The following is a 60948-nucleotide window of genomic DNA, read 5'->3' as shown; positions in this document are numbered from 1 at the left end:
CGAAGAATACTTATGCACACTCTAGATGTCTGTTTTTCCATCTTAATTATTGTTTGTGTCACAATAAAACAATTTTCACCTTTAAAGTGGTAGGCATGTTGTGTAAATCAAATGGTGCTAACCGCCCAAAATCCATTTTTATTCCAGCTTGTAATGCAACAAAACAGGACAAACACCAAGGGGGATGAATACTTTTGCAAGACACTGTATAATGACATCATGTGCCAGATCATGTGACACTTTGATTGCACAGAGGCGGACTTTAATCAACTAAATATGACTTCTGAAGTTAATTTGTTTGACCAGGCCTTGTTTAGGGGTTTCATAGCAAAGTAGGAATACATACACACTCAAGTTTTCAGTTTTTAATTTAAAAAAAAAAAATTCTACATCAGTGTTGACTATTTTGTTAGGTCCATTACATAAAATCCAAATAAAAATCCATTTTAATTCCTGGTAATGCAACAAAACAGGAAAACACAAAGGGGAATGAATACTTTCACAAGGCACTGTAAGCAGTACAACATGAACTTGTACATGCTGAGGCATTGAAGGGGGAAAAAACAACAACTTGTATACAAATTAGATCCATTCCGAAGTAACATGTTGAAAATGCAACAAAATGTAAACATACAGTACTGTTCAAAAGTCTCAGGCACACTATTTATTTCCATACAAACTTTATAGATTTCTATTTTATGACTTCTACATTGAGTCGGTACAAAAACATTAAGTCCAAACGTTCGTTTTCCAGCACAAAATTAAATGTCACATAAAAAAGTTTTTGTATCTGAGCAGCATATTACATAAGAGCGCACTTTTCAGATTAAAAAAGAAAACATAATGAAGGCTGCTGGGTTTTGCTGCAAAATGAAGAAGTGAGTGTGACAGTCAAAGTGTCCAGAAGAACTGTGGCTGGTTCTGTAAGATGCTCAGTAAAACCTACAGCTCATTTCCTTATCAAACTGCACTCATTGTACCTCTCATCTCATCATCTCTAGCCGCTTTATCCTGTTCTACAGGGTTGCAGGCAAGCTGGAGCCTATCCCAGCTGACTACGGGCGAAAGGCGGGGTACACCCTGGACAAGTCGCCAGGTCATCACAGGGCTGACACATAGACACAGACAACCATTCACACTCACACCTACGGTCAATTTAGTCACCAGTTAACCTAACCTGCATGTCTTTGGACTGTGGGGGAAACCGGAGCACCCGGAGGAAACCCACGCGGACACGGGGAGAACATGCAAACTCCGCACAGAAAGGGCCTCGCCGGCCACGGGGCTCGAACCCAGACCTTCTTGCTGTGAGGCGACAGCACTAACCACTACACTACCGTGACGCCCCTCATTGTACCCGAGACTATTTTTTTTTTTAAGCAAAGGATCGTCTCGCATGGTATCTGGTTACTTAACACAAAAGTCTTTTAGCAGGAGTTCTAAAGTCATTTAGCCTAACTCTGGATTATGGTCACAATAATCGAAAAAAATACTCATCTTGATACAAGAAAGGGTTTATTACGATTGCTTAGGGACTGGAAGTCGGAATTTCTGCTGCTGCCGCCGCTGTGCATGTTAAGGATCAGTTGTTGATCCCTGAAATGTGGACTGAAAATCCAATTCTTTGGATATTTGTAGTTAAGCCATAATTGCCTTGAAAGGCCTTGAATTGTGGGCATCTTCACAGATAACTTCAGTCACTTCTGATCATATCACAAATTCAACTGACTGTCAATAATTACGTTTGCCGAATTAATTAACCGGAGGGTTATGTCTCTTGCCCTACTTGACAACAGAAGTTGGCTATAGTGGTGTACTGTGTCAGGGTACCATTCATCCATCCATCATCCGTAACTGCTTATCCTGTGCAGGGTCACAGGCAAGCTGGAGCCTATCCCAGCTGACCATGGGCAAGAGGCAGGGTACACCCTGGGCAAGTCACCAGGTCATCGCAGGGCTGACACAGAGACAAACAACCATTCACACGATCAATTTAGAGCCAACAATTAACCTTAGATTAAATCCCATGCACACACAAAGGCCCTCGCCGGCCACTGGGCTCAAACCCAGAACCTTCTTGCTGTGAGGCAACAGTGCTAACCACTACACCACAGTGCCGCCTGTGTCAGGGTACATTCTGCGTTAAATAATTTGGAGGGGGGATTGGTGACTAACATATGGGCTACATCAAACATGGCGGTTTCAAGATGGCGGAGTAGGGAAATACAATCGCTCGTTTTCGATCGAAATCTCTGCAACTTTCATTTAAAAAAAAAAAATCCATCAAACATCTTTAAACATGATCAGTAAGTATTCATAATAAAGGTTAAGTGTTCTTGGATCTTGTGCTAAAGAACTAAGAGTTGTGTTAAAAGACTTATGCGAAATAATTGTAAACTGTCTCACCCCAAACATTGATTTTGTTTCATTTATGATGGCTTACTGCTGTTTATAGTATTTTTTGAATGTTGAAACATTCCATTTAATTATTTAAGCCATTTTTGGTTTACAGCATTTCTTTACACGTGCCTAAGACTTTTGCACACTACTGTATACTGAAAATATCCTATAAGTGAACCATATTATATCAGTTAACAGGCACTCAACACTCTCAGAAAATAAAGTACATTATTGTACCTTTAGGGGTACAATAGCTTGTCACTGGGGCAGTACCCTCTAAGGTATTTATTTGTACCCTTTATACACTGATTGGCAACACACTAAAAAGGTCTACATAGTCACCTTGAGGTCCAATAATGAGCCCTAGGGGGTACATTAGTGTAGACTGTACCTTGGAGGACAGAAATAGACTCCTACTGTACACCTATTTCTGACAGTAAAGATAAAAAAGGCTCACACTTTTCACAGCTCTTGTTGTGTACAAATGGTCATTGAAGAATTTGGCAAATGAGAGTGATCTTTTAAACACATCAAAAAGGGGCAAAGGGCAAGTTTGTGTCATTTTCAAGAATAGATTCACAGCAAGCATGAGCAAACGACTGCTCCCAGATCCTTGTTTACATAAACCGTAACAGCCGTCTTCATTTTCAGATACTGAAGTTTGTCATATATAAATCGAAAACCAATACGAACAGGCTGCATTCAACGTTTCCCTTTCACGTTGAACATTGCTAAGAGAGTAACTGGTTTCTATAATTCATCGTGTTGGTATGTGAATTCTCGTGCAGATATATAGCCGTCCTTGTCGTCATCCTCCTGCTTAAAGATGTCTTCCACCATGGCTTCATGATGAGTGTCATTGGGAGGGTATCCATGTCTCTCAAACTCTTTACGCAGATACTCTTTCACCTGAAACAGAATTACAAAAGCATGCATTAAGGTTAATAGCAGTCATTTTTAAAATCCATTTTCATAAAAAGTGTTCATTACTGATCAAGTTAAACTGACAAGTGATTTCTTTGGATAAATATGTGCTGTTTAACTTAAAGTTTAAAAAAATAAAAAGCACTTTATGGGACAAGCCTTCTTATTTGGCTAACAGACCTCAGATTTGGAGAGCTTCCAGTCATCATTAAGGTCCATCTCTTGGAAGGACTCATGCGACCTGGGGCCATTCCTGATCTCTATGAGCTCTATGTCAAAGATCAGGGTGCTCTCTGGTGGGATCTTTCCTAAAGCAGAGCAGGGGCATGAAAACAACCATGCATGTACATGGGCCTTGCCTTAAAGCCAATTTAAAGAATAAGCACAAGTCAGTAGTGAAAGCTCACCTTTGCCCTCCTTGCCGTATGCAAGAGATGGTGGGATGGTCAGCTTTCTTTTCTCGCCTGTGCACATGTTCTGAAGTCCCCTGTCCCATCCTTTGATCACCTCCCGGATCCCCAGGGTAAACCATACTGGGTGTTTATCACCCTCTTGATGGCTTTAAATGTAGAATATATATTAACACATTGCAGATTAGTGTGTAAGCTATGCCCATGTTTACATTAGACCGTATCAGCGGATCATCAGATTAACGTTTTAAAACGATTAGCGTGCACACAGCAACACCAATACACGATTTGCGTGCACACAGCAATACCAATACACGGATATGCTCGGCTCCGCAGGCATCTTGTGCTCCAAATCACTCCGCCCTGAACAGCGAGTGCCCTCTGGAGGGTGCGCACTCCGGCCTTGCGCAGCTCACAGAGCGCACGAGTGAAGCGCACAAGCAGTGATTCGGGACTGAGCCGCTGTGTGTGTGATCCCAGCGCATATCACTTACCACTTGCAAGTGGAAGGATGGCAAGCCTAAAGACAATCATAACTACACAATGGGCAGTATTTGCATCAGTATTTGCAGTATTTTCATACTTTTATACTCTTTAATGAAAGGTTATACAAGGTGGAAGTCCGCGCCGTTTTTCAGCAGTCGCGTCACATGACCAACGCCAGCGAATCAGGAAGGTGGATGTCACAGTGACGTTGTCCAATGAGACGCCAGCTAGAGCTCAGCACAGCGTATCCGCGTATTTTGAATGTTTACACAGCACCGGAGCTGACACGATCTGGATTGAATACGTGGACGCTGGCGGATTCCTGTTTCCCGGCGTTTCCAGGCGGTTTAATGTAAACGAACAGTGCATCCGCGAAGAAAACGAGACAGATACGGTCTAATGTAAACGTAGCCTATGACTGCCCAGCCCTGGACTGGTTACTTCCAGCCACAAACACTTCCCATCCAATACAGTTAATACAGATCTTCAGAAACCCCTAAACTTTGCAGATGGGAGGCACTTTTAAGGCCTTTTTGACCTAATAGCATTGGAGTTTTGATGAACAAAGTCTGAGACCACATTTTTTTTAAATTAGAGACAAACAGAAATAAGCATGTAAGCAATGTAAGGTCAGATTTTCCTCATGCCTAATCGCTTCTATTGAAGCATGTGTTCAGATGAAACTCCAGTTTGATCTAAAACGTGGATCATAATGTTTTGCACAAACTTGTGAAGTCCATGCCACCTTGAGTGCACGCCGTCATTAAAGGAAAAAAAGAGGACAAACCAAATACTAAGAAACTCTGAAATTCATGGAAATATTTCAATGTCCCTACTTTTTACTCAGGCTGTTGATAATAATATAATTTGTTGTATTAAATGAGAAAAGAATACAAAATAGAAGCATTTTCACAAGTGCTCTCAGACTTTGTTGGACCCCACTGTGTGCGCACCTGGAACATGTTTTTAATGAACAAAGTTTTTGAAAAGTGAGGACACATTGGTTGGTCCTTACGTCTTCAAAGGGCTGTTTGAAGATTAAGATGTTTTAGGGTTCAGGTTAAGCATTTAAATTATGATGGTTAAGCTCATGGTAAGGGACTAGAGGATTTTTTTTTGTTTAAGGGAAAGGGGCCAGCACAGTGGTGTAGTGGTTAGCACTGCCGCCTCATAGCAAGAAGGTTCTGGGTTCGAGCCCAGTGGTCGACGGGGGCCTTTCTGTGTGGGTTTCCTACTGGTGCTCCAGTTTCCTCCACAGTCCAAAGACATGCAGATAGGCTAAATGGCTACTCTAAATTGCCCATAGGTGTGAATGTGTTTGTGTGAGTGGTTGTTTCCCCAAGCCCAAAAATGGGAGGGTTGCGGAAGGAAGGGCATCCGACGTAAAACTATGCGCCAATTAATATGATATGTGGATCAGTAGGGTCCACATGGACCCCGACCTAGCAATAGTGCTGGACAAGGAGGGAAAAAAAAAAAGGGGAATGAGGCCCTGTGAGGTATTTGGCCTCACTACATTGAAAACGTATGGGATTTATCACCAGCATGTCAGACACTGGCTCCTCAGGAATCTGTAACAATCAGAAAGTATGATAACTGTCCCAGTAAATCTATCCATCCATTATCTGTAGCCACTTATTCTGTTCGCAGGCAAGCTGGAGGGTACACCCTGGACAAGTCGCCAGGTCATCGCAGGGCTGGCACAGAGAAACAACCATTCAGACCTACGGTCAATTTAGAGCCACCAATTAGCCTAGCCTGCATGTCTTTGGACTGTGGGGGAAACCAGAGCACCCGGAGGAAACCCACGCAGACATGGGGAGAACATGCAAACTCCACACAGAAAGGCTCTCGCCGGCCACTCAGGACCTTCTTGCTGTGAGGCAACAGTGCTAACCACTACACCACTGTGCCACCCTGCATGCTCACCTTGTTTATTAAAGTTCAGTAAGACTTCAGTCTCATAACACTGAGTAAACAACTCTAAGGTCTTTTGGAGTGCAAGGGGCACTCCTGAAGACCTTTTTTGACGCTGTGGTGGTGTCAGCCATCTTTCATGGCATGGTTTGCTGGGAGAGCATCATCTCCACAGCTGACAGGAAGAGACTGGACAAACTGATCAGGAGGGCCAGCTCTGTGCTGGGATGCCTCCTGGAGCCAGTGGAGGTAGTGGGTGGGAGGAGGATGAGGCTAAGCTGTCATCTACGTGGGAGAACGACTCCCACCCCCTACAGGACTTACTCACTGGACTGCAGAGCTCCTTCAGCGGGAGGTTGCTCCACCCTAAGTGTGTGAAGGAGTGTTACTGCGGATCATTCCTTCCTGCAGCTGTTAGACTGTACAACCAGCACTGCTCACAGTAGACTCACATCTGTATGTCTGTCAACAGTTGTTGCATTGTTTTCTCTTTTATCTTTTACAGTTATGACCACCTGATATGTGAAATAAGTGTGTTTCATCTTCATAATTCCTCTAATTTAGTGCTGAGCGTAAATGAGTGCACCCCCTTTGAAAAGTAACATTTTAAACAATATCTCAATGAACACAAACAATTTCCAAAATGTTGACAAGACAAAGTTTAATATAACATCTGTTTAACTTATAACGTGAAAGTAAGGTTAATAATATAAACTTGGATTACACATTTTTCAGTTTTACTCAAATTAGGGTGGTGCAAAAATGAGTACACCCCACCGAAAGTCTCTGGAGCAAAGCTAAATTGTAGACTACAAATGTCTAATTTAACAAGGATACAATCACAGGTGAGTCTAATTAGTCATTACACAGGTGTCCAGCAGACAGTTGACTATTAAAGGGTGTTACTTAAAGAAAAACCCTCCCCATTTCATGCTGTCAGTAATGGCACCACATGGAAGAGAAATGACACGACCTGAGAAAGAAAATTTCTTTACACCACAAAGGTGAAGGCTACAAGATGATCAGCAAAGCTTTACTTATCAGTCAGAATACTGTAGCAAAAGTGGTACAAAAATTTAAGAAAAACGGAACTGCAATCATCTCACAGAGACGTCCAGGTCGTCCACGGAAGTTAACACCTCGACAGGAGCGTCTTCTGATGAGAAGGGTTGAAGAAAATCGGCATGCAAGTTCACTGCAGTTATTTAAAGAAGGAGAAAGCCAAACTGGAGTGACTATTTCCCGTGACACAATGCGGCGTACACTGCAGAGGAATGGCATGCATGGATGCCGTCCATGAAAGAAGCCTCTCCTAAAGCCCAGGCACAAAAAAGCCCGCCTAGAGTTTGCCAGGACCCATGCTGACAAAGATGAAGGCTACTGGGACTCTATACTCTGGAGTGATGAGACCAAGATAAATGTTTTTGGAACTGATGGCTTCAAAACTGTATGGCGTCGCAAAGGTGAGGAATACAAAGAAAAATGCATGGTGCCTACAGTGAAACATGGTGGTGGCAGTGTCCTTATGTGGGGCTGCATGAGTGCTGCTGGTGTCGGGGAGCTGCATTTCATTGATGGCATCATGAATTCACAGATGTATTGCTCTATACTGAAAGAGAAGATGCTACCATCACTCCGTGCCCTTGGTCGTCGTGCATTTTCCAACATGACAGTGATCTTAAACACACATCTAAGGCCATTGTTGGATTTCTGAAGAACAGGGTGAAAGTGATCCAGTGGCCAACTTCCGTATGTCTCCTGATCTGAACCCAATCGAACACCTATGGGGAATTCTGAAGAGACAAGTTGAGCATCACTCTCCATCCAGCATCCAGTCACTAAAAGAGGTCATTGTTGAAGAATGGAAAAAGATTGATGTTGCAAAATGTCGCCAACTTGTTCATTCCATGCCTAGAAGACTTGGTGCTGTCATTAAAAATCATGGAGGCCAGACAAAAAGTACTAGATGTAGTAGTTTTTGTTGTGGGGTGTACTCATTTTTGCACCACCCTAATTTGAGTAAAACTGAAAAAACGTGTAATCCAAGTTTATATTATTAACCTGACTTTCACGTTATAAGTTAAACAGATGTTATATTAAACTTTGTCTTGTCAACATTTTGGAAATTGTGTTCATTGAGATATTGTTTAAAATGTTACTTTTCAAAGGGGGTGCACTCATTTACGCACAGCACTGTAGATTATACACTACCGTTCAAAAGTTTGGGGTCACTTTTGAAATGTCCTTATTTTTGAAAGAAAAGCACTGTTCTTTTCAATGAAGATCACTTTAAACTAATCAGAAATCCACTCTATACATTGCTAATGTGGTAAATGACTATTCTAGCTGCAAATGTCTGGTTTTTGGTGCAATATCTCCATAGGTGTATAGAGGCCCATTTCCAGCAACTCTCACTCCAGTGTTCTAATGGTACAATGTGTTTGCTCATTGCCTCAGAAGGCTAATGGAGGATTAGAAAACCCTTGTACAATCATGTTAGCACAGCTGAAAACAGTTGAGCTCTTTAGAGAAGCTATAAAACTGACCTTCCTTTGAGCAGATTGAGTTTCTGGAGCATCACATTTGTGGGGTCGAAAATGGCCAGAGAAATGTCTTGACTATATTTTCTATTCATTTTACAACTTATGGTGGGAAATAAAAGTGTGACTTTTCATGGAAAATACAAAATTGTCTGGGTGACCTTTATCATTGGATTGGATGCCAGTTAATTTGTAATTGTTTGTTCTATTACACTTAAAAAAAGTATAAAGAATGCAAATTTATTAAGTGTGGGGCCTAACACACACACACACACAGAGAGTACATGATCATCCTATTGTTCAAGTCAGTGTGTGTGTGTGTGTGTTCCAATTCATGCATCATGTTACCTGGAATGAAACATTGTGCCATTACTCTCCAGAAAGCCATCGTAATGCACCAGAAGCATGTCCCCATACTTGGTTTTTCGATGACACAGAAAAGGTTTGTACAAGACTTCAATTTTCACCTCCGGCTCAGGAAGTTTTGCACCATGAACACAAAAGAGCAGAGCTGAGAGCAAGCACAGCCAAAATCCCAGCATCATTTCAAAATACCTCACAACACCCTGACCGAGGTGTTGATCTGCTTTACTCTTCCAGGAAGTATCTGAATCCCAGCACCAATCACCTTGACGACGTGGCATCCAGCCTCTCAATCCCACACATGATCCCTAAGCGAAAAAACCCCAAACAGCTAATCGCTTTGTTTTACTGCTATTGGTGGAACTGGTTGAAAAACCCGCCTTAGAAAAGAATACATTCCGTTCATTGGATGTCAGCTCTGGAAAGGACCCGCCCCATAAACGCACCCTTACCAATCAGGAAGGGATTCGAAGAAAAATTCCTCTATGATGTCACGCAAACAGGTTCAACCGTGTCTGGTCACGTGGTTCGGTATTCACGAACCATTTTGCGCTTGTTGTGCTTGTAATGTTCAGTGAAGCACGCGCTCCGGAGGTTGTCAAGTTACAGAATTTCGTAGCGATGAGTTCTCAGGATGTTGAAGTGAGCAAGTAATGAATTGTGAATAAAGAAAGGAGGCACCATGGAAGGGGTTCTTTATAAATGGACCAATTATATAAGTGGTACGTAGTAAAGTTTGAACTAATGTCAGAATGTACGCGTAGTTTTATTGTGCTAGCTCAGCTCAGGTCAGGACAGTCAGAGAGAGAGAGAGAGAGAGCCCCTGAGAAACTGAGGTGGACTGGAGGCTTGGCCGGGCCAACAGCACCTCTGTGGCACCTCTTTATTTCAGGTTTTTGTGTGTTTTTTTAACGCTTATTTTTCTCTCTTTCCTGTTGTTCGTTCACATGTGTAATTTGTCTGTACAGGGTGACGTTACATTCTGTTCTCTGAATCGGTGTGTTTTGTTTTGACTGTTGTTAGCTAGTCTAGCTTCAGCTGGCTAACTAGCTAGCCAGCAAACTTTGGAATAGTGTTACTGTATTGATCAGGCAGCTAATTCCGTCAGATCAAGGTCAAGTGGATGTGAACTGTCAGGTCTGATTCACTTTCCATCACAGTAATCACAGTTCAGAAGCTGAGGAATACAATGATGAAATATCTTCAAAGTTGATGTGTTGGAAGCTGGAAAAAATGGGCAAGCGTGAGGATCTGAGTGACTTCGACAAGGTCATGGCTAGACGACTGGGTCTGACTGGCAGCCTGAGTACTTCATCTCATCTCATCTCATTATCTGTAGCCGCTTTATCCTGTTCTACAGGGTCGCAGGCAAGCTGGAGCCTATCCCAGCTGACTACGGGCGAAAGGCGGGGTACACCCTGGACAAGTCACCAGGTCATCACAGGGCTGACACATAGACACAGACAACCATTTACACTCACATTCACACCTACGGTCAATTTAGAGTCACCAGTTAACCTAACCTGCATGTCTTTGGACTGTGGGGGAAACCGGAGCACCCGGAGGAAACCCACGCGGACACGGGGAGAACATGCGAACTCCGCACAGAAAGGCCCTCGCCGGCCACGGGGCTCGAACCCGGACCTTCTTGCTGTGAGGCGACAGCGCTAACCACTACATCACCGTGCCGCCCACCCACAGGTTTGTAAATGAAAAAATACATTTGAGAAAATAACGCGGCCTTTGCATCATTCTTTCATCTCATGTTGTAAGCTGTCGGACAATGATTAGAAGAAGAAGAAACCTTTGTTTGTCACATACACACTTCAAGCACAGTGAAATTCATCCTCTGCATTTAACCCATCTGAAGCACACACCCAGAGCAGTGGGCAGCCACACTACAGCGCCCAGGGAGCACATCTTTGGATTGTGAGGGGAAACTGGAGCACCCGGAGGAAACCCACGCAGACAACATGCAAACTCCATACAGAAAGGCCCTCGCTGGCTGCTGGGTTCGAACCCGGAACCTTCTTGCTGTGAGGCGACCATGCTAACCACTACACCACCGTGCCGCCCAAATCTCATCTCATGTCTAGCCGCTTTATCCTGTTCTGCAGGATCGCAGGCAAGCTGGAGCCTATCCCAGCTGACTACGGGCGAAAGGCGGGGTACACCCTGGACAAGTTGCCAGGTCATCACAGGGCTGACACATAGACACAGACAACCATTCACACTCACATTCACACCTACGGTCAATTTAGAGTCACCAGTTAACCTAACCTGCATGTCTTTGGACTGTGGGGGAAACCGGAGCACCCGGAGGAAACCCACACGGACACGGGGAGAACATACGAACTCCGCACAGAAAGGCCCTCGCCGGCCACGGGGCTCGAACCCGGACCTTCTTGCTGTGAGGCGACAGCGCTAACCACTACACCACCATGCCGCCCGCCGCCCAAATCATTAGGCCAAATCAGCTTTATCTGGTAGTGTATGGATGGCATGGAAGACACTATGTTTGCATCATTCTTTCATCTAAACAGTTATAAACTAGTTATAAAGTAGTGCAATTTTAAATCTTACCCTAATCAACCGATGCAGAACTCTTTTTATTCTTACTGCTCATCGGCCAAAATGTTTCTAAGTAAAAGGCGTCGTGGATGACGAATGGCAAAGATGTCAACAATCTTGTCAATGTCGATCGGTCTGCCATAGTGTATTCTTCCACGTTTTCTTGATGTTGTGTTCTAGAAACGGCACACTCAAACTTAGCTTCGAAGCCACAAAATGCAACTTTGATGGAAAAAAATGTAATTAATTGCTTACCTCTCTTCACGTCGAAAGAAGGAGGAAAGTTTTGCTTGTTTTGACATGGCAAATTATTAACACAAGAGGAAATACTCGTAATTCACAAATAAAAAGACTGCAGCTACACTGGCAGCTTGACCATGCTTTCTAGTGCGATCGTGTTGCGCTTGCGCAGAACTGGGTTTTCGCTCCCAAACCAGAGGAAGTCCATACAAGGTTATAGAAACCCTAATGAGGCTGAGGTGACAATCTAGTTTTTAAAAAAATGTTAGAAAAATTACAGTGGGCGCTTTTCTAATATTCTTATGCAGCTATTGAAAAAATGTATGGTCTGACAAAGGGAGGGACACGGGCACCCCAGGACCCCCCTCTAGCTACGCCCCTGGAGCTACTGTAACGTATTGTTAATCCTGGCTATGATCGAAAGGTGTCAGGACACAATTCTTCATGTGCAACCACATGACAAAATAGTGTGACGTATGCATCCGCCACAATGCCATCTCGTCTGCGAACAATAACTGTGATGTATCTCTGACTTTCTAGAAATATTATGATTCTCTGGAATCCTCTGGGCACGGTGGTGTAGTGGTTAGCACTGTCGCCTCACAGCAAGAAGGTCCTGGGTTCAAAGCCAGCAAGGGCCTTTCTGTGTGGAGTTTGCATGTTCTCCCCGTGTCCGCGTGGGTTTCCTCCGGGTGCTCCATTTTCCCCCACAGTCCAAAGACATGCAGGTTAGGTTAACTGGTGACTCTAAATTGACTGTAGGTGTGAATGTGAACAGTTGTCTGTGTCTATGTGTCAGCCCTGTGATGACCTGGCGACTTGTCCAGGGTGTACCCCGCCTTTCGCCCGTAGTCAGCTGGGATAGGCTCCAGCTTGCCTGCGACCCTGTAGAAGGATAAAGCGGCTAGAGATAATGAGATGAGATGAGTCCAAAGACATGCAGGTTAGGTTAACTGGTGACTCTAAATTGACTGTAGGTGTGAATGTGAACAGTTGTCTGTGTCTATGTGTCAGCCCTGTGATGACCTGGCGACTTGTCCAGGGTGTACCCCGCCTTTCGCCCGTAGTCAGCTGGGATAGGCTCCAGCTTGCCTGCGACCCTGTAGAACAGGATAAAGCGGCTAGAGATGATGGATGGATGGATGTAGTCCTCTGCCAAGTCAAGATTCAGAGAAAAAGTTAATTTGTGGCTTTGACCTGTATAGATTAGATTAGATAAAACTTTATTGATCCCTTTGGGCGGGTTCCCTCAGGGAAATTAAGATTCCAGCAGCATCATTACAGATAAACAGAGAAAATAAATAGAGAAAACTTCTAGATAAATTAAACTAAATTATTTACATATACAAATATAAAAAGAATAAGATATGGGGAAGGGGGGAGGGGAAAAAAAGGAGAAAAAGGGGGGGTGGCAGGAGAGATATTGCACTTTATATTGCACATTATATTGCACATTGTCCGGTATTGCTTATTGTTAGGCTAGGCTACTGCTCCTTCCCATCCTCTGTCCTCCTGTTACCCCTCCTCCCCCCCAGAGAGGAGTTGTACAGTCTGATGGCGTGAGGGACAAAGGAGTTTTTAAGTCTGTTAGTCCTGCACTTGGGAAGGAGCATTCTGTCATTGAACAGGCTCCTCTGGTTGCTGATGACGGTGTGCAGAGGGTGACTGGCATCGTCCATGATGTTCAATAGTTTGTCCATAGACCTCTTCTCTGCCACCATCACCAGAGAGTCCAGCTTCATGCCGACCACAGAGCCGGCCTGTCTGATCAGTTTGTCCAGCCTGGATGTGTCCTCCTTGGATGTGCTGCCCCCCCAGCACACCATGGTGTAAAACAGGACACTGACGACCACAGACTGATAGAACATCCACAGGAGTTTCCTGCAGATGTTAAAGGACCGCAGCCTCCTAAGGAAGTATAGCCTGCTCTGTCCCTTCCTGTATAAGTTATTGGTGTTGCAAGTCCAGTCCAGTTTGCTGTCCAGCCACAGCCCGAGGTACCTGTAGGAATCCACAGCCTCCACCTCGACTCCCTCGATCAGAACTGGTCATGACCTTGGTCCGGAACTCCCAAAGTCAATGACCAGCTCCTTGGTCTTTGAGGTGTTGAGCTGCAGATGGTTCCTGTTGCACCACACAGCAAAGTCTCTCACCAGGCTCCTATAATCCTCCTCTCTGTTGTCACTGATACACCCAACGAAGGCTGTGTCATCGGCAAACTTCTGAATGTGGCACAGCTCCGAGTTGTAGCAGAAGTCCATGGTGTACAGGGTGAAGAGAAGAGGGGTCAGCACCGTGCCCTGGGGTGCTCCAGTGCTGCTAATCACAGTGTCAGACGTGATGTCCTTCAGCCTGACGTACTGCGGCTATATTTTAAAGCCATCCGATTATACAGAGGCTTTAGCCTCATTACCAGCAATTGAATCCCTTGATATTGTGAATCGTCTCGTTCTACAAACCTCATGGACAACCAATGCACAAATGAAGGCTTATTAGAGCCTAGATGCCTATAATTATTTTTTTTTATACTCCTGCTCCGAAGGACACCCTTTTTCTTAGCAACTACAAATCACAGCTGCTTGATATTTGGTATCGAGCTTCAGCTTGGAGTTCTATACCTTGTATACCGTTTTCAGGTCTGTCGTACATCGACTTCCTGTTTACTGACTGAATATATTTACGAAACTTATAGCGTGGCTTTACAAAATTTTCGTAACGCTTTTCTCAGCAACTACAAATCACAACTGCTTGATGTTTGGTACCGAGTTTCAGCTTGGGGTTCTATACCATGTATACCATTTTCAGGTCTGTCGCACATCGACTTCCTGTTTACCGACTAAGTGTGTTTGGGTGGATTTTGACACTATTTCAAGAAGCAAAATGCTATTTCAAAATGACAGTTTACGAGGATGCTATTTGAAATTCCTGGGGAGAGACACTGCTCTTTACTTACTTGTTTCAGGGTTAATTATTTGTTGAAGTCAACATTCATAATAAGTATCCTATTCCTTCGATTGCAAGATCAACTGTGAGCTACTGCTCACAGTTGATCTTGTTTGTTTGTGTCTGGCTAGGTTGGTAGTCTTCTCGCCAAACAGTTAAAAGATGACGGGGTGCTGGGTGCTTGTTCATGCTCGTATAAACCATTCTGAATGATCTCGTGAAACACCACTCAAGAGTTCTACTATTTAATCAGCAGAAATCAAAATCCTTCCCACGCCATGTGGCGGCACCGATCTCCATTTCCGTGGCCCTCAGCCTCTCACCTATTACATGGCTAGGGTTACAGTGGGGGGCTAGTCCTCTGGTAACCGCGAGAGTTTGACTCCCTGCTCGCATCTGTATTGCAGCGTGCCTTGCCAGATGGTAGTAGGTACCATTTTTATGATGGTCTTTGGTATGACCCAACTGTGAGTAGAACTCGCGATCTCCCGATCGAGAGGCGGACACGTTAACCACTAGGCCAACTCGTGGTCATAATCAGCAGAAAACATAGCTTTAATTAGCAATGAACTCTTACCAGATATAAAGTGGTCACCACACACACGGGTGTAATTAGGTTTTTCCTCAGTTAAGTCCTTAAGATGTATGTTTTTGAACCACAGCATACGCACGGCGTTCTCTGGACAGTTCATCTGTTTTGTCGCACTTTTTAATTATTTTGGGAATTCCAAAGAACAGTTTCTCTTTGTCATGAGTAGCATTATTGCTGCAGTCGTATCCTGCACACAAATGCCGCTTTTCCACTACCAACGCGGCTGAGTTGGGCTGAGCCGTGTGGTGCTGAGTTGGGCTGAGTCGAGCTGAGTGGGGCTGTTGGAGTTGCATTTCGACTACAACCGCGCTGAACCGTGCTGGCTGGAAGTGGGTGGAGTTAGCGAAAGTGGGTGGACGTCACGTGACATCAGTGACCTTTAAAGCGGTAGTCTCACAACCCGGATAGTAAACAATAAACATGGAGGACATGGTTAGTGTTGCTGGTCTTAGGGCTGTGCCGATAGACGATGCCATCGTCCATCGACGATGGTGGTCATCCATCACGATGGAGAGCCACCATCGTGATACCACGCCCCCTCCTGTCATAAACATGCATATATACGGTATCATCTGGGCCTATTTAACCTAAAAAGTTAGTTTTTTGTTAGTTTAGTTAGTTAGTTTTGTTTAATATATAAATATATAACATTTAATTATATATAAATACATAATTATATAAATCATTATAAAGTAATATCCTATTACCGCTTGTTCACGTAGGCTATGGTGCAGGGACATGCTAGTGAACATAACATGTGGTTACACAAATACAGTATGCTACTAATAATACATTTTGACTTCATTTTTTAGCCTACACTATACTTTTAATGTAAAATTTATCATGTTGTTCAAACAAATAGCCACTATTAACGACTTCAGTCGGGAAATATTGCACCTTATCAAACGGCAGTGAAGCGCAGACTTCGGCAGAAGTCAAATAACTTTAATCTGGTAAATAGGCCTACTTTCAGACTCAAAATGGTCCACTCTAAGCCATAATGTCAAACCCAATGGAAGAATGAAGGTGATTCTGATAAATGTAAAGACAGTAAAAACAAAACAAAACAATATTAAATCATGATTTTAAAAGCTGGTGCAATAATTCAAAGACTAATAAATTGGAAAAATTAGCGCGTTCAAGTGCGCACTAAAGGCCGAAACGCATCTTCAATTGATATGGTGTAAATAAACAATGAGTAATAGCTTAAGTGTAGTTTCTTCTCATAGTTTGAATACTAGTCTTTCATTGTTAGAGCAGATTAATATCTTGCCGTGATCAGTGAGTGCTCGGGGAGGTTCGTTTCCACCTGCGCTTTGCGCAGCTCATTTCTCCGAAGCCAGCTGTGCGCAAACGCAGTGTTGACTGCTCGGCAAACTCCAAACACTCGGTCTGTACTGGCCCTCTGTTGCGCAAGCGAGTTGGTTATGGCCAGGTTCAAATTGTGCCCAAAACAACTTAACCACGGCCATTTCAATTGCCTGAACGCTGTGACAATATTCGCCCCGTTGTTATACAGGCGATCTTTTTCTCCTCTATTTTCCATTCGGCAAGTGTCTCGCGCAATGCGTCTTCTAAATTGTCCGCTGAATGTGTCTCTGGCATGAAACTCGTCTGCAGGCATTTGGACTGCATTGCCCACTCTCGGTCCACATAATGTACGGTAGCTGACATATAGGGCATCATGTTGCAGCTGGACCACATATCCGTTATCAAGGCCAAATATTCCACATCACCGAGCGCTTTTTTTTCTTTACGTGCCAAAGCCTCGGATGAGTATATATAATACTTTTAATAATAATAATAATAATTATAATAATAATAACGTGGTATTAAAATCCGCCCGCCCGCCCACCCACGATATGATCGTCCATCACGATGTTTGCACTGTAAACATCGTCGATGCCAATTAAGGGGACATCGCACAGCCCTAGCTGGTCTTGGTGCTGTGGCTTGTTGTCACCGACAACGCCAACAGATACTGGCAAGAGCGTATAGATGAGGCAAGGTGCATAAGGCTTCAGAAATTTTCGTAATTCTTCTTCTTCCAGGTTTACGGTGTTTACAGATCCCAGCGTGCTCGCGGGGCGTGTGTGGGCGTGTGAGGACACTCCTCCTCACCAATCAGTGCACAGGGGAGTGTCTGCTCACGCCCCTAGCCCCACTCGGCTCGGTTTGGCTCGCTTCAGCCCCACTCCAAAACCGTGCGAGTTTTGGGTGCTGAGTAGGGCTGAAGTGAGCTGAGTCGTGCTGCTCTGAGGTAGTCGAAACGCGAGCCGTGTCGGGCTGAAGCGAGCTGAAAAAGGGTAGTGGAAAAGGGCCAAAAGTAGGCATTGTCTTTCTTCACAGGCAATGAAATCAAAAGAAAATCATGAAGCGTTGCAGCAGCTCACACGTGAAGTGACACGATCTTGATTGTTGTTATCATCCAACTTGGCAGACTTCCAGTTTGGAAAATAAGCGTGACGTCACGTGCACACGAAGAACACATTGCAGCTTGCTGTGTATGGGGCTGCGTCGCTGCAGACCAGTCATGCTGACCCCGATCTGCTGCTGAGAGTGCCAACAGTGGGCACGTGAGCATCAGAATTGGACCATGGAGCAATGGAACAAGGATCTGCTGCTAATGTCTTGGTGCCAGATACCACAGCACATTTTCAGAGGTCTTGTGAAGTCCATGCCTCGACGTGTCTGAGCTGTTTTGGCAGCACAAGGGGGACCTACAAAATATTCGGCAGGTGGTTTTAATGATGCTGCTGATCGGTTTATAGTTATATAGAGATTTGAGTGGCTGCTATCAGTGAGGATATCCTTATCAGCTACGCTGTCAGGAAACTGTGGTGATCTCAAATCAGTGAAATCAGCATGAAGCCTCAGTAAACATTTTATTCTGGTGAAACCTTGGCCAATACAACACACACATTCACATGCTCATTCACACCTAGGGTGATTTAGTTTAGCCAGTCCACCTACTGGCATGTGTTTGAGAGGTGGATGAAAATTAGAGAACCTGGAATAAACTCTCATGAATATCAGTACTTTATACAGACAGTAATCTGAGATCAGGATCAAACCAAGGACCCTGGAGCTGTAAAGTCGTGACGCTACCTTCTGTGCTGCAGTTCCTTCCTGTAATTGCTATGTATGACAAATTGAGTTATTTGCCCTCTCTAGGTTGGCAGCCACGCTGGTTTGTATTAGCTGGAGGTACTCTTTCATATTATGATTCGCAAGAAGATACCTGGAAAGGATGCAAGGGCAGCATGAAGATTTCCGTATGTGAGATACAAGGTACGATGAAAAGGTCAATCAGCTTTTTTATGAGGTGGTGTTTCATGGTTAGTTGTGTGTCATCACGTGTTCTTCTTGGTCCAATGTCAATGGTGTGATTTTTGTAACAACTGCTTGTGGGGTTTTTCTGTTTTTTTTTTTTGTTTGTTTGTTTGTTTTTGCACATGCACTCTACAGTACACCCATCAGATTTCACAAGAGTTGATCTGACCATACCAGGAGAACAATACTTCTACCTCAGGACCATCAATGCAGCAGAGAGACAGAAATGGCTGGTAGCTTTAGGATCAGCCAAAGCCTGTCTGACAGACAACCGGGCCAAGAAAGAGAAGGGTAAGAAATAATGCTCTCAGAATATCTTAAACCTTACCTGGTTTACTTTTTAAAATTGAACTTTATTGAGAATTTTTAAAACTTTGTAGAATTTGTCAACAATGCATCCTGTTACACTGTAATACGTTCACCAGGAACACAGTCTATATATGGGATTAAACAATTTAAAATTTTTTAAAAAGGATTTACAGTATTTAATAGTGCTGTCAAAAATGTCGCGTTATTAACGCGTTAACTTGACTCAATTTTAACGGCGATAATTTTTTTATCGCGAGATTAACGCTCTGTGACATGATGTAGGTTTTTCATAAGCTTTTGAAACTGCCAGGAACTTGGAACAGAGACTTTGCTTAGAAAAACGATAGCAGCTAGACTGTAATGCCACGCCCCACACAGCCAGAGTCCTCTGCCCTCCCCCGAAGAGCCACGGTGCTCGGCTTAGGTTTCGTTTTCCCATCTGCGGCTCCAGCCCCACTTTGCAGTGGCTGTGACAAGACGTGTTATGCTCTGCAATAAAAAAAAAAAAAACATTGGTACAACCAGTGTTCGAACTATGCCGATATTTTCGGGGGGTCCGAGTTATATACACTCACCGGCCATTTTAATCGGAACACGTGTATGTGCAGTGCGCGATCGTTACACTTACATTCTTACAGCATGACAACGTAGTGGCTCGCGCCTGTATATGAAGCAGTAGACACAACAAAAATTATTTTGACCTTTTTGGTGACCTTGACTGGATGACCCTCAAAATGTTGGAGGTTCTATTTGAGACCAATGCCCATCTATCCTGAAAGTTTCATAAAGATTGATCCAGCCGTTTTCCCGTAATATTGTTAACAAAGAAACCTGACTGAAAACAAAACCTCGCCCCGCTTACTCCGTAGCAGGCGAGGTAATAATCCTGGCTGGCTTTGAGTGGTCTATCAGATATATTCCATTCAGCTAGCATGATATTAAACGAGCCGAAGACGAGTTCAATATCATGCTAGCTGAATGGAATACATCTGATAGACCATGAAAAAAGGCCAGCCAATATTATTATTATTATACATACACACTCCTCATATCAGCATTCTCGAAGGTCAACACTAGCTTACCCACGATGTGGTGCTGTTAGCGTGGCAGTGCAGTTAGCTTCCAGCCGGTGTAGCGTTTGCGAAGGCTGATACTAGCTTACCTGCGACTCGGTGCTGTTAGCTTCCAGACGGTATAGCAGTAGCTTTAGCAAAGGTCAATGCTAGCTTACCCGCGACTCGGTGCTGTTAGCGTGGCAGTCCAGTTAGCTTCGAGTCGGCGTAGCATTAGCGAAGGCCGACGCGAACTTACCCGTGACTTGGTGCTGTTAGTGCGACAGTTCAGTTAGCTTCCAGCTGGCGTAGCAGTAGCGTTAGTGAAGGCCACCGCGAGCTTACCTGCAGCTCTGTGCTGTTAGTGCGGCAGTCCAGTTACCTTCTAGCTAGTGTAGTGCTAGTGCAGGCCAATGCTAGCACAGTCAAGCCTATTATTATTTATTATTATTATTATTTTCCCTGTAGAACAGGATAAAGCAGCTAGAGATGATGAGATGAGATTTTACCTGTGTAATTTACTTACTTTTAAAATCAACATCGACAACTACACACAACGGAGTGACCTGGCAGCCAAAATTCTCTCAAAATCTTCCACTTTTAATGAAGCAAACCTCACAGCCACGTTTGTTTACAGACTGTCACAGTCACTCGTTAGCGCGGAAGTTTTACATCTCCGACATGTCTCTTTTCCAGTTTTTCGATGTGCGTTGGTATGTTTTTCTCTTGTAAATATGCATGTAGAATATATAATGGTTGCCTTTCGGGCGTTCAGTGCATCTTTAGTTTCAGTTTATTTTATTTAGTGCTTAAACTGAGCACCGGATTAGCCTCGTCTTCTCTGTCTCCCGGCTGACAAAGAAATGACTGTGCGCATGCGCAACAGAAAAGTTTTGTCATTGGATCTTCACATGAGCTCCCATGTGTGACATCGTGTTGTCTTGACAACATGCAATATTCTAACAATATTGCATGCTCATTCTCCATTGGGAAGAGCGGTGTAATACATGGAGGATAAGTGATATGATAACAATATTGCATGCCATCAATAAACCCGCCAGAAGGGAATACAATACATGTTTCTATTCCATGGAAAAAGTGGCCCGTATGTATAATAATTACAGATATTTTCAGAGAAAAGGCACAAGGAAAAATTTGAGTTCGTATTTTAAGACATGTCCATGGAAGATGTTCCCTTTTCTTCTCGTCTTCTCTTTTTAGTCTTCTCAGTTGAGTTACAGTTTGTGTGAATACACTGTCAGCTGATATGTTGCATTGATTTTTATTACCATTTCTGCTCTGGTTTTCTAGGTTTTGCTGTTGACTGTACAAACAACTAACCAGTAAAGTTCATACAAATGTTGTGGTACACTGTCGAATATCCCATACATAACTGTCCTCACTCTGATGTCTATGTTTAATCCTATTGATTGTACTTTTGTCCATATTTCAGCAGATCTTTGGCATTGCATTAGCAGGTGTTCAGTTGTTTTATCTTGATGACAGTTATGCACAGGACATTCTTTAGTGGTCACATAGCGGCTCCATTTGACGATACAGCTCACAGGAAGTCTCCCTACCGATATCAGCCAAACCATATCTCAAATGTTTGCTGACGAGTTTTTCAAGAATACGTTTTTAACACATTTTCTTCTTTCTTCACTGGTTAGTTGTTTGTACAGTGGAGTTCTGCCATAACGATGGCTAATTATTGCGTTGTATATGTCTTTGTTAGATGTGTTGACCCAGTCTTACTTGCTTTACCTCTTCCTTCCATACAGTTTCCTCTTTTACCTTTGACTTAGGTTGCTTATCTTCAGCAAATGAAAATAGTAAAATTGTGGTTCTTCTTGATAGACCATCTCCGTTTGATGACCGTACAGAGAATGTTTTGGCTTAACATATTTCCCTCTCTGATTAGAGCTCCAGGAAAACACGGAGGCACTGAAAACCAAGATGTCTGAATTGAGGCTATACTGTGACCTTCTCCTTGAACAGGTGAACAGACTCAAGGAGAATCCTTTGGGTGAGGGGTCAGCTGGTTCTGGAGAGGTGAGTCAGTATTTGTCATGGGTTGATTAAACTCTCATGGTACCTACAAATATAAGTAAAACATATTGTGTAGTTCTTCGGTAACGGGATTACATTCACAGCAAAATGCGGTAACTTTTTTTTAGTTGCCATGCTCAAGATAATAGTATTAAATAAAAATTTCACACTGTATGGGGCATCATTTGGCCATAAGTATAGGAAAATTGGCTATGTTTAACTCTGACCTCAAAATCTTTTATGAGGGAAGAAAAGTCAGTCATGGAATTGCGTCAGAAAAAAATGAACTTTCATTTCTTAAAATTCAAACCAAGATTTCTCTGAAGTGACATTGCTATAATTGTTGTGATGATTTTTAAATATGGTTTTCAATACATTTTGCCTTGGATTCTATACTTTAGCAATAACACTGAGCTGACAAGTTAAGGCAATCTTAACCCTCTGGAGTCTGAGGGTATTTTCTGGCACTAATGATTTTGGCATGCTCTGATTTTGTCAATTTCAACAAATCTAAGCAGTATTTTCAAAGTCATATGACTTTTTTTTTTGTATTCACCACAAGTTCAGCTACAATGATATCTATGTACAGTGGTGCTTGAAAGTTTGTGAACCCTTTAGAATTTTCTATATATCTGAATAAATATGACCTAAAACATCATCAGATTTTCACACAAGTCCTAAAAGTAGATAAAGAGAACCCAGTTAAACAAATGAGACAAAAATATTATACTTGGTCATTTATTTATTGAATGAAAATGATCCAAAATTACATATCTGTGAGTGGCAAAAGTATGTGAACCTTTGCTTTCAGTATCTGGTGTGACCCCCTTGTGCAGCAATAACTGCAACTGAACGTTTGTGGTAACTGTTGATCAGTCCTGCACACTGTCTTGGAGGAATTTTAGCCCATTCCTCCGTACAGAACAGCTTCAACTCTTGGATGTTGCCGGGTTTCCTCACATGAACTGCTCGCTTCAGGTCCTTCCACAACATTTCGATTGGATTAAGGTCAGGACTTTGACTTGGCCATTCCAAAACATTAACTTTATTCTTCTTTAACCATTCTTTGGTAGAACGACTTGTGTGCTTAGGGTCATTGTCTTGCTGTATGACCCACCTTCTCTTGAGATTCAGTTCCTGGACAGATGCCCTGACATTTTCCTTGAGAATTCACTGGTATAATTCAGAATTCATTGTTCCATCAATGATGGCAAGCCGTCCTGGCCCAAATGCAGCAAAACAGGCCCAAACCGTGATACTACCACCACCATGTTTCACAGATGGGATAAGGTTCTTATTCTGGAATGCAGTGTTTTCCTTTCTCCAAACATAACGCTTCTCATTTAAACCAAAAAGTTCTACTTTGGTTTCATCCGTCCACAAAACATTTTTCCAATAGCCTTCTGGCTTGTCCACATGATCTTTAGCAAACTGCAGATGAGCAGCAATGTTCTTTTTGGAGAGCAGTGGCTTTCTCCTTGCAACCCTGCCATGCACACCATTGTTGTTCAGTGTTCTCCTGATGGTGGACTCATGAACATTAACATTAGCCAATGTGCGAGAAGCCTTCAGTTGCTTAGAAGTAACCCTGGGGTCCTTTGTGACCTCGCCGACTATTACACGCCTTGCTCTTGGAGTGATCTTTGTTGGTCGACCACTCCTGGGGAGGGTAATAATGGTCTTGAATTTCCTCCATTTGTACACAATCTGTCTGACTGTGGATTGGTGGAGTCCAAACTCTTTAGAGATGGTTTTGTAACCTTTTCCAGCCTGATGAGCATCAACAATGCTTTTTCTGAGGTCCTCAGAAATCTCCTTTGTTCGTGCCATGATGCACTTCCACAAACATGTGTTGTGAAGATCAGACTTTGATAGATCCTTGTTCTTTAAGTAAACCAGGGTGCCCACTCACACCTGATTGTCATCCCATTGATAGAGTCAGGTGTTTTCAAATTTCACCTTCAAATTAACTGCTAATCCTAGAAGTTCACATACTTTTGCCACTCACAGATATGTAATATTGGATCATTTTCCTCAATAAATAAATGACCAAGTATAATATTTTTGTCTCATTTGTTTAACTGGGTTCTCTTTATCTACTTTTAGGACTTGTGTGAAAATCTGATGATGTTTTAGGTCATATTTATGCAGAAATATAGAAAATTCTATAGGGTTCACAAACTTTCAAGCACCACTGTAGTTTGTATGTCATGATTGTACTTAAAAAATAACAACAGATAAATGAAGATGTTGTAAAAAGCAGTTTTAGAACTGTGTTGGAACGTGTGAAAAAAACATGACTTTACTCATTGTGACGAACCGTTTTGGTCACTTGAGATGATTCTGTTCAGTCTTAGGAATGTATCAAGCATAAAAACTTTAATCTGCTCCATTGATTTGGACAATCAACTGGCCATCAAAAAATGTATGTCCTATTGTTTTGGGATAAAGGGTCGGCAGTGGGAGGGATATTCAATGAGAAGGGTAAAAAATTCCATTCCATTCAATGAGAAGAGTGAAAACCCCTCCCATTGCCATCTCTTAATCCTATGAGGTCAATTGATCAAAACGGTTCGTCACAATGGGTAAGGTAATGTTTTATGACACGCAGTCCAACATGGTATGAAAACTGCTTTTTGCAACAGCTTCATTTATCTGGTATTTGACTTTATTTTGGTATTTGACTCTCTTTAGTGTGTCTTGAAATTAACTCTTGTACTATTTTACTCAGTTCAGAGCCACAACCAACTCTGTTACACAATTATTCTGTAATTTTGCTCCCACTCCAACTCCAAATTTTCCTCTCTAAACTCAAACTAGAGCAAAATTAACTATTTTTGAGGAAAATACTTTTAACTCTGGAAAAACTGCTCAGTCATTTTTCCTGTGTATGCACTACAGCGCACACACATCAACTGATCTGCTCATAATAAATAGCAGAAATCTTTACACTGACTTGAGTTGAACTTCAGCCGGATCGAGTCGAAGTTCAAAAAGGCACAGTTGATCATCGGTGTTGCAGGTCTCAAGGTTGAATTGAATCGCTGTCCTGAATAATCTGAAGTGCACAAAATCCACGTACCATCTTGCAACAAGTTTTACCTCCAAACAGGTAGCCTAAACTGTGGCTGACAGATTTGATCCTGTTTACGGTGGGCATTCCCACTGCGAAAGAGAAACCAATTGAAACCGAAAAAGTGAAAGTGATTATCATGCCATTACCATGTGAATAGTCTTTTATGAATGCGTAAATGGGCGCTCAGCACTCCGACTCCGGTGGGACTGAGTAAGGTGACAAGTTTTATGTTTCATCTAATTTAGGTCATTTAAAAACTATAATATTATTTGGCAGTGGGCACATAGGAAAGTGTAAAATATAAAGCTTCTGTCAGTATGTTTATCATGCTTGTATGATTTAAAAACTCGCAAATATCTCATCTCATCTCATTATCTGTAGCCGCTTTATCCTGTTCTACAGGGTCGCAGGCAAGCTGGAGCTTATCCCAGCTGACTACGGGCGAAAGGCGGGGTAGACCCTGGACAAGCAACCAGGACTCGCAAATATATTAATCTAAATACATTCTAAAGCTGCTGACCCCACAGGGTTAATAATTTCATAATTTTGGCTTCTCTGCTGAAGAATTGCCCATTCACCAAAGCATTTGAAGCATTTAAATACATTGATCTGCCTGTGCATTTGTCAGATGTCCTGTTAAATGTCTTTGTGTGTTCTGTGTGCTGCTCAGACAGGAGAACTAACAGGTAGTCTGGTGAAGTCTACATGTGCCACATTCCTGAAGACGCTGGAGGATTGCATGAAGATAGCCAGCCGCACATTCAGTCCAGACCTGCAGAACCTCAGCCCTCCAACTGTTGCTGCTATTAAACCTCACAAGGTGTTTATTTTGTGATTTCCACTTAGCAAAGAATTGTTGTTTACCTTTTTCTGTTGCTGGATATTTCAGACCAATGAATGGAATGGAGTTTTATAAGTTTGTAGACCTATGTGGCCCACAACCAGAGTTGTTTTTGAGTTTTGCAGTGTTTTCCCTACCATTATATTGGGGTGCCCCCCCCATTTTAATCTCTAAATCACTACAGTATAACACTTTCATTCATGGAAGTATTTTTATTTGGACATTAAAAATACAGTTGGCCCAGGTGATAGGCAGCGAGCAGGACCAGCTGCCCCGGGTGATAGGCAGTGAGCAGGACCAGCTGCCCCGGGTGATAGGCAGCGAGCAGGACCAGCTGCCCCGGGTGATGGGCGGCGAGCGGAAACAGCTGCCCCGGATGATGGGCGGCGAGCGGAAACAGCTGCCCCGGGTGATGGGGCGGCGAGCGGGAACAGCTGCCCCAGGTGATGGGGCGGCGAGCGGGAACAGCTGCCCCGGGTGATGGGGCGGCGAGCGGGAACAGCTGCCCCGGGTGATGGGGCGGCGAGCGGGAACAGCTGCCCCGGGTGATGGGGCGGCGAGCGGGAACAGCTGCCCCGGGTGATGGGGCGGCGAGCGGGAACAGCTGCCCCGGGTGATGGGGCGGCGAGCGGGAACAGCTGCCCCGGGTGATGGGGCGGCGAGCGGGAACAGCTGCCCCGGGTGATGGGGCGGCGAGCGGGAACAGCTGCCCCGGGTGATGGGGCGGCGAGCGGGAACAGCTGCCCCGGGTGATGGGGCGGCGAGCGGGAACAGCTGCCCCGGGTGATGGGGCGGCGAGCGGGAACAGCTGCCCCGGGTGATGGGGCGGCGAGCGGGAACAGCTGCCCCGGGTGATGGGGCGGCGAGCGGGAACAGCTGCCCCGGGTGATGGGGCGGCGAGCGCCAGGTGATGGGGCGGCGAGCGGGATCAGCTGCCCCGGGTGATGGGCGGCGAGCGGAAGCAGCTGCACCGGGTGATGGGCGGCGAGCGGGACCAGCTGCCCCGGGTGATGGGCGGCGAGCGGAAGCAGCTACCCCGGGTGATGGGGCGGAGAGCCCCAGGTGATGGGGCGGCGAGCGGGAACAGCTGCCCCGGGTGATGGGGCGGCGAGCGGGAACAGCTGCCCCAGGTGATGGGGCGGAGAGCGCCAGGTGATGGGGCGGCGAGCGGGACCAGCTGCCCCGGGTGATGGGCGGCGAGCGGGACCAGCTGCCCCGGGTGATGGGCGGCGAGCGGAAGCAGCTACCCCGGGTGATGGGGCGGCGAGCGCCAGGTGATGGGGCGGCGAGCGGGATCAGCTGTCCCGGGTGATGGGCGGCGAGCGGGACCAGCTGCCCCGGGTGATGGGCGGCGAGCGGAAGCAGCTACCCCGGGTGATGGGGCGGAGAGCGCCAGGTGATGGGGCGGAGAGCGCCAGGTGATGGGGCGGAGAGCGCCAGGTGATGGGGCGGCGAGCGGGACCAGCTGCCCCGGGTGATGGGCGGCGAGCGGGAACAGCTGCCCCGGGTGATGGGCGGCGAGCGGAAGCAGCTGCCCCGGGTGATGGGGCGGCGAGCGGGACCAGCTGCCCCGGGTGATGGGCGGCGAGCGGAAGCAGCTGCCCCGGGTGATGGTCGGCGAGCAAGAACAGCTGCCCCGGGTGATGGGGCGGCGAGCGGGAACAGCTGCCCCAGGTGATGGGGCGGTGAGCACAAGGTGATGGGGCAGCGAGTGGGAACAGCTGCCCCGGGTGATGGGGCGGCGAGCGGGAACAGCTGCCCCGGGTGATGGGGCGGCGAGCGGGAACAGCTGCCCTGGGTGATGGGGCAGCGAGCCCCAGGTGATGGGGCGGAGAGTGGGAACAGCTGCCCCAGGTGATGGGGCGGCGAGCGCCAGGTGATGGGGCGGCGAGCGGGACCAGCTGCCCCGGCTAATGGCCAGCGAGCGGGAACAGCTGCCCCAGGTGATGGGCAGTGAGCAGGAACAGCTGCCCCAGGCGATGGGCAGCGAGCCCCGGGTGATGGGGCGGCGAGCGGGACCAGCTGCCCCTGGGTGATGGGCGGCGAGCGGGACCAGCTGCCCCGGGTGATGGGCGGCGAGCGGGACCAGCTGCCCCGGGTGATGGGCGGCGAGTGGAAGCAGCTACCCCGGGTGATGGGGCGGCGAGCGCCAGGTGATGGGGCGGCGAGCGGGATCAGCTGCCCCGGGTGATGGGCGGCGAGCGGGACCAGCTGCCCCGGGTGATGGGCGGCGAGCGGAAGCAGCTACCCCAGGTGATGGGGCGGAGAGCCCCAGGTGATGGGGCGGAGAGCGCCAGGTGATGGGGCGGCGAGCGGGACCAGCTGCCCCGGGTGATGGGCGGCGAGCGGGAACAGCTGCCCCGGGTGATGGGCGGCGAGCGGAAGCAGCTGCCCCGGGTGATGGGGCGGCGAGCGGGACCAGCTGCCCCGGGTGATGGGCGGCGAGCGGGACCAGCTGCCCCGGGTGATGGGCGGCGAGCGGGACCAGCTGCCCCGGGTGATGGGCGGCGAGCGGAAGCAGCTGCCCCGGGTGATGGTCGGCGAGCAGGAACAGCTGCCCCGGGTGATGGGGCGGCGAGCGGGAACAGCTGCCCCGGGTGATGGGGCGGCGAGCCCCAGGTGATTGGGCGGAGAGCGGGAACAGCTGCCCCAGGTGATGGGGCGGTGAGCACAAGGTGATGGGGCAGCGAGTGGGAACAGCTGCCCCGGGTGATGGGGCGGCGAGCGGGAACAGCTGCCCTGGGTGATGGGGCAGCGAGCCCCAGGTGATGGGGCGGAGAGTGGGAACAGCTGCCCCAGGTGATGGGGCGGCGAGCGGGACCAGCTGCCCCGGCTAATGGCCAGCGAGCGGGAACAGCTGCCCCAGGTGATGGGCAGTGAGCAGGAACAGCTGCCCCAGGCGATGGGCAGCGAGCCCCGGGTGATGGGGCGGTGAGCGGGACCAGCTGCCCCTGGGTGATGGGCGGCGAGCGGGACCAGCTGCCCCGGGTGATGGGCGGCGAGCGGGACCAGCTGCCCCTGGGTGATGGGCGGCGAGCGGGAACAGCTGCCCCGGGTGATGGGCGGCGAGCGGAAACAGCTGCCCCAGGTGATGGGCAGCGGGCAGGGATGGCATGTAGAAAGTGGAGGGGTGAGCGAATTGCAAATTACAGAATCGAGCAATAATGTATAAGAGGCTGTGGTACAGATGGGTGACAAAACCAAAATGAAGCATCTCAGTATTGAGGCCACCATGAGTCTCCAGAGTATCTTCAGTGTTTCTTGCCAAGTCTGTGGAACTGTACTGGAGGGATGAACTTTCCTCCAAGATATTCCCTCATTTAATATACAGCTTTTATTTAATCAGGTAATTTAATGGAGATCAAGATTTCTTTTGCAAGAGAGACCTGAGTACAGCAGATAGACCTCAGGTAAGGGTATCTGAAAAACTTGAGCCCTTTTGAGGATTCATGCCTGTACTTTGTGTACAAATCAAAATTCCGCCCCTGCTTGAATAGGACACTGCCAGCTCTCCTTCTGAAACTGTATCCACAGAATCAATGGCTTTGATCCAACTTGGATCACACACATCACACATCACATTATCTCTAGCCGCTTTATCCTTCTACAGGGTCGCAGGCAAGCTGGAGCCTATCCCAGCTGACTACGGGCGAAAGGCGGGGTACACCCTGGACAAGTCGCCAGGTCATCACAGGGCTGACACATAGACACAGACAACCATTCACACTCACATTCACACCTACGGTCAATTTAGAGTCACCAGTTAACCTAACCTGCATGTCTTTGGACTGTGGGGGGAAACCGGAGCACCCGGAGGAAACCCACGCGGACACGGGGAGAACATGCAAACTCCACACAGAAAGGCCCTCGCCGGCCCCGGGGCTCGAACCCAGGACCTTCTTGCTGTGAGGCGACAGCGCTAACCACTACACCACCGTGCCGCCCACAACTTGGATCAAAAAAGTTATATTGTAAAAAAAACTGTTCAAAAATAAATGTGAGAACTTAAATATGACTCTTTTAACTGTTTGTTTAGGTCCAAATGCTCTATAATAGGAGCTGCAGGGAGGGGTCCTGCAGGTGACCATCCTCATCCAGCGCACCCCCTTCCCAAGCCAGTAAACTCAGGGGAAACACTGGTTTTGGTTTGTTTAATTATATGCAGTGTGAAATCAAACCAAACCACAGAGCAAACAAACCAGTGTCTGTTTCTCTCTGATTCAGACTGCAGATGGACCAATATGTGTGAAAGTGCAGTGCTTGTCATGGCTCAGGTCTAGAATTGCCTGTTAACAACTAATTTACTAATGTCATAATGGTTTTTTTTTTTTGTATCTCTGCAGATCAAAACTTCTAACCAAAAAAGTCATCACTGGGAAGAAAAGTAAGCTGAATTCCATTTGCATCCTATGTATTTATGCATCCTTTTGGCGAGTGAATGTGTTCGTTTGTTTGCCTTTTATATATTATAAAGGCAGATGGAGCACTTGAACTAGTGAAAGGGGATCAGGTATATCTGAGTGCATCCTAAGTTATGTCCTGGTCTTGTTACACTTGAATGATTGCCTTGGGCTGTATAAGGCCCTGTCCACACGGCAACGGATTCAGGTGAATCTGATAAAATTGTTTATCGTTTCGGCCTGGCGTCCACACGGCACCGACGTTTTGGGTGCCCCAAAACGAAATCTTTTGAGAACTGGTTCCGGAGTGGAAAAATCTGGCAACGGCGCCATTGCGAAGTCATCTGGATGAGTAGAACGGATTTGTTTACGATGACGTCACAACCACATGACTGTCAGTGCTTCACGCCGGGTAGAAGTGTAACGAACTCGATGCGAGTTGTCAACAAATCCTATAACTTGGTTCATGAAACGCACTTACAAAATATTTTCACTGCTTTCCAAAAACAATCCCGCCAGCAAAAATAGGGGAAAAAAAAGGAGCGATCTCACCTCTTCAGATGTTGGTTTAAGTCCGACAATACATTCCTCAAAAAGGGCGTAGAAGAACAAAGTAATCCATCAACGTGTAGCATTCAATTTATTCCGGACCATTAAAGAATTCTGGAGGATATCAGAATGTTGGCGTACCGGCTTCCATCTACCCCCGTTCATTCCTCTTTCCGCGTCTTTCGTTTTATGCTACTGATTAATAATCAAAACTTTGTGTGGCTGATGCTACAGAAGAAGGGGTTTATGCGCATGCGTCTACTTCTTCTATTGTTCTGGTGTCTCCGATGGGACCGTCTTACAGCGCACGTAGTGGTGTGGCATGTGTATTGCATCGTTTTCAGCAAGCGTTGCGTTGCCATATGAACCTGATATTTTACTGATCCGCTGCCCATGTGGACGCGATATTTAAAAAAAAAAAAATCTCGTTGCCGTTGTCGTGTGGATGTAGCCTAATTCTGCTTGGTTGGATGGTCAGCAGACAGTTCCTTGGAAATATTGTCAGTCAATGTCTGTCTGTCTGTCTGTCTGTCTGTCTTATTTTCAGACAAAAGCGCTCAGTAAACAACTCATCTATTCCATTACTACCTGAGTGTGTGAAGTTAGGACCAGGTGGAGAAGGCCCTCCATTACTTCCAGGAAACATACCAGACCCTTCAACAGGTTCAACACACACACACACACACACACACACACACACACACACACACACACAGGTCATAATCATACTGGACATCATGTCATTCAGATTAATTTTTATTTTAAAGCTGCAGTTTGTAAATTTAAGTGTTTCTAAACTTGTAATAATCATCATATACTTTAAAAGACTTTTGTGAAAAAGCACTGTACTAAATCTTGCTAGTTTCTTTGTTTCTGGTGGCTATTTACATTTTTAAAGGCTCCAGAATAGATTTCATCCACGCTGCAGCAGAGATGCTGAGCTCTGCCTTTTTCCCATAAACCACAACTCCAGCATTGTTTCAAATGCCATACTTTGTGTGCTTTTACTGTAAGTACAATGCTCACATTGGGCAATTCAGTTGATCTAGTGGAAGAGACGGAGCCATCAAAGGCCTCTGGGGGAAAGATAAAGGAATGTAAATCTTTTCCTTGTAATTGGACCTCACTTCATATGCAGGAGAGAGCTTTAAAAGTACTCCTTGAATGTCTATGTATAGACCCTTTTCACTCATGTGACCTTCATAAACGCGACCACCATTTTGGACATGTAGTGGACTTCGGCTCGAATCGGTTTGAATGCGAGGAAGGCGACAAACGAAAAACACAAAAGAAAAAGGAGCGAGATGCAGAAAACACCTTCACTATCCAGCGACGTAGGGCATTTACAGGGCGAGCAGAGGGAGAGGTATTTGCAAAAATTGAGGTTAGCAGGCTTAGAGAACGACGTTTACCTGCTTCCACCAGGATTGTTCACTGACGTACGGAAGTACACGAAGCCCTCGTCTTTACCTGACTTCGGCCCACATGATCTGTATACCTATGTCGTTAAAAACCCATCGCCATACACAGGTATTGATCTGAAAGCGTATAAGAGTTTGGATGCCTACAAATATTTTGTGTCAGGCTGGGCAACATGCCTACATCAGCGGGTCGTCCCTGGAGCCGGTGGTCACCATCTTATTACAGCTAAGGTTTGTTCACATTTTCATTTACTTTCGGTCCTCAGGATAAACAAAATGTTATTAAATGTCATTGAAATAACTTCTTAGTCTGTTGAGACATGGCCCGTTATAAATTTGCTGTTACCAGGCAATGACCAAGAACTGTATTATTAGGATTGGTGTCTGTGTTGTAGCAGTGTACTAGCAGCTAGCTGTTAGCACTAGCTAATGTCAACAACATAGTAGCTAGTATGTTACTGTAGCAATGTTTACGTTCAGTCATTTGGATGACTGTTAAAACCTTTCAGTCTCAAGTGTTTCCTTTACTGTATTTACTAGTTTACTGTAATTATGATCCGGCAGCTATTTACACCGGATCCAGTGTAAATAGCTGCCGGAGCCAACGTTCGAGGTTCCGGAGCGCGCTCCGGCTTGCTCCCCCTCAAATTAAGCCCTATACAGGTAAATAGCTGCCGGAGCCAACGTCCGAGGTTCCGGAGCGCGCTCCGGCTTGCTCCCCCTCAAATTAAGCCCTATACAGGTAAATAGCTGCCGGAGCCAACGTCCGAGGTTCCGGAGCGCGCTCCGGCTTGCTCCCCCTCAAATTAAGCCCTATACAGGTAAATAGCTGCCGGAGCCAACGTCCGAGGTTCCGGAGCGCGCTCCGGCTTGCTCCCCCTCAAATTAAGCCCTATACAGGTAAATAGCTGCCGGAGCCAACGTCCGAGGTTCCGGAGCGCGCTCCGGCTTGCTCCCCCTCAAGTAGGGCTTAATTTGAGGGGGAGCAAGCCGGAGCGCGCTCCGGAACCTCGGACGTTGGCTCCGGCAGCTATTTACACTGGATCCTAAATAGCTGCCGGATCATAATTACAGTAAACTAGTAAATACAGTAAAGGAAAAACTTGAGACTGAAAGGTTTTAACAATCATCCAAATGACTGAATGTAAACATTGCTACAGTAACATACTAGCAACTATGTTGTTGACATTAGCTAGTCAACAATAGCTACTACAGAAGAACAAAGAGGTTACAATGGGTTATTTTAACCTATTTGGTTACACACTCGCCGCCACAGAATGTTAACAGCAATGTAATGCCTTTTCTGGCTAATTTTATTCGTCTTACCTCCAACAAAGTGGTCACTACACAAGCGTTGGTACGCCAAGGGCTGCCAATCTTTCCTGTTAATGGCCGCTATCCATCTTCTCTGTCGGGATCCGATAAAATGATAAACCTTGCCTTGTTTGTTGATGGTTACTACATCCAGGTGCACAACAATATAGTGGCATGATGGAAGTCTTGCTGAAAGTAAAACTTTCTTTGCTGCCGTTCCTCAATGTTGGCTGTGGTAAACTACTGGTAGTACATGTCCAAAATGGCGGCCGCGTTTGCCGTGACGTCACGTGAAAAGGGTCCATAGATGTGGATTTGAATTTTTAGTACTGGTCAATTGTTACTACCATATTTTACAGAGACCAGTTGTATGGAGGAAGAATGTGACGGCCAGGTGGAGGATCTTCAGGATCATGCCAAGGGTGATGTTCCCACAAGGAACACAGGAGAAGACGTGCGTCCAGAATTAACTCGCACATTAGAGAAACAGGAAGAGCAGCCCATCCCCCAGGAAAGCCAAGAGGCTGACTCAGAAGTGCATGAGCTCGAGTCAGAGGGTAAACAGGAAAAGGAAGATCAGGTGGCAACATTCTTCAGTAGTATGAGCCACAGGTATGAGGAGCCTCCGGTGCTGTGATCTATAAAAAATAAACGTGTGTAACTTCAAGTCTAACTTTCATAATGTTCATACAAACATCATACAGCACATGATTCCTTTGTAGGAATAGGTAGTTTATTGGGATTAGGAATTTTAATGTACTTAAGGATTAGACTTCTAATCATTTAGCACCAGTGAATCATATTCTGATGAATAATATAGATTAAAACATTTATTTGCACAGTGCTGCTAATTAAATAGTGTGCTTTTTAAGCAATATTAATGCAATCAGAATTATAGAGACTTACAATGATCTGACGTTCATCATCCGTATATAATGTCATATTTGGAAACGAGTAATGAAAAAATCAGGTGCTTTTTTTTTTTTTTAAATCGTGATTCCTCACACAAGTGATTTCAGGATGTTTCTTATAATGCTAGGTTTGTAAAGCCTTTTCTGTTACACTTTTTCTCCTACCTCCTTTGTGCAATAAAGGAATTGTCAGTAAAAGGTGAAGGTATTAGACCAGGGCTTTTCAAAGTGTGGGGCGCGCCTCCCCTAGGGGGCGCCAGAGTTCTTCAGGGGGGGCGCAACGTGAGGAAAAATAAACCAGAATAAGTTACTATTGCGGACATTTAGCGAACTTCAGCTAGCCTTTGCCAGAGACAAAATGGATCGATTTTTAGTACCTAAAGCTACAGTGAGTGAGGAGACAGAGTCTGGGCCAAGCAGAAAAAGAAGGAAGTCTGACCACGATTATTTAAAGTTTGGATTTTCATGGACTGGATCTGAAGATGCTCCACTGCCAGAGTGTGCTGTCTGCCAAGAGGTGCTAACTAACGATGCTATGAGATGTTTAAAATGTGTAAAACAAGATGTTTAAAATGTGTAAAAAAAAAAAGTTTTAAAAAGCACAGATGTTTCTCATCTCATCTCATTATCTGTAGCCGCTTTATCCTTCTACAGGGTCGCAGGCAAGCTGGAGCCTATCCCAGCTGACTACGGGCGAAAGGCAGGGTACACCCTGGACAAGTCGCCAGGTCATCACAGGGCTGACACATAGACACAGACAACCATTCACACTCACATTCACACCTACGGTCAATTTAGAGTCACCAGTTAACCTAACCTGCATGTCTTTGGACTGTGGGGGAAACCGGAGCACCCGGAGGAAACCCACGCGGACACGGGGAGAACATGCAAACTCCACACAGAAAGGCCCTCGCCGGCCACGGGGCTCGAACCCGGACACAGATGTTTAAAATGTGTAAAAGAAAAAAAATAATGTGTACAACAACCATTTTTTTTAAATACGAATGGAACATTAAGTATAGCAACAGCAAAAATTGTAAGGGGGGGCGCTGTTGTTTATTTGCTCTCTGAGTGGGGGTTGACTCTCCCACACTTTGAAAACCTCTGTATTAGACAATTACACCATAATCACGCCTACAGTAGTGAGGGTGATTTTTTTTTTTTATGTTTCCGAAACAGGAGAGAAAAACAGCTTTTCAGTATTGCAGTACAGTCATTTGTGAATATTGCACAGAAAAAAATGTGAAATCCAGTACCTCAGCAAATATTATTAGTTACTTATAAGTAAGTAAATCAAAGCAGTAGTGCAGATTCTTAAGCGTTCTTTGAGTTTGTCACAAATGACAAAAATACATATGTTCCCCCTCTAAGTTTGATGAGGGTTGTGTTGTTGTTGGTGTTTTTTTTTTTGGTTTCTTTCCCCCCCCCTTTGCTTCAGTTGTGTTCTTTGTGTTGTCTGTGTTATTTGTGTTCATCAAATAAACAACTGTTAAGCTGGAGTGCATGGTAATACATTATCATTTTTTGAATGTCTGTGGCGTTCCTTTTGTAGATTTAGTGATATAAGACTGGAGGACGACAGTGGTATCCCTACACGAGCCTTTTTGGACTCTTGCTATGCTATAGTGCCAGTATTAGGTAGGACATTCTCTCCTTTCTCTCTCCTTTCTCTCTCTCTCTCTCTCTCTCTCTCTCTCTCCAATACCATTTTTCCTTCTTACAATTAAAGGCATTACCACTTGCTCAGCTTTCTTTCTTTTTTCATCCTGCACATCCTTCCTACTTTTGATCCAGCAGCTGTGGCTTCACTTGCTGTATCGGTTGGGGGATCGTGCATGTTTTATTGCACACATTGTAGATGGTCTGGTGATTAGGTATAAATGGTGGGATTGTCATTGTGAAATGAAACCTCGGGTCACTTTTCTGATCAGCCAGTCAGCACACTTTTGCTACTTGCTATGGCCTGTACCTTTGCTGTAACAGTGGGTCCATTCCCTGCTTGTCCAGCCGTGGGAGCACGTTCACTACATATGTAGACATCTGATATGCTAAATACTCAACAGCGAAATGATGACTTTTTCTCTTCAGACAAGCTGGGACCAAAAGTCTTCGCTCCAGTTAAAATGGATTTTGTGGGCAACATTAAGGTGAGTAGTAACATCCAGCAAACATACAGAGAATTAAAGGGAATTCCACATTTCTCCTCCTCTTCGTAGATTGATGCACTGTTTTGAAGATTTTGATCAACCACTAATAAGAATAAGGTGGCGTAGTGGTGCAGTATTATTATTTAAGTTTTGCCACCCTGGATATTCTGAGCCTGGGTTACTGTCTGGGTGGAGTTTCACATGTTCTCCCCATGTTTTCATGTGGGATTCCTCCCACAGTTCAAAAACATGTAGGAGAATTTGTGATCTGTGATGGACTGGTGTGCCATCCTGGGCGAATTCTACCACACTGGGCCCAGTGTTACCAGAATAGGTTCCAGACTCACCGCAGCCCCGACCAGGACAGAACGGTTACTAAAGAAGACAATTCGATTTTTCTATTTTTATTATCCCCCCGCTGGCCAAAAGGCCCGAAGGGGGATTATGTCGTGGCGAAGTTCGTCGATCTGTCCGTCCATCCGTCCCGGAAAGGGTTCTCACCTTCTGAAATCAACTCCTCTCACAATTTTTGGAGGAATTTCATGAAACTTGGCAAAAGGCTTTTGCCACATTGCAATTTTGTTTGCAATATATTGTAGCGGGAGATATTGTGCTCTCAGAGCACTCTTGTTAAAGTTGATTTTCTCCATATTGCCATGTTATGTAAAACATCACCAGGGAGATTGTGGTGTGTTTTTTTTTTTTTTTAAAAAAGACTTTTCATCGGTACACTAGTAAAATTTGGATTGTGTCCGAGACCATCACACATTCGCAACATAACTGGAGCAGATTGAGAAAATTCATCAGATGTGATTTTTGTATGATCCATGTTTCAGGTCAGTGATAACCTGATAGTGATACTCGGTGTCAAATGAATGCAGGCCTAAAAGCAATGTTCTACATATACAGTATTCTCCAAACATATCTTTCCTGCTTGAATAACGTAGTGGTCATAAGAAAAATCTTGTTGCTATTTTTACTAGAATTAATTTTCTCAGTGTTTTGACTTCATTGTGAAGTTCAGTACTGTTGTGCGTGATTAAATTAAGAGGATGGTTGATTACAAAAATCAAGGGTGCATCACAGTGTCAAAGATTCCATGGAAGTGGATAAAAGTGGAATTCCTCAGTAATATCACACTGATATTTGGATGAGTTCTATAGTTAACAGTTTGCAATATCTCTATACTGTACAGTAAATTAACCTTGAAGTTCTGAAGTCTTTTAATCTTTTTTTTTCTCCCCCTGCATTCTTGTTTTAGGCTTTACTGCAATTTAAATCCAAGATTCACAACTTTTAAACATCATCTTGCATGCCTGTATTATTGCTATACCGTAGCAGGAAAGCATTATAAACAGATTGCTCTGCTTTTATTACTCGTATCACTACAGTTGTGACCAGGACAGTTGGGCACGTCACAATTTGAGAATTATTTGTTATGGCCACTAGGTGGTCTCAATACAGTGGTGATGTTCTAAGATTGTTTAAAAGGAAAAAAAAATTCAAGAGCAACACAGTGAGACTTTTTGACTGTACAGTATAATGTACATTTAATTGTTAGCGTGAGAAAATATTTTCAAAATATAATGGTAGTCATGTTATTGTTTTTATAGTAATTACTACAGGGCAAATTATATCAATGCATCAATTATACCATGTACATCACTACACGTTATTTTTCAGCACCTGCTAGTAGGGAAAAAAATACTGTATGAAAAATAGAACCTAGTTCATTTAGGATGTCTTATCTCCCAGAAAGTGCAGCGGAAGTTACAGTCAGACCCAGACAACTTCCCCACTCTGCAGAGTATCGTGCTCCATGAAGTGGAGATGGAAGTGGCGCAGGTGCGGAACTCGGCCACTGAGGCGCTGCTGTGGCTCAAACGAGGATTAAAATTCCTCAAAGAGTTCCTCTCCGAGTTGGATGCTGGAGAGCAGGACATCCATGCAGCTTTGAGTAAGTGCCAGGACTACATGCGAAGCCAGTGGCATTGTTTAAAATGAAGGAGCATAGTCAGCATTGGCTTTCTTTTTAAAGCCAGTGCTCCTATGCCAAAATTGCTGCTCTGTTAGTATAGATATACAGATGGGTGAACAAATGAAAGGAAATCCAAGAACAGCGTCAGTATACCTTGGCAAAGATTCAATAAATCTCTGGAACTGTGCAGGAAGAAAGAACACCATTCGTCTTAAAAAAATTCCCTCAGTTGGTGTTTTGATGATAGTAATGTAGAGTGCTGTCTAACTCACGGTGTAGAGTTGGGTTGAGATTTGGTGACTGCAAAGACCATATCATGTGATGTATCATTTTTGTCCTGAGCCCTCATGCTCTGTGGATCGGGATCTTGTCATCCTGGCAGGGACCGTTCACTTCAGGATAGAAAGGTGATCAGTCAGAATAACTTTGTGTTGATTTGCAATGAACCTTCCCTCGTCCTTCTGTGGAATGTTTTCCACAGCATTACAGATACTGGTTCCTGCAATTTTTCACCCGTCTATATGTCTCTTCAGTCTTTGGCAATAATGACTTCTGACTCTGCAGCTTGGTGCTGAGCCTAACTCATCAGGATATCAAGGACCTTTACTTTTTGGTGACTATATTGTGAAGAAGCCATAAGAAAAATGAAACTGGAATTTATAGGCTATGGTTTCTAATGTATAATGTATTCTTTTCTATTTCTATAATTGAATCCTCATTGTGGTACTGATGACAATCTGGAATACTTCTTTGTAGACAGTGCCTATGGAAAGACACTCCGCCAGTATCATGGATGGGTGGTGCGTGGGGTCTTTGCTGTAAGTCTTACACATGTAACTTTTAAACTCAGGGCTCGACATGTAACTTTTAAACCCACTAATTTCCACTTGCCCCCCCAATATTTCCACTTGCCCCCTATTTTGCGAGTACTACCTTTTATTTATTTATTTATTATTATTATTTTTTTTAGGAAGCCCATAGAATAGTTGTGAATTGCAACATAAAATGAAGATCACACATTGAGTTGAAGTTTGGTTATTGATTAAGTTTATTATTAAGTTTGGTCATTGGTTGCTTTTTACTTGTAACGGACAATAACAATTTTATAATTGTTTTTCTTCTTAAGCAAAGTCTTCCATCCTCACTTCCGACTTTCTGTTTTTGTAAAATACATTTTAAACACAATCATTAATTTGTCTGGAGTTTTGAGGCTGAGCTCCTCTCTTCGTATTCTTTAACCACTCATTTCCTCATTGTTCTTGAAGCGTTTGCTTCTATTTGTTAACATTTTTCTTGATAGCAGGGAGACGATAATGCCTTTTATCTATTTTTCTGTTTGAACAAGCAAAAACTGCGCAAAAATTAACCATATTGAAAACAGATTAAGCCTTGCTTGCATGAAAGACGGTGTGTGTCTGACCCCAGCTGTAATTATCACATGATGTGTGACGTCATGCACAAGGGGTCTATAAACAGTACGCGTACCATACTACAACAGCGGGGCTATATAAAATAACTTGCAAAGCAGTAAATGAAACCGAGACGAAAAAAACAGCCAAGGCATAATGGCGGATACGTAGTGAGGGACGCTTTTAGGAACTGAAATAAAAGATCAAAAGCTTAATTTTTGTGGTGATAGTTCGTAATATATGCTCATTCCAACTTGCCCAGTCGGGCATATTGGGGACATATCCTACTTGCCCAAATGCATATTTTACTTGCCCCAGGCAATCGGGCAGTCCTTAATGTTGAGCCCTGAAACTTTTTTCTTTTTTTTTTTTTAAACTTGTACATATCCAAACCTTACCCCTGACTGGAATGTGTGTTGTTACAGCTGGCACTGAGGGCTGCTCCTTCCTATGGCGGCTTCATGGCAGCGTTAGTATGCCATGAGGGAGATGAGCTGAAGGAGGCTTTTATGTCAGGAATGCACCGTGACCTTGCCGTCTACCTACCAGCCATGGAGAAGCAGCTAGCTATATTGGATGCTCTGTATGAGGAGTATGGCCTGGAGTCAGATGAGGTGGTGTGAGACACTCATGAACACTCGCAGATACAGAGCTCAGTTTCTGGCTGCAGTGAGAGTACTGTAGTGTGGGAGAGCCTGATTAAGGCTTTGCCATACTGCTGAAGGCAGACTTGGTCTGTATGGGCAGAGTAAGCACTGTGGCAATACTAGACATCTACAGTTAGCATTAGTGCTCTGAAGCTGCAGCCATCTACATGTTTTTTCAGGGAACAATCATTTTTTGGTATGTGGCAGGGTGGATGCCAAGTGTTTTGTTGCATTTGTGACCAGGGTTGGGTTTGTTTTTTTTGGGGGGGGGGGGGGGGGGGGGGGGGTTTGACACATTGTTAGGAGTCAAGACATGCTTTTTTAAAAAAGGGTTTTACAATGTAGGTTATGTATTAACACACATCTGTGGTAAGTAGACAAAGCTGTCAGTAGGTATTCAAGTCACAGTATTTGCATTTGTGCATTGCATGTGCAATTTTACCTTCATGTATCCTTAGTTTTCCTCTTGGTATATCAGATATTCCTTTGGTAGCACTGACAGCCAGTTCGAAATGCATCCCATGCCATAGGCAAGCACAAAGTATAAATATTTATCTGGTTTCAGGGATTGACCTGACATTACTTGTATTACTAATGTTTAGCATGCATGAACAAGATAATTGTACACAATTTCCCGGCTGAGTAATTGAACTGAAAATCATTTATATTGCCAGGGCATAGAATAAAACACATAGGATGAAAGGATAATAAAATGAAGGGAAAAATAATTGAAAATACCTTAACATTTTGTATAGAGCACAATTCATATTTTTATTTATAAAAGCCAAATTTGTACATTTTCTAATAATTGTATTTATTAAATTATTTACAAAAGTCACAATTATGAGATTATGTTTACTTATTAATGTAGCCAACTGAACAGTACAGAAGTGGGCATGTTCTATTTCATGGGTTTTCTTTTTGTTTGTTTGGTTGGTTGTTTTTTTGTGATCTTTGTGTTAAATGAATAGCAATGAAAACTGGAATGACCTGTTGAATCTACAATTTTATTATGTCTCATAAGGTACACTCGACATGAACTCCTGTTATGGCTGTACAAAGCCAAGATAAACACACAAGTTCCAAAATTGATAGAAATACACTAATGATCCAAAATGCATATTGTATCTAATATTGATGACTTTCACTCTATTAAAGTGTTTTCACTTTGCACAAAAAGAGAACTGCTCCATCTTTTAGAGTCACTTTCACCCTGAGCAAAATTTTAAATTCTCACCTTTCAGATGTTATTTGTGTAATACAAATATTAGACAGGATACATTTTATTTTATGTTTATACATCAAACTGGGGGTGGGGATGTTTTTTTTTTTTTTAGAATTGTTTTTAGACACCATTTATTACTCTGAAAATGTGACTTCATCTTCTCTAGGCTACTCTATAGCTGTACATGGTACAGTAATATATACATTTATGGCACCTGTGCTATTCTCAGACATTCACTCACTGGTGGTAACTTGTCTTTGCACTTTTGAGCCTCAATTCCCCTGTTCTCTTTCTCATATTACCTGATATGACAGGAAGGCTGGCTGTATATATAATTGATATGTGTAGGTATATGTAAATAAATGCATATTTCAAACCAAAATTTTCTAAAGAGTGTGATGCAGTGCATCTGACTCTGCTTTCATCTGCAATGAAATGTCTAACAAATGTTCATATAAAGTTAACAAACTCATGTCTCCCTTCGAATTGTTTATACAACCCCAAATCAGAAAAAGTTGGGATGGTACAGTATGTTGAAATTAAAACCGAAAATAATTTGTAAATAATCTTTGAACTGTATTGCGTGTAAAACAATACAGCAGCACATTATTTGATGTTTTACCTCATGATTTTTTTTTCCAAAATAAACAATTCAATTTTGATTTTTGCATCACATTTCAAAAAAAGTTTGGATGGTAAAGAAAAACTACGATGGTAAAAAAAAAAACAACCCCAAACAATTTTATAATGTTACCATTCCTTCTCACAACACTTAAAATATTTTTATGGACTGAAGACACCACATTCTGAAGCATTTCAGGTGTTATTTTGTCCTTCTGCAAACAGTTCTTAAGGTTGTGGCAATTTGCAGCCATGATGGGCAGAATGCAGACACTAAACAAGGGACCTGAGGAAAAATAAAGTGCTCTTTTATTGTTTTTTTTTTTCTGGGTAAAATGAAGGAGAGGGGAGAAGGAGAGTGCTCAGTAGTAAGGAGGCATGCAGGGACTGGGGGAGCTCAGCCGGCAAGGCGCGTTGATCAGCTGGTGTAGAGCTGGCGGGCCGTGGGTGCTCTTGGTGAGCAGTGGTGCTTTGTTAGGGAAGGAGACCAGGGCTATGGTACACATTGTCTTTTCCGGAGCTCATTGTAGGACAGGAGGGAAGCGTGAGTTCTGTGTTCACAAGAGCAGAACACATTCTGAGAGAGAGGGTGTCTTTTATATTCTCCTGAGGCTGCTGGAGGGTATAGAGCAGCACCTTGTCAACACAGCTATGCAAGCTCAGCCCTGCAGCCACGAGCTGTCTGGCTGTCCAAAACAGTGAGGGCACTGAACAGGAGCTGTGCCCCCTGCATCTCCGAGCTTACTACTGGTATCTTCTGTGCCCAGAAGCCATACCTTTTGGCAGAGGCTTTCGGCATTCCCGTGCTGGAATCCTGCTGGCTGCTGCACCTGAAAAGAGAAATCTTGCAGGGAAAGAAACCAGTCTGTTATGCATGAATTGGTATCTTTAGCCTGTGACATCTATTGCCCATGATCAGTGATGAGTGCGAAGTGCCATCCAGTAGGATGGTGCCTGAACTTCACGATGGCTCATTTGATGACGAGCTTCTCTTTCCATGGTAGCATACCTTGTTCAGACAGGATCAGTTTCTGACTGATGTACAGCACAGGGTGTACCTCCCTGTCGAAGATCTGAGAGAGCATTGTGCCCAGACCTGTTTCCGATGCATCAGTCTGCATGATGAAAGATCAGGTGAGGTTGGGGTTGCACAGAACTGGGGAGCTGGTGAGGGCAGTCTTCAGGGCCTGGAAAGCCTGCTGATCCTTGGTGGTCCATTTCACACAGTCAGGCGGTCCTTTCCTTGTCATTTCACAGAGGAGTGATGCTAGGGATGAGAAACTGGGGACAAATTCTCTATAGTACCCTGCCAGCCCCAAAATGGCATTTACCTGCCATTTAGTGGTCAGTTTGGGTACCCCTTCACTGCCACGTCTTTCTTCTCAAGGGGCCTGAGCAGTCCTTTCTTGATGTGGTACCCCAGGTGCTGTGCCTTGGTCAGCTCTAGGTGGTACTTACAGGGATTTGTGGTCAACCCAGCCTTCTGGAGCTCTTCTAATACTGCTCTGAGCTGATGGTACTTGGCCCAGGTGGAGGTATGGATGATGATGATGATGATGATATTGAGGTATGCAGTTGCAAACAGTTGGTGAGGTTGCAGGATGATGTCCACCAGTTGCTGAAATGTTGCTGGGGCCCCATGGAGGCCAAATGGGAGAACTTGATATTGCCAGTGCCCTGAAGGTATTTAAAAGGCTGTTTTAGAACGGGCCTCTGGGATCAGGGCTACCTGTCAGTAGCCCTATGTCATGGTCAGGTCGAGGGTGGAGATGAAACATGCGGTCCATGAGGTCCTCCACCTGTGGGAGAGGGTAGCAGTCAAATTCTGAGACCTGGTTGAGCCTCCAGAAGTTGTTGCAGATCCAGAGGCTGTTGTCTGGCTTGAGGACCACAACTATGGGGCTGAACCAGGGGCTGATGGAATCCTCTGCTGGTCCTGTGGAGGGGGAGACATATACTGAGAGTAAGGGCACTGATTAAATCCAGCACTTTGGAGGTTGACATACAATTAATTGTATGTCTCTGCACTTACCAGGCTGTTGCAGGTGGTAGTTGATGGCTCCCACTCATTCCAAAACTGTGAAGGGACCCTGCCACTTGGCCAGGAATTTGCAATTGTCTGAGGGGCCCAACAGCAGCACTTAGTTCCCTGGCTGGAACTCTCAAGGTTGGGTTGGGTGACCGTAGACCCAGCGCTGGGTGGCCTGACCTTCCAATATGTGTTTAATAAGGGGGGGTACTTTGCTGATTCACTCCCGCGTCTCCTACTTCATAAGCCATGTCAAGCAGTGTCATTTTCTAAAGAAGAGCTTGAAGGGGATGAATCTGATGGCAGCCTGAGGTGTCTCTCAGATGGCAAACAGGATGTAGGAGATCAAGAGATTCTAATCGTGTCCATCCTCTACTACCACCCTTCAGAGCATCACCTTCAAGATCTGGTTGAAGCACTCAATGTGCCTGTAGATCTGGGAGTGATACACTAGTATTCTGAGCTGCTTCACCTGCAGCAGTTGACATGCACCAATCCTGAGTTTAGACACAAAGGATGTACCTTGGTCACTGAGAAGGTCTTTTGGGATCCTGACACAGGAAAAGAGTAGGGCTAGTTCTCTCACAATGTTCTGGGATGTCACTTTCCTGAGGGGGATGGTCTCAGGGTACCGAGTGGCATAGTCTATTCTTACCAAGGTGCACTAATGTCCTTGTCCTGACTTCGGGAGTGGACCCACAAGGTCCATCCCTACTCTCTCGAAAGCACCTTGAGGATGGGAAGAGGAATGAGTGGTGTGGGAGCAGGCTTGATTGGGGTGGTGTGCTGGCACTGAGGGCACTGCTGACAGAAGTTCTTAACCTCAGCTTCCATTCCCAGCCATTGGAAGAGGCTCCTCAGTTTGATGAGGGTGTTGGGGGCTCCCAGATAGCCCTTGAGGGGATGTGGGTGTGCCAGGTGTATGACTGTCGATTTTGGTGCAGGGAACCACTAACAGCTCAGAAGGGTGGCCCCGGCAATCAGTGTGGTAGTAGAGGAGTCCCCATGGATGAAGAAGTATGCCATAGGCAGAGGACATTCAGGCTGCTGGTCCTCACCTTTAACTAGGTGCACCTGACCCCATCAACGCTTTAGGTGGTCATCCTGCTTCTGGTTCTGACTGAAATTCCCCTCATGAGTGACCTGTTGGAACATGAGAGAGAAAGAAAAAGAGAGAGAGTTAGTGGTAGGGGGTTGTGATTTCACCATCAGCTGTTCTATCTGTGCTGTCCTCCATGAGGAAGGCCCTGGAAGCTGTTGGGTAACGTTGCTTGGGTATTTCAGCTGGCCTGGAGCATCTGTCCTCTCTGTGAGTGGCTGGTAACTCCGTTGGAAATCTGGGCCAGTCTTTTTCTACAAGCAGAAGGACTGGTAAGTTGGGCATTACTCTAACCAAAAACTCCCACTCACCTCAGCAATCTCCAATCCGCAACCTGGTGGCATTTAGCCATACTCTAGTTTAGGGAGCTTGAGGGTTCGAAGGTACATGGGTAGCCAGGGTTTTCTGGCTAATGTTGTTGGAGCTGGTTCAGGGTCAGTGGGTATAGGATTGTCCGGCTGAGTGGGGCTGTGCTGTTGGGGGCTTGGGCGGTGCTGGGGAGTGTCGAGTCAGGCCAGCTGTGGTGGAAAGCATTGTCTTGTCTCCAGGCTGTTTCTCTTCAAAGTTGCTGATATCCAGGGTTGCGAGGGCACATTGTAAGGCCCTTCACCATCTTGGCTGGAGAGGTTGGAGCTTTCAAACCCATGGCCAAAGCCTCTTCTGGGGGGTGGCCCCAGAGGAAATGGTCCATGGCCACCCACTCCATGACTTGGGCAACTGAGAGAAGGTCAGGCTGAAGCCTCCGCTTGGTGGTGCAGAGCAGGGCATCCAGCTGGCTCCCGGGGGTGAGGCTGGGATTATAGCTCCAGCAAAGGGAGGCTGTCACAACCTGACAGGAAGACCGATTGCACCAGGCCAGGATTTCCTCCTTGAGGAGCTGTAGTCTTCGGCCAAAGCTGGGGGAAGAGAGTGATAGGCCCGTTGGGATTCTCCAGTTAGCAGGGACCTATTCTTCTTCAGGCCAGTTCTCCCACAGTGTGGTCTGCTCAAAGACATAGAAGTAGGCTTTAGTGCTGTTGGGAGGGCCAAGCTTTCTGAGCAGACTGTGAGCCTCCTGGTGGGGATTCAGGGAGGAATGGGAGGGAAGGTCCCTCAGTAGCTTGGCGGTGTAGTAATTCTTGATTAGCTGTTTGCATGATCTGCTGCTGCTGTAGGCTGGCCTCCAGGAAGTGTTGGCTCAGGGGCTCCATTGGTGCACGGGGGTCTGGGTTGGGCCTGTGTTCATGCGTGCTTTCTCCACCACTATGGCAAGTTGCAGCTGCGACAGGTGGAACACAGATACCAAACCTAGGAACTTGAGGAAAAATAAAGTGCTCTTTTATTGATTTTTCTGGGAGAGGGGAGAAGGAAAGTGCAGGAGAGTACTCAGTAGTTAGGAGGTGTACAGGGAGTCAGCCAACAAAGTGCATCAGTCAGGTGACATGGAGCTGGCAGGTTCTTGGTGCTCTTGGCAATCAGCAGTGGCTTGTTGGGGAAGGAGACCAGGGCAGCGGTATGTGTCGTCTTCTCTGGAGCTCGCTATGGGAAAGGAGAGAAGTAAGTGCTGTGTTCACAAGACGAGAACGCATTGTGTGTGTGTGTGTGTGTGTGTGAGTGAGTGAGAGAGAGCGAGAGGAAAAAAACATTTTTTATACTCCCCTGAGGCTGCTGGAGGGTTGAGAGTGGCACCTTGTTAACTTGCTGCAGCTGTGTGAGCCCTGCCCCATGGCCATGTACTCTCTGGCTGTCCAAAACAATAGGGGGTGCTGAACAGGAAGTGTTTGACTTTTCAGCACCAGGGAGGAGCAATCTTCTTCCCGGATGAGGTGACACAACCACCCCTGCCACAAGGTGTGCAACAGCATGGGTCGTCGTTGTCATAGTTTTTCATTTCAAAATTCACTACACATTCTCTATTGGGGACAGAGGGGACAGGCACCATCTTCTTCCACAGCCATGCCTTTGTAATGTGTGCAGAATGTGGTTTTGCATTTTGTTTTTGAAATATTCCTAGAAAAGATGTTGTCTTGACAGCGGCATATGTTACTCCAAACTCTCAATATACTTTTCTGCATTAATGCTGCCATCACAGAGGTGTAATTACCTTTGCCAAGGGCATTGAGACAACCCCATACCATGACAGACCCTGGCTTTTGGACTTGTTGCTGGTAACAGTCTGGGTGGCCCTTTTCATCTTTGGCCTGGGTCACACAGCATCCATTTCTTCCAAAAAAAAAAATACGACATGGGATACTGATTCCTCTGACCAGAATACATGTTTCCTCTGTGTAATGGTCAATCCCAGATACCTCTGAGCCCAGAGAAGTCAACAATTGCTTCTGGACACAGTTGACATAAGGCTTCCTTTTTGCACAGTAAAGTTTTAACTGGCATTTGTGGATGTAACTCCATATTATACTGCTTGACAAAGGTTTGCCAAAGTAATCCTGAGCCCATGTGGTTGTATCAGCTATAGATGAATTATGGTTCTTGATGCAGTGCCATTTGAGGAATCAGAGATCATGGTTGTTTGGCTTAGGCTTACACCCTTGCCCTTTATGGACCAAAACTTCTCCAGATTCCTTGATGCATTTAATGATATTCAGTGTAGAGGGTGAAATATCCAAATTCCTTTGTATCTTTCTTTGAGGAATGTTGTTTTAAAACATTTAAACAATTTTCTCTTGCATTTGTTGACAAACTGAAGATTCTTGGCCCATATTTGCTCCTCAAAGACTAGGCCTTTCCTGGATACTGATTTTGTACCAAATCATGATTGCAATCACCTATTGACATCACCTGCTTCAAATCATATCATTCTTTAAAGGAGAACTGAAGTCATTTTTAAACTTGCTTTATTTCTTAATATGTTATTCAATTACGTTTTCAGTTTTAGTAACCTTTATATCGTGACTTGTATTGGCAACTAATTGCAATTAAATATGATACTTATCAGCCTATTCGGTTTTTAGCCATGTTGAATTTAGTTTGTTTGGTCCACGGCAGGTGTTACTTATCCACGCAATCTTCACGAGACTTGTGCAAGACTTCAAAACGTGAACTGTCAGCACCACCATTTTGAAAACTGTTTTCCAAATTAAATGTTGCACAAAAACGAGTTTAAATGACGATTACTGCCTACTTTTTTCAAACTTTCCTGATTGCTATCAAAACAAACAAAACTTCCGCCTTGATTACATCAGCATTCGAAAGAGGGTGCGCGCGTCTTTTGACAACGTTGGCAGATGTTGGTCACTTTGATTTCTGCTATATGTTTTACTTCCATCCTACGATGTTTCGCACAGGTCTCAATGAGTCTCGTTTATGGCTATTGCTTTGACATATGGACTGATATTACATAGCATATTTCAAACATTCATAACTTGCTATAGCATTGACAAAAATAGCTATCAAAAATGCATTCTTATATTTAATAAAATTAGATAAATAGAATTTTGATAATAAAAAAAATTGCCTTCGGTTCTCCTTTAATTGTTTTACCTCATTACTAGCCCTAAATTGCTCTATCCCACGTTTTTTGGAATGCACTACAGGCCTGAAATGCAGGGATGGATGTACTGTATATTAACAAATGACCAGACAAAACATGAAATATGTCTGCATACCGTCTGCAATAAAATACAACTCAAAGTAAATTTAGAAAATCACTCCTTTTTTTATTTGCATTTTAAATTCCATCCCAAATTTTTCTGATTTGGGGTTGTACACTTAACCTATCGTGCTTCTTCACTGACAACACAAGCAGTGATTGATAAATCTCAAATGTCTCTACATCATTCATGAGAGCACCAGGGTAAGGTGTTCAGCTCCATTATGTGTGGGGTGCGTAAAAGAAAACGTGAACAGGAAACAAACTGAGATTTGCCCCAGCTGGAAGATGGCAGATTTTACTTCAAATATTAGGATGAAATGTAAGATCTAAATAGAGATAAGAGATTAAAAAAATGTTACTGTGGGTAAATACAAAAAGTATGAAATATTAAATTGCTGTTTCAAACTCATCTCAATTCATTATCTCTAGCCACTTTATCCTGTTCTACAGGGTCGCAGGCAAACTGGAGCCTATCCCAGCTGACTACGGGCGAAAGGCGGAGTACACCCTGGACAAGTCGCCAGGTCATCACAGGGCTGACACATAGACACAGACAACCATTCACACCTACGGTCAATTTAGAGTTACCAGTTAACCTAACCTGCATGTCTTTGGACTGTGGGGGAAACCGGAGCACCCGGAGGAAACCCACGCGGACAGAACATGCAAACTCTGCACAGAAAGGCCCTCGCCGGCCACGGGGCTCGAACCCAGACCTTCTTGCTGTGAGGCGACAGCGCTAACCACTACACCACCGTGCCGCCATACTTTAATATACTAAGTGAAATTAGTCAGTGTTTCCTGTAAGTATAGGTAAAGGACCACCAGTCCAAAATATATATATAATGGAAATGCAGTAAGCTATCAGCATGCAGTAGTGCCACTTAAAATCCTATATTGCTAAATGCTACAGGCATAGGTAGATAATCATACACAGATTAATCCTTTTTTTACTGAGTTTGTTTGGCTTTAATTGTGGCCTTAATGCTACTTGATGACAAAAGACTGTTATATTCTCTCATTTCACTATTGCTGCTGTCTGCTTTTAACAAACCTATTTACTGTGATTGTTCATTGCTAACAAGGGGTTAGAGAATTAGAGAAGGGCCTTAAAATTTTACTTTGAAAGTTAGGACATACTTTGGTGGAGGTGTACATTACTCTGTTTTGTGAAATATTCCTGTAGAAAGGCACAATGATGAACAAAAATGAGTTACTGAATGCACAGTAGCTAAGAGTCCTAAGATCATAGCTTTTACAGAATCTCACACATCCCACATTATCTCTAGCCGCTTTATCCTTCTACAGGGTCGCAGGCAAGCTGGAGCCTATCCCAGCTGACTACGGGCGAAAGGCGGGGTACACCCTGGACAAGTCGCCAGGTCATCACAGGGCTGACACATAGACACAGACAACCATTCACACTCACATTCACACCTACGGTCAATTTAGAGTCACCAGTTAACCTAACCTGCATGTCTTTGGACTGTGGGGGAAACCGGAGCACCCGGAGGAAACCCACGCGGACACGGGGAGAACATGCAAACTCCGCACAGAAAGGCCCTCGCCGACCCCGGGGCTCGAACCCAGGACCTTCTTGCTGTGAGGCGACAGCGCTAACCACTACACCACCGTGCCGCTTTACAGAATCTCATTTTGCTCAATTAAGTCTTTTTTTTTTTCTTCATAAATCTAAGCATGTGAATTGTTGAAAGGTCAGTATTTTGCCGCATTTCATGGTACTATGTTCATATTTAAATAACTATCCTACTTTATCATAAGTACAGTATGCAAAGAAATGTAATTTTCATAAGAATATAATTTTTGTATCTCTTTCTGATCAACTCTCCCAGTCGATCAGACACAATTATATGAGAGGCGTTGGAAGAGACAGAATGGCACAAACAAACACTAAAACTTAGATTATACTGACTTTTCAAAAAAGTCATAAATATTAACACTAAATTTGAATTGTGATATGCACTCTATACAGTGGGGCAAAAAAGTATTTAGTCAGTCACCAATTGTGCAATTTCTCCCACTTAAAAAGATGAGAGAGGCCTGTAATTTTCATCATAGGTATACCTCAACTATGAGAGACAAAATGAGAAAAAAATCCAGAAAATCACATTGTCTGATTTTTAAAGAATTTATTTGCAAATTATGGTGGAAAATAAGTATTTGGTCCAGGGCTTTGAACCAGAATTTTTTTCCTATTGGTTCGTTCCGAACAGAAACGGAATTTTAACGTTTCCGGTTTTGGGTTCCACCATTAAATAGACGTTCCCGAACCGGTTAGAACAAAAAAATTTCGTTCCCGGAACGGTTAATTACGTTCCCTGTCAGCTGTTTAACAAATGGCTATAAAGTTATGTCTCTGTCTCATCCGGCTTAAGCCAAATGTAGGCTAATTCTATTACAACCTTCATTAAATAAGACAAGAAATAATTCAAAACAATTATTATTTCAAATGTTGGCGATTTGGATTCTCAGTATGTCTTCCCATCTACACAAACAGAAAAAGTGCCAAAAATGAAAGATAATTCGTTTAGTGTGTTACCAAAGGCTAGTCAGGCCCTATAGAGGGCTACCGCATGACGTCACCGCACCGCGAGATTTTGTTAGGAGCCATATTGGAAGACCAAGTACACATCTATGCAAGTACATACATACATAAAACAAACTACACCGGAAATGTAGCCAGGGCCAGTTCTGCCCTAATCTGGACCCGGGTGCAACATCGCGCAACCCCCCCCCCCCCCCCCCAAAAAAAAAAACACCAGTCTAAATCAGGACAACCATCACATAACTATAAACATTTTATATCAACTATTTTAACTAAATGGGCTATAATAAATAAGCCTGCAGGCAGCCACGGTGGGCTGCCTCAGAAAAGTAACCATTCAATGACACAACTGAAAGCCTGCAGCCACGGCGGGCTGCCTCAAAAAAGTAAACATTTGTCCTACCTTAAAACTCGTTTTGCATTTTCTGCCTCCTTTTTTGTATTTTCAACCCTCCGTTTATTTTCTTTCCTTTTCTGAAAACCCGATTTGTGTCCAGACATTTTGTTCTGCTACCAACGAACTAACTCGTCAGGTCTCGTCTCTCGAGCCCGCGATGATTCCTGTGGGAAGGGCAACAACTGATACATTTTTACAAACAGCCAATAGGGAGGTTGCAACGTTCAGGCTCTTCTTTGCTTAGACGCTCAGTAATGCACTTACTCACTTATCACATGGAGACATGATAGTAGTCCACCTTCCCGCTCTCTCCATTCAGTCAGCGAACGTCACACAGGAAGTGAACCCCAGCGGGTCATAGAAACTTGCGCAGGAGAAGAATGGCTTTTTTATTTGTAGGCTACGGAAACTTTGAGGAACAAAATAAAAACCGGTATTAACCGGTTACCATTATTTTTAATAAGCGTTTCTGTTCCGGAACATAAAAAATAATAAAGTTTCTGGTTTCGTTTCTGTTCCATGTGAAATAGAAAAAGTTCACGGTTTTCGTTTTCGTTCCTTGAACCGGTTCAAAGCCCTGATTTGGTCAATAACAAAAGTTAATCTCAATACTTTGTTATATACCCTTTGTTGGCAATGGCAGAGGTCAAACATTTTCTGTAAGTCTTCACAAGGTTTTCACACACTGTTGCTGGTATTTTGGCCCATTCCTCCATGCAGATCTCCTCTAGAGCAGTGATGTTTTGGGGCTGTTGCTGGGCAACACGGACTTTCAACTCCCTCCAAAGATTTTCTATGGGGTTGAGGTCTGGAGACTGGCTAGGCCACTCCAGGACCTTGAAATGCTTCTTACAAAGCCACTCCTTCGTTGCCCGGGCGGTGTGTTTGGGATCGTCATGCTGAAAGACCCAGCCACGTTTCATCTTCAATGCCCTTGCTGATGGAAGGAGGTTTTCACTCAAAATCTCACGATACATGGCCCCCATTCATTCTTTCCTTTACACGGATCAGTCGTCCTGGTCCCTTTGCAGAAAAACAGCCCCAAAGCATGATGTTTCCACCCCCATGCTTCACAGTAGGTATGGTGTTCTTTGGATGCAACTCAGCATTCTTTCTGCTCCAAAACACGACAAGTTGAGTTTTTACCAAAAAGTTCTATTTTGGTTTCATCTGACCATATGACATTCTCCCAATCCTCTTCTGGATCATCCAAACGCTCTCTAGCAAACTTCAGATGGGCCTGGACATGTACTGGCTTAAGCAGGGGGACACGTCTGGCACTGCAGGATTTGAGTCCTTGGCGGCGTAGTGTGTTACTGATGGTAGCCTTTGTTACTTTGGTCCCAGCTCTCTGCAGGTCATTCACTAGGTCCCCCCGTGTGGTTCTGGGATTTTTGTTCACCGGTCTTGTGATCATTCTGACCCCACGGGGTGAGATCTTGCGTGGAGCCCCAGATCGAGGGAGATTATCAGTGGTCTTGTATGTCTTCCATTTTCTAATAATTGCTCCCACAGTTGATTTCTTCACACCAAGCTGCTTACCTATTGCAGATTCAGTCTTCCCAGCCTGGTGCAGGTCTACAATTTTGTTTCTGGTGTCCTTTGACAGCTCTTTGGTCTTGGCCATAGTGGAGTTTGGAGTGTGACTGTTTGAGGTTGTGGACAGGTGTCTTTTATACTGATAACGAGTTCAAACAGGTGCCATTAATACAGGTAACGAGTGGAGGACAGAGGAGCCTCTTAAAAAAGAAGTTACAGGTCTGTGAGAGCCAGAAATCTTGCTTGTTTGTAGGTGACCAAATACTTATTTTACCGAGGAATTTACCAATTAATTCATTAAAAATCCTACAATGTGATTTCCTGGATTCTTTCCCCCCATTCTGTCTCTCATAGTTGAAGTGGACCTATGATGAAAATTACAGGCCTCTCTCATCTTTTTAAGTGGGAGAACTTGCACAATTGGTGGCTGACTAAATACTTTTTTGCCCCACTGTATGCCCACCTGTGATGTGTGTGTGTGTGTGTGTGTGTGTGTGTGTGTGCCAGCCATATCACTGTGATACAGTCTGTCAGTATGTCTAAATGTGGTTGCCAGGAAGCACAACATAAACAAAAAACAAAAAGGATCTCTAGTCTCAGTAATAGCCTCTAAGAATAGAAGGATTTTGTGTTTGTATGGATGAGATGAAGAGTGAGCTGGAAGGAGACAAGTAACTGCTGGTTGTCCGGCTGTAGTTAAGATTATCACTTTTCTGTGCTCGACTGTCACAGAGAGGACTCTGACAATGTACCTCAGAGGGAATGATTGCAGGGAGACTCTCATTCCCTGTCCCAGGTGCTTACATATAGCTCTACTGTGACTAAATTTACTGTAGCTGTAAGACAAAAATAGTGTGGACCCCACTGCTGGGCTGAAGGTAACCACATTACATTCCATACACAGTGGAAACACTTTTACTATGTGACCTTATTTTGCTCTGCTGGAATTCTTCAGTGTTCATGTGTAAAGGCAAGTGCGGAAACTTTTCAGAGAATGAGCATATGCGACTGCACTGTGGACTGGGTTCTAAGAACAATCAAAATCAATGCCTTCATTTTCCATCAATCCATCAGCTTGTCAGTGTAAAGACTTGTATGACCTTACTAAATATTCTAGTGACCTTTATTAAAACTATCATCCACATGCTGAAGTGGAGGATCTTAGCGTAAGAGTTATTCATGGTCACTGAACTGTGGGCCAAATGGGGGAAAAAAAAAAATCATGTGAGGTAATGTAGCCTAGCCAAAACACTTTACATACATTTGTAACTTTGTAGACATGTTAACTCCCAAATAAAACCGCAGTGCTTGGCCTACATCATAGCCGTGCTTTCTTTGGCAATACCCTCACATGTTCTGAATGATAAAGTGAACAACCATTTGTCTGTCGATTTAATTCGAAATCCACACTTTTGGCATGGACAGTGTTGGCCTCAATATATCTGTTGTAAACATGCATTTTACACGGATTAGTCTCCAGAGTGATATTTCTTGGTTTGAATATTGGGTAAACTTGCTACTCCTCCTGCTCTATAAAGTGTTTTAAAGGATTACACTTGCCTGGGAGTAGTGCTCCACAAGGTTTTTAAAATCTACTAAATAAATAGCCAGAATACACAGTTCGTATGGTTAATGCTAACTGGCACTTAGGATTGGTTGGTGATTCCACATTGATAAGCATAATATAAAATTCAGACATTTCTCTGACTGAGATGTGACAAAGGCCCACAGTATTCTGAATAATATGACAAATAATATAACAATTGCCAAACGTGATCATTTGATCCAATAGGACTAATAACATTTTACTGCAGAATTGTAACACCTACTTGTGTCACTACTTAATTGGTTAGAAGGTTGTAACCTCAGGGTTGGTTTAGATATTTCATTGCCAATATATGTGTGTAGCAGGGTATCCTGTGGCAGACCACTGCACCTTGCATACCTGCAATTCCCTACAATAGGTCAGGGCTTTTCACTGGGCCTGAGATGACAGCTGGCCCTGTGAGTTTCCTGTCTGTGAGGCCCCACCACCGAAATACAACACCCTTCCTGTTTGCCTGCATCAAAATAATCTGTCTTTTCAAGGCAAAGGTGACAGCTGCCTTCCCCTTATTTAATTTCCCTGCCTGTACCCTCTCATCCCTGAGTTTCCATTATGTCTTTAGCAAACAATATTTCACTTGTTAATCTTTTATAATCAATCTTAATTATTAAGATAATTAATCTTGTTAATCTGATGATACAATAAGACCTAATCCAAGTTTTCAAAAAAAAAAAAGCTTGTATAAGCTCTAACCCAGCTTGTCTAGAGACAAATTACTCTGATGTAATTAGAACAGGAGCGATATGACCATATAATACAGTTACAGAGCTGGAGTCTCAAAAATGCTCTTACCCATCCTCCACCACACACAAGCACTTTTTGACTTGTATGTTCAAAGGAAGCCATGACTTTTCCACATCTGTTACTAAGCTAAAGGTATGCCATAGTTGTGTCTTTTCCTGGGGAAGTTGCTGACTGTTTTTTACTCACCCTGCTCTATTAAAACTCTGGGACAGTTATTCAAATGCTGCAGGTCTGCACACACCCTGCCTAGACAACCAGCACAAGAGCAACAAGCTGCACACAACAGAGATAACTCGGACATTTTCATGTTTGTCTTATAACACAGATTCTAAGAACAGTTATATTCATTGGTTCGTTTTCCTATTGGTTTTCTTGGTGTCGATGGCAAGTTAAAGGATATGGGACATGGATTTTTTTCTGGGTATAATTATGTATAAAGGACATAAGAAATGCAATCTAAATCACTGCAGGGCGTCAAAAATGTGAAAATCATCACATTATTCAACTTTTTTATACATCAGCGTAAAACAATGATTCGTTAATTAGCTAGGTGGTCACATGACCCGTGATGTCACAAAAACTTTCCAAGGAGCCAGCGCTTGGGAATCTAATGTAAACAGGTTACCGAAATGGACACCATCGACAGTGATATTCCCGATGTTTCACAGAGATGTGAAGTTAGACCCTATCAATTCGAACCGATAGCTGGAAATTCACATGAACATGGATCTTGTCTTTACTCTGACGGGTCAGATGATTCTGAGAGTGAGAGTTCATTCAGTCCCCATGAAACTGAAAGCGGTCGGCTCGATAACACTTCCTGGTAAGTTAAAAACAATTCTGCTCAAAGGCTAATGATCTGTTGAAAGAAGTATTATTTTTGTATCATACATTGAAAGTTCATCATAGATCTAGCTAAAGTCCGTTGCAAGCTAGTTTTTTTTTGCTGATATTTTTCGAGATTGATTGAGATACAGTGCTTCCAGAGTCCGAGATGAAAACATTCAAAATGGCGAAACGCCATCACACAGCCAACAACACTACGCCATTTGGTGAAAGAGATGAAAATTAAGAAAAGTTAAACAAACTTACCAACATAACATTTATTTAAATGTCCATTAATGTTACAGGATTTCTTGACTGTCTCTACAGCTGTAGGAATGTTAGGCCCTGTATATTATGGCGCTATCACTGCCTCCATGAACCCGGCTATACGGCCTCTTAAATTTGGCTTGGCAATTAATATCGCTCAGTACCTGAGTATTAATGTTGAAAGAATCCTCAGTGCAATGGTCCGAACACAGTTTGTGGGAAACAGTAGGTGCAAAGTTTTTTCTACGGCAGTAGTGAGCCCACACTTTCCTCAGCTTCGGGTCCTTGGGGAATGCAAAAAAACTTACTCCAGGGCATTTCTCATTGGAATTATTGCAACCATAAGCAGCACAATACACCATGATGTTCAATGTACATTAAAGACTATAAAAACAATTTTCTTGTCATTCACTTCTCCATTCATCTACCTGCTTGTGCTGTGCCCAAAAGTTTTTGTGACGTATGATCACGTGACAGCGGCTCTTCCGGTTGTAAAATATGCATATTGGAGCTCGAGCAGAAATGCCATATAATCATCATGAATATAACGATTTTGCTGAATTTAATAGATGATTTTGTATTTGTTGATGCAATTAATTCATATTTTTAATGGAAAGAAACTGATATAGCGCTCATTTATTTTTCATGTCCCATGCCCTTTAAGTCCAAACTTCTCTATTCCCAGCTCCGGGATCCCAAGAAGTGATATGATAATTGCAGCAGGTCCTGTGTCTGACCCATGGTTTCCATCCAGTGGAACTTGCTCTACAAGGAGGACCATATTGCTCCTCTCAATTTAGCAGACTCTACTCTGAGGTTATGCCAAATTATAGAGACACTCAGAGAGAGCTTCACATTTACATTTATGGCATTTGGTAGATGCCCTTATCAAGAGCAACTTGCAGACTTTTTTAAAGATACATTTTTATATTTGAGGGCCCACTTGCTCAAGGGCCTAGCAGGGCCAGCTGGAGTTTGAACACTCAACCTTCCAATTAATCGTCCAATTAACCACTTGGCTATCATAGAGAGTAAACTTAACAACCCTGCAATAGAACGTCATTTCTCACTCCGCTTATATTGCAACCTTATTATTTCAGTCATTACCCATAGCTCATGAGCTCATGAAAGAGAGCTTAGTTTACAAACAGAGCTCCTGCTTCACTACCACAGACTGTTACAGCAACTGTAACACTGCTTCTGCTGACCAATTCAGCTTGTTAATCTTGGGCTCTCTTTTACCATTAATTGTGAATAAGATCCCAAGTTAGTACAAACAAGTATATCTTGTTTATATCTTTTTTTCTTGACCTTAGTACGTTATTTTATTTTATTTTTAGTACTTTATTTTATATAGTATTTTTTATTGTGTTCAAATTTACTGGACTGCTATGGCAATTTAATTTCCATTTGGGGATGAATAAAGTCATCTATCTATCTATCTATCTATCTATCTATCTATCTATCTATCTATCTATCTATCTATCTATCTATCTAGTTATTTAAACTCTTCTGCTAGAATCAGAATCTCTCCCTTCACTTGAAGGGTGTGTCCTACTCTTTTCTGGGAGAGAACCATGCTCTCCTGGTGCCAAAAGATCATCATCATTGCAGCAATGTTACTTTTAGCCCCCCATATTGGACACCTCTCCAACCTTGGCTGCATCTTGATATCCAGTCCACGAAAACCACAAACAGGAATGGAGACAAGGCACACTCTTGACAGAGACTGACACGTACTGTAAATAATTTTGACTTGATGTCAAAAGGCTGACGAAATTCCCCTGCAAGTGGAACAAGCCATCTGGTCCCTTTCAAAAGAGAGAGAGATATCACCATCCCAGTTTGCAAGTCCAACACTGCCCTTGCACTTCAGGCATGTTAACCACCCAACCTCAACCTTTTTCAGTATCTTCAGTGTCTCTGGCCAAATCTCATCCAGCTAGAGGGTCCTCGGGTTACTGCTATGACAGCTTCCTGGCTAGCCTCTTAAAAGAATAAGGTTTTATCACATCTATTAGAGCACTGTGAGCTGCTTCCAACTCATATGAAGCAGTGAGTAGTTGGGGGTTAAGTGCCTTGCTCAAGAGCACTTCAGCCATGGATGTAGAGGATGCTGTTCATTCACTCTTTTTCCTGCTGGTCAAGGGAATTAAACCAGCAACCTTTTAGTCTAAAAACTGCTTTTCTAGCCTTAAAGCAATGGCTGCCCCTTCTTGCAGCTGCCTCTACAATGGAGGACTTGAACATGGTCTGTTCATATTTAATGGGCCTCAGCTCTCAATCTTTTAGTAAAGTTGTGTGTAAGCCAAAGCAAACAAAAATTTCCTGCCAGATTTACAAACGCTTTGGAAACACTGATTCTTTGTACTTGTATGCATATGTTGATCAGCCGTAAAGTGTAACGCACGTTCATCCATCCATCCATTATCCATAACCGCTTATCCTGCGCAGGGTCACGGGCAAGCTGGAGCCTACCCCAGCTGACTATGGGTGAGAGGTGGGGTGCACTCTGGACAAGTCACCAAATCATCACAGGGCTGACACATAGAGACAAACAACCACTCACACCTACGGTCAATTTAGAGCCACCAATTAACCTAACCTGCATGTCTTTGGACTGTGGGTGAAACCAGAGGAAACCCATGCAGACACGGGGAGAACATGCAAACTCCGCACAGAAAGGCCCCCGTCAGCCACTGGGCTCAAACCCAGAACCTTCTTGCTGTGAGGCGACAGTGCTAACCACTACACCACCATGCCGCCCAAGCACATTCCTCACACAGCTCATTTGCATATATTCATGTCTGCAAAATGTCATAAAAGTTCAAATGCACAGACAGTTTTCCTTCTTGAGTCTTACAATCTTCAAGAAGCAACCCTCTTATCAACTTGGAAAAACTCCACATTCAAGTCCCTCATCCTGGTACTGGTGAGTATCCCCACACTCAGATTGGGTGCATCTCTTATGGGAACTCTGGAGGAGGAGAAAGGCCATGCCCATTTAAGTAGTGTCAACCCAGAGCCCTTATTGTGTCTGGATTTAAGGCCAATTATTTCTAGCTCATACCTTCCCATCTCACACAGTAACTTGGGCTCTTTCCCCTCCAGTGAAGTCACATTCCATGTCCCATCCAATTTCTATTACAAGACTGTCTGTCTCTTACATGCCTGCCATCCGACTGGCTTTGCACCTGACCTTCACCCTTCATGTTGCAGGGGGTCAGCCACAAGATACTGTAGCTCCAAGTTGCTATTCAGGTAGACCCCATACAGGCTATGTGAGTGACCCAGTCATCAAATGTCTGTCTGTCTGTCTGTCTGACACCCACAGGCCTGGCTACAGGGGGAATCCTGTAACTCACATTAACCCTAATCCAGACAGGGTACATGTTGTCTTTTTGTATTTTTAAAAGGGCTCATTAGGATTGCTTTTTGTCTGACCTCTCTTCTCAGATCTGTTCACCAAGCATGAATACACCGGGAGATTTAAGCTCCTGATGTTCACTGAAGTAAACAAGCCCTTTCACCATGCCAGCGTCTTGATCTATGATGATGAGACCAGTTATAAATAGGACAATTTTAATGTAGCTTTATAAATTTTATTTTAATGGAT

General features: G+C 44.2%; 2 protein-coding genes across 3 annotated transcripts; one reads left to right on the top strand and one right to left on the bottom strand.

Annotated features, from left to right (window-relative positions):
• Nucleotides 1–394: 394 nt before the first annotated feature.
• fkbp14 (FKBP prolyl isomerase 14) lies at nt 395–9357 on the bottom strand. Its single transcript, XM_060920547.1, has 4 exons — nt 9026–9357; nt 3732–3883; nt 3505–3632; nt 395–3309 (listed from the first exon to the last, which is right to left on the bottom strand). Exons 1-4 carry the CDS (start codon nt 9319–9321, stop codon nt 3151–3153), a joined length of 735 nt encoding a protein of 244 aa, XP_060776530.1. The 5' UTR covers nt 9322–9357; the 3' UTR covers nt 395–3150.
• Nucleotides 9358–9614: 257 nt separating this feature from the next.
• Nucleotides 9615–41066, top strand: plekha8 (pleckstrin homology domain containing, family A (phosphoinositide binding specific) member 8). Of its 2 annotated transcripts, none has more exons than XM_060921795.1 (13): nt 9615–9762; nt 18561–18677; nt 18855–19010; nt 22002–22132; nt 25876–26025; nt 30390–30430; nt 31543–31658; nt 34090–34342; nt 36194–36279; nt 36730–36788; nt 38544–38745; nt 39523–39584; nt 40601–41066. In XM_060921795.1, exons 1-13 carry the CDS (start codon nt 9723–9725, stop codon nt 40796–40798), a joined length of 1611 nt encoding a protein of 536 aa, XP_060777778.1. In that variant the 5' UTR covers nt 9615–9722; the 3' UTR covers nt 40799–41066. The 2 variants fall into 2 exon arrangements, with proteins under 2 accessions (XP_060777778.1, XP_060777779.1); XM_060921796.1 differs by lacking the exon at nt 9615–9762 and adding an exon at nt 10542–10741.
• Nucleotides 41067–60948: the final 19882 nt, after the last annotated feature.

The sequence above is a fragment of the Neoarius graeffei genome, chromosome 5, assembly GCF_027579695.1.
Source record: "Neoarius graeffei isolate fNeoGra1 chromosome 5, fNeoGra1.pri, whole genome shotgun sequence".
NCBI lineage: Eukaryota > Metazoa > Chordata > Actinopteri > Siluriformes > Ariidae > Neoarius > Neoarius graeffei.
This window is presented reverse-complemented; position numbering and strand designations above follow the sequence as displayed.

Bases quoted from the DNA above. Each gene is read 5' to 3' on its own strand.
- fkbp14 (XM_060920547.1), bottom strand. From the start codon at position 9,321: ATGCCACGTCGTCAAGGTGATTGGTGCTGGGATTCAGATACTTCCTGG. The intron at 3,884-9,025 runs GTAACATGATGC...CTACATTTAAAG, and splicing joins GGCACAATGTTTCATTCCAG to CCATCAAGAGGGTGATAAAC. The intron at 3,310-3,504 runs GTCTGTTAGCCA...ATTCTGTTTCAG, and splicing joins GGAAGCTCTCCAAATCTGAG to GTGAAAGAGTATCTGCGTAA.
- plekha8 (XM_060921795.1), top strand. From the start codon at position 9,723: ATGGAAGGGGTTCTTTATAAATGGACCAATTATATAAGTG. The intron at 19,011-22,001 runs GTAAGAAATAAT...CTCTCTGATTAG, and splicing joins CCGGGCCAAGAAAGAGAAGG to AGCTCCAGGAAAACACGGAG. The intron at 30,431-31,542 runs GTAAGCTGAATT...TCTTATTTTCAG, and splicing joins AGTCATCACTGGGAAGAAAA to ACAAAAGCGCTCAGTAAACA.